This window comes from Ptychodera flava, chromosome 10, assembly GCF_041260155.1.
Source record: "Ptychodera flava strain L36383 chromosome 10, AS_Pfla_20210202, whole genome shotgun sequence".
NCBI classification, from domain to species: Eukaryota; Metazoa; Hemichordata; class Enteropneusta; family Ptychoderidae; genus Ptychodera; species Ptychodera flava.
Window position 1 is genome coordinate 23,330,941 of NC_091937.1, and position 72,089 is coordinate 23,403,029.

A 72,089-nucleotide genomic window follows, 5' to 3' on the forward strand; every position below is an offset into this window, starting at 1 on the left:
CCAGTAATCAATTTTTGCAGCACTGCCCTTCTATATGTATTTAAAATGGCATTTATGATATCTATCTACAATATGTAAAACTTCCTCATTTTTGTTCACAAATTAATTTTCCTATTGCGGTTGTCTAGATGATGTCGGTTGTCCATGACTTAAATAACATTTTACCTGATTAATAAGTTTTTCAGAGTGAACAAGGGCATGTTAATTACTGTATGCTCCTTTCAAATTTATAGCCACAGCGGAGCAAGGAAAAAGTGTATTCCTACCCTTATTCCAGTTCTGGCGACAATGAATAACAAGGATGATACATACTACAAGTCTACAAGTATATCAACCTATAATGGTAAACGTAAATTTGTCAATTAATAATCTTATTTCCGTTTTCCATCAGGTGGAAACGTGATCTTTGCTGGAATAATAATCCTTATGCTTGGTAAAATGAGTATCTTGGTGGCCTACAATACCATCTACTTGTTCGCCAATGAGTTGTACCCTACTCCACTCAGGTCTGGATTGAAAAAATCAGATTTCTTAGAAGTGCAATTCTGTTCTGTTGTTAATGTTACCTAACATGTGTGGTAAAGTGTCGACTGGATGAATAATCATGTATCGGTGCTTTTATATTTTGACGGTGCTGATGATTGTGCTGCTGATGCTGCTACTGCTGATAGTGAAGATGATGATGAGGAGGAGGAGGAGTAGGAGGAGGAGAAGGAGAAGGATGATTGTGACGTTGTTGTTGTTGTTAATGTTGCAAATTATTATGACTAAATATTGTTATTGTTGTTGTTATGAATTTGTATTGCGTTTATTTAACCAGGTCGAGTGGTGTTGGTATGTGTGAAATGGTTGGTTATGTAGGTGGCATTTTTGCTCCTCAGTTTCTCGAATTGCAGAGAGTATGGGCACCACTTACATTGCTAATATTTGGCGTGATCTCGATCATCGCTGGAATTCTGATACTACCGTTGCCGGAAACTCTGGGACAGAAACGTCCGGAAACAATGATGGAAAGAGAGAACTTTGGCAGGTATATCATAGCTACATAAATTATACGCAGTTGCCAGTACATATTTACAGATTTCTGTTTGTTTTCTTGCTGCTAATCGTTCTTTCAACGATGATCTTAATGTTCCTGACCTGTGCCAAATTGATCATGTATGTGATATTTAGATAAAACCTGTGTAAACAATATGGCTATGCTGCCCTATGAATGCTCATTTGAGTTAGAGTGTATCTCGAGCGATGAATTCGATCCCAAAAGGGTTACAACACTCTGCCAGTATAGCGTTATTGTTGATACATTTTAAAGCATTCGCAAATGCAGCTTGAAACGTCTTGTTGTTATGGAAATCGCCGGTTTCAAGCAATATTGGCTTTGTACTTATAGGCCTTTGTAACCATTCCAATGTTTGTTATGGTAGTGATATTTTGAAATGCCTTGAAGATGTAATTATCAAAAGAAGCTAGGGCAATTTGTGATAAAAGTAATCTTTAAAATTGGCTATATGCAACATCATCCTACGGTCCACTTATAGCTTCCCGTTTTACTTCAAACATCTTGAAACTTGAGGACAGGAATTAATCATATGCGTCATGTATATTGTTATCGCTGTTCGTCGGTATTTGGCCAGACTAGGATTTATTTGTCAACAATAAAACCAAATGTCTTATTCAACGTTATTTAATGACATGGTCGTTGCTTCATATTTCAACACGATTAAGAAAGACTGATAAAACATAATAGAAAAAATGAAAACATTTCCAAGGGTTACAACTACACGACCTTTGAAGGATGCTTTCTATCGACCATAAAAAAATGAGAAACTTCTCTGGTACAGTCTGTATATGTTTCATCTTATGCATTCTTCCTGTTTAGCCATTAAATTTGCAGTTATCCTGTCAATTGCAGACAGTGATGAAAAGATGAAATAAGGCAGTCATGTATTTGCGACGTCTTGGGAACTTCATCTAGTAGGGCGAGAGAAAAAAATTCTTGTTCATCGGATTTTTGGACCAAGGTTCAGGAGCGGCGAGCGAAAGTTTTTCTGTTTTTTATTTTTAGGCCAAAGGTAACAGTGTAACCACGGTTCCTCGGACTTTTATGTCGGGTTGCAGACAAGCAAAAATATTTTTTTCTCCTTTTAGGCCAACCAGAAATATCTCAGAAAAGATACATTGATATATACTGGTCATAGAATTCAAAACTATTTCTCAACGATAACATATTACATATACAGTCGGTGACAGAATCCCACATGCCTGCGAAAGCCCAACGAAGTGTCGTGCGTCGCCAGCGTTGGTTCTAAAGTATTTGCACCGCAAAAGTATGAATTTGCCGAAATCGAAAAAACTCTAAATTGGCAAAGTAGAAGCGGCGATTCCGATGAACAATTTATTTTTTTCTTTCTAGCCTAACTGAGAGAATCAATACCTGTATCATATTTCTTTTTCTGTAGAAAACGCAAACCAAGCGAAAGTGGAGATGAACAAAACAAAGACGAGCATCAACTGGACGAAATTCCTTCAACTGTTAATATTATCGTTGAGCAAGAAAAGGTTTTGTAGGCATTTGACAATACCATATGATGGCGTCTAATATCTTCTCCAGGTGTGCTTTGTAATTATCATTAAGCCTTTGTGCAAACTTTTGAATAGGACCCCTACACATACTTGTAAGCAGTGTCAACTTGACGACTAGGTCGTTATTGAAATGAACATATATCAGATACGGTCTCACTCTTTTTACATTATATTTCAAGAACTTTGGCAATAATTATGAAAGGTTACCTTGTTTTGGAATGGTGCCGCATAGTGCGGAGATAAAAACAAATTATACGCATTTGTACCAACAGCGTTTGAGTTCTCTGCATGTAAGCCATGAATGTATATTTACATGTTGCAAACGGGGGCAAATCATTAAATTATTATAAACAGGTTGAAAATATTACCATGAAATTACAAAAATCTTACAAGATAAGTTACTATAAATTAAAAATTAGGCAAAATTCACAACGAGTGGTCTACTTTACTATTTTTCGCATTTTTAAACATCTTTGCATAATATTTTGGAATTGCGTTTTATTTGAACAACAACAGCTATTCAGTAACAACGCATCTCTAACGTTTTCTAAGTAAATACACAATATATAATACTCATACATGCTTGCATGCATGCATGCGTGCGTACATACTTATGCACGTACTTGTATAAATGCCTACCTACCCACCCAACTACCCATCCACAAACATCTTATTGCAAATTATGTTATATTTCCATGTATCCCATAGAAAATATAGTACTTGTGTCCTTCGCTATTCATTATCTTTTGTTTACTTAGACCATTTACAGTAGGTCACAAAACGTCACACTTTGTGACTTTCTCATGAAACCCGACTTAACCTTTACCCTCGGCATTGTGTTGTCAGAACAACATTTCCTCACGTCAACGAACTGTACAACATCATTTCTGTTATACACTCCATATTTGTTGCCGTCTGCAGACGCTAAAGTTACAGGTGAGTAAAGTTTCCCTGCATCGGGTCAGTTTATCAATTATCTGACTGTGAGCAGAGTGAAACACAAGGACAAACTAAATGAAAAAATATCTCTCAATCGTGTATTCTATCACGATGTGTTAACGACTGAAAATAGTGCTTGATGTTTAATGTTTGGTAAAACTAAAGAAAAGACAGCACGGCACAATGATCCGAGTTTGATGTAGTTCATGCGATTAGGCGCCTACGATAATTACGAAGTTTTGATAGCTATGCAGAAACTACAGCACTTGTACGACGTCAAAAGGTTTACTGTTGGATGAAAAAAATCATGACTACACGCTCAAACAATAAAGCGAAGCGTTATATTCTGACAATGGAGGACAGACACCACATGCAGTCATTCTCTGAGTTCTGAACATGTTGTGTTGTCAGAAAGCAACACGAACAGGGGACGTGCCGCACATAGAGATGACTGCTGTGCTCAAGAAACAATGCGCCATAAATATCACATGCATGGGAGAACACAGTCTAGCCATTTTCGACTTCTGACATCGACGACAAGGTCAAAGAGAGAATTTCCGACACTGCTTGTCCCGCTGAAAAAGCTCCAACTGTAAGTTTTCAGTATGTTCTGCCTTTCATAATGTTCAACACCGCAAGGAAGCAAGTTTCCTGCTACGCAAATGACTATGAAAATAAAATCGTTCATTGTCGTACAGAACTTTTACAAGGTCGCTATAAGTATTCCACTTAGCGTTCACTCAAACATGCACTGAGCTATAGAAATGTTATGATATCAATCTGACGTTGGATAAGGGCTGTTAGTATTTCAAAATTCAAGCCAAATTCTAACTTCCACAAACATAAGATTCCCCCTGCTGGTGATAAACATTGACGCCAGGCCCACCCCAACTAAGTATTCATAACATGGCTGGCGCAAACGTGCCTTTTATTTTTATTCTGACTTTTTTCACGCCCGTGCGTTTGCGCCAGCCATCTTATAAATACTTAATTGGTGTGGGCTGTGGCGTCAGCGTTTATCACTAACATGGGGAATCTCATGTACGTGGTAGTTAGAATTTGGCTTGAATTTTGAAATACTCACAGCCCTTATGCAACGTAAGACTGATATCATAACAGAAATATAACCTCTCTGAATGTATTAGGGAACAAGTCAAACGAATGACCTGGATCTAGTACAAAGAGTTCTAAATCTACCTCAACAGCATATACAGTACGCCGAATTCGCTGCAAGTACGGTTTCTGTGTTAACCCATCTTAAAACAACAAAGAATATGCCACGACCAGCAAGTGCCTCTTCAATGTGCACGCTCGTAATTGCCTTGACTCTTAGCAGTACTTGTAGATAGCAAAAGTTCAGCGAATAATATGCAAAAGCGCGGAAAATTATTCTGTGACAAAACCCGTGACCTCAGAGGGTGCTCTGTTGCGTTCCGAAGGATGCGGTGTATTCTGCCTTACCTTTCCTTTGTTTTGCTCGGAAAGGTACTAGCGGCAGAACACACCGTATCCTTCAGGAAATACCTTCGGGACGCACAGAGTGCCCTCCGAGGTCATGGGGTTCTGTTATTATTACGTATGTTCCTAAATTTTGTCGATTGCTGTCGAAAGAAACAGCTATTGCAACACGGTCTGATCGGATATAGATTCTGCATAGTGCGGATTGATATGCTGTGAATGACCTTTTCACCAGGTACGAGCTCAGTGACTGACCAAGGAAACTTTATATTCATATGCAAATATTTTGATATAGAAATCACTCTCTCACTATATGTCCATTTCGACTAAGGGAGCCGTCATTATTTACGGCCTGGGCGTCGGATAAATGTGAGGGGCCACTCCCAAAATTGAAAACTTCGAGGAGTTGCTCAAAATGTGGAGAGGAAGAAGGGGGTTACTCAATTGTTTTGTGCGAAATAAATTGAATCAACTCTCAGATTGCTCCATTGCACACATCAATTTCTCAAAATTTCGATGCGAGAGGGGGACACAGCTGCACCCCCCTCTCGTGCTTTCCCCATCGGCATGTTCTAACAGTTTAATTAAATGGTTAAGTCAAATTGAAAATACTTCTCAGATTGCACTAGACTGCACCATTTCACACATCAATTTCTCGAAAAATTTTACAGGATCTAGGACAAAACTGAACTGTTTTGAATTCATCCTTTATTATCACAGAAACATATAATTTGCAAAATTAATTGAAACACCTCTCATATTGCACCATTACACATATCAATTTCTTAAAATTTTCATTAAGAGAGGGGAGCCCCCTCTCCCTGTGCTCTCCCCGCTGGGGTGTTCTAACAGTTTTACTTAGTAACAAAACAAAATTAAAAACCCCTCTCAGATCGCATGAAATTGCACCATTGCACACATACATATCTCAAAATTTTCCATGCATGATGGCGAAAGCTCCCTATGACACTTCCCCCTCAGACCTTCATGTGTTCTCCCCCTGTGCTTTTAAATTCTGCTCAGTCAGATATCCTACTGAAAACTTTGTCATGCCATTCATCCAAATTAATCAATACACTACAAGTATATGGTTAGATACTGGTTATAGCGTGAGCTTTCACATCTGTATTTTGTTGTGACTTTCAATTTCATTTTGATGGTTTTACCCTTTCCAAGGGTCATGAGATAACCGATGATAATCTACCACGGTACATCAGGATTTTAAAAGTCTTTACCATTGCTGTATTTTTAAAATTTTATAAATACATGTATTGGTATTTAACTTTTCTAAGGTGGGGGGTCAGTCAAAATGTCTTAGCTAGAGGGGGGCTATCGAATTCATCGTGGTTGGGGGGGGGCTTACTCGAAATTTCTGAGTTTCCGTTGAAAATCCTCCGACCTCCCCCCGGCCGTAAATAATGACGGCTCCCTAAACGATCAGAAAGAAACACGTTTCAGGACAGAAATCTGAAATATTTTTAACACAGTGAACAAAATTGGCATTCAGAGTAACAAGATCAACTGTAATGAAAATTCAAATGACTGAAACTTCAAATTGTGCGCGAAATTGAGTCTTCGACTAATCAGAATCAGGAAGACAGTGTTGCATGGATATCTGGCGAAGAAAGACACGATGAAGAGTTGTTTCCCGCGGCGGCGATGTTGAATGCGAAGTTGGAGACTCCTCCAGTAATTTTAGCATTGGAGGATACCCAAAGTAACTGATTTTGGACTTACTGGCTACACCATTGAAAGGATCACGAAGTACTGATCGTCGTGTTTTTCTCAGGAGCCGATCTATCGCTTGCGTTGTTGGCCACGGCCAAAGACATTGAAGTAAAAAATTTCTCTGTGCCATGGCCGACTCTGGTACCATACTACCGCTTGTCGATGTGCTGGGTCATGGGTCGAATTTGTTATCAACCCCACTCAATGTGTTACTTTTTTGCCATTGTTGATCTTCGTTGGCTACTGATTTTTGGTAACTTGATACCAAATCTGGCTCATAACACGATCGGAACTAATGCGGGATAATTGGATGGTGAAGTAATGTCTGTCGAATCTGCAAATGTAAGCTCATCTGCTCTTTCTTTTACATTACACACTTGTTTTTATGAGTAATTTGTAATATTGCAACAATTAGCTAAAGGGCACTTAACACTTTTGAGAAATTTGAAAAATATGAAAATCCAATTATCCCAAATTAGTTCCAATCGTGTTCTCATACTCTTCGCTGCTATGTTTCCATACGCTGATGTATGATCATAAAAGTAGTGGGTCAAGTTCGACCAGGAATATGCTGTCATTGTCCGACGGCAGTCGTCGAAAACAGCAACTTCGCAACGCGTTTTCATTACCATGTTTTGTATTTTTGCAACCCGATGACAGCATTGACGTTTTCGGTCGAGACTACCGCAAATCTTGTAGATGTCGACGGCTTTACCGTATACATGTATGGCCATATATTTCGCCAGTACCGCTTTCATTGTAGTTGCTTTTTTTTTTTTTTTTTTTTTTTTTTTTTATGTTTGTTTGTTTATTTTTTGTTCCGTCCGTGCCGAGACATTGATTCACTTGGATAATAAATTTCTCATTCCTGCCAATCGTAATAATAATTTTCCTCCATAGATTTACAATCCGCTTCAATATTTATTGTTGTTAAGGAGCAGGCGACAATATTTAAGAACAGAAAGTAGTACCGGCAAATAACTAATTTGCATAATTTAGTGCGAAATGATTTCTTAACCATGGTTTTCTATGTAAACATGATTTAATGGCACGTGAACTGTTTTCGAAATGCTTTGCAGTTGGCAAAACACGTTAAAATGTTTTGCTGATAGTAAGCACTTAGTAACAACAGTGATAATTAGCTCAATCAAAAGCTAAAATACTTAGAAAAGTTTCCAGTTTTTTAGAAAATGGAAAAGAGGGACTATATTATCTCTCTCTGAGAAAATACCTACTTTATTTTGCTGTCAACAGATTAGTAATGTGTGGTACATATGTAATAATCCTTACTACGAAAAAAAAAATAAATGTATTGTTGGTCGAGATTAACATTTCCAAATGATGATTACAAAAATCAAATACAATTGCATAAACCTGCCATTAATGTTGACAACTGCTTGATATTGCCATGTGTATCAATGACTAACATGAACTGAGTCAGTGTGTGTTCTTCTGGTTCTCAACAATAACACACATACCGTTCTGAGACTGCTTTCAACATAGAAATAATCTCTCCTGTTCAAATGACAATCAATCCTAAATGGATGGGTGTGTAATTAAATCCTCCCCTTCTGATTCGATGGTATCTCATTATTATATTAAGACGAATAACAGATTCCATCCAAGGTAAGCGAGCATCAAACCATCACCTATGGTGGCCCTGCATTTTCATACGCCGCATCTGAACTATTTCGACATCAGAGCATCCCAAAACTTGGAACTTTCACAAGCAAACTGTTAAAACACATGGAATTTAGATTTGTGTATTTATAGATCTCTCCGAGAACATGTTTGCACCTATGTTGAATTTTGCGTACGGATTTTCTAAGAAAAGTCCTAATTTGGCTCAATATACTGTATAGTCATCTTCATTTGGAAAGAGGACGATATACTTTCTACCTCTTCAATCAAAATGAATTTCCTGCCACGCTACTACCCAAGAACTCAGTGAATAAATTGTTAACGCTTATTTGACTACGTAGTTCATTTTTTATATATATTAAGGTTCCAAGACAAGAATTGACCTTTTTAATCTAACAATTCTCTGGTGGTTAATAAGCTCAGAACCCCCCCCCTCCTAAATTATACATTTTCTGAAAGCCTAGATGTAGGGAACAATTTGGTAACCACAGTGTCACCATTGTTTACATAACTATCACGTGACAGGTAATTTGCATAACCTTTCAAAAATCTGTTTTCCCTATGTTTTGTCTCAATACTTCAAAATATCTGACTCAAACTTGCTGGAATACAAGCTGTCACAACGCTCTTCTAAAGTGTGTCTCAGATTTTTTATATCTTGCTTAGTTTTTTTTAAGCACAATTTTAAAGAAATTAACTAGGGTTAAATTCGCTGCTCTGGAAGTTTTTCTGGCATAAAAATTGTTTAAGAAGGTTTAAAAAAATTCTGAGACACACTTTTAAAGATCCCTGGGACAGATTAACTCAGACAAATTTCAGCCATATATCTCAAAGCATTGAAACAAAACATAGGAAAACAGATTTTTGAAAGGTTATGCAAATTACCTATCACGTGATAGTTATGTAAACAATGGTGACACTATGGTAACAAAAATGTTTCCCTATATCTAAGCTTTCGGAAAATATATAATTTACGGGGCTTCTGAGCTTATAAACCAATATAGAATCGTTAGCTTTGAAGGTCGATTTCTTGTCTTGGAACCTTAAAAACCTTCAAAATGTTAAGTTTGCTAAAATGTACAAAAGCTTTGTATTTTCATCAGATAACGATGTCAAAACTGTCATAGTAAAGCATTGTCTTCTTACCGACACAAAGATGTCAAGGTTACCATGGGTAAAATTTACAGTATCCACAATTTGTCAGTCGTATGTAATCACAAATTTAAAATCTTGGCTGGTTAGCCATGCCATGACATTCAGAACTCTGTAAAAACAAGCAAGCTAAATAGTATCTGAGAATAATGAATATATTGCCCGAATGCAATTCTGAGACACATCCCTGTCAATTTAATGTTAATCTAATAAATTATAATTATATGCATCACTAAAATTTGGGTAATCTCCGACCACTACTTAGTGATGAGAAAAGCAAAGGAAGCAGGAATGGGTTAATTTTGTGTTTTTGTTTCACGATAACGGGCTGCAACTTAGTAGCAATAGCTTTACTAGTTGCTTTTACTTTTCCCAGTTCATCATGTTGCACTTCGATGACGTCTTAATTCATCTGCTTGGAGAGTTTGGAACCTACCAGAAACGATGTTCGTTTTTGATCTTCCTGGCTGTTATTCCATTGGGAATGGATATGTTTTCCGTGGTCTTCACCTTGGCCATAACTGCGTCATGGTGTAAGCTGCCCGAACCGAGTACGGAATGGTGTGGTAACTTGTCAACAAGTGCATGCACAGAAATGATGAGAAATCTGACCATACCAAAGGAGACGGTCCATGACGGCTGTAACATGGTGGAGACATACAGCCAGTGTTATCGCTACGATGTAAACTATGATAACATTTCTCTGCTGGCTGACATCAGTAACTCATCAAAGGTCAAATGTGACAATGGATACGAATATGATACGTCACAATATAAATCCACCGTGCCGCAACAGGTGAGGAATTTCAGCAAATCATGTCAAAAGATTTGCAGAACTTATCTGCATGTAAACGTCTGACCTCTACTTTGCTCTGAAGTTGTTGCTGTCAAGGAGAAAACGAGCTCTTCACATAATCATATATTAACTAGGCCTATCTACCGATTATCCGAAACTTCGTACCTGATGATAAAGCCGCGCAAAATCATGACATTTCAAATCATATCTTCTCAACCTTTTCACTATAGCAGTAGAAAATATCCCAAATCTTACTAATTCAGCTAAAAATTCCAGGGGAAAATTAATCTTTTTCATTTTTCACACGAGTCATAGAGTTAAACATACTCTTGCCTTCAATCAAGGTTAGGCCCTAATGACATATATATATATATATATATATATATATATATATATATATATATATATATATATATATATATATATGTCATTAGGGCCTAACCTTGACTGAAGGCAAGACTATATATATATATATATATATATATATATATATATATATATATATATATATATATATATATATATTAATATATATACCCTAGATACAGTGTTTCCGTCGGCCGTAGGGGTCCCTGGCAAACTTTCATGCATTTAGCAATCTTAACAGTCTTCGAACTGAGGGCAAGAAGTTGGTGTGTCTAGTATCACTTATTATATATTCATAATGGCCGACATTGTACTCCAGTTGTGTGCTATGGAGATCTCTTGATTATCTGCAAATTTTCTACGTGGCACAGGCATGTTTTCAATTGCTACAATAGTGGCTGAGAACGGTTGGGAACTACTGGAGCTGCTAGCCAAGACCACATGTGCCTGCAACGTTGCTTGAATGGTCGATCGAAGGCCCGGGATCGAAGTATGAGGCGGAAGGCCGAACCTCAGTATTCTTATGGTACTGAACAATGTTTGATTTTCGGCCTCTCATCGATCGGTAGGCCGAACCTCAGTATTCTTATGGTACTGAACAATGTTTGATTTTCGGCCTCTCACATCAATCCCGGGCCTTTGATCGACGATCTAAACAACGATGTTAGCAGCTGTGGCCAAGATTGTCAGTACTTCAGCCGCTCACTTTATCGTGCTATGCCACAGTTTTAGAAATGTAATCATGTCCCATACTACGACATGAAATAATACTGCACGAACAAATACTTGTGACGGAGCAGATTTCTCAGACTCGTGTTAAAACAAAGTCCCATATACACGGTGAAAAATGAAACTCCTGCCAAGATCTCACCCTGCAAATTGGTCATGTAAAAGAATCAGTCGATATTTGTAAGATCACAATAGCTGTAAAATGTTTGTGAAATATCGCACGCGCGCAGCATGAAAGGCCTCTCACATATGTACAGGGAGTGATTTCAGGCAAATGTGACCTGTAAATGAATGATGTCATTTGACCTTTTGAATACGCCAGTCAGAGACTTTGATTCAGTGCACGTGATATCCTAAACAGGAGTTACTATGTCAATGTGTGTACAGAATTTTCACTCAGTTTAGACTTCTTTTCGACCAGTTCTGAGTTGCATTTCAGTGAAACTTTCCACTGAAGTTGATCTACCCTCAATATTTCGGGCACTAAGAATATTTCTATATGGAATATTGTTGACAGGTGGGTCAGTAATCTAGCTGACGAATTCTCAAAACATTCATTTTCACTCTATTTCATGCGACTGTGTATGTTTTTATTTGCCATACTTATGCAAACATGGAATTCAGTTGAACAAACAAGATACAAGATTACATATAAAAAGTCAGAAATCCGAGCTGGAATAGTTTTTACTCAATGAATGAAAATGCTCGACGAGTCAAACATGTCAGTGTATTTTCAGCCAAAAATAGTGCACGTTCAGAAAACCTTTGCACTGTTTACACAATTTACAGATGAGATGTTCTGGGAGAATAATTGCGTTTTACAAGTGATACATGATGTGAAGACTTCTCTAATCATAATTTGTCTGTCAGGATTTTTCAAAGTACTGCATGGCAAAATATGGCAATTTGTCACAAAATCCCCAAAATAACAACTTGCATTACGGAGCCTTCAATTACACATAAAGTGCCGCTGGTCATCAAATATGGCTGTTCCCCATGTATTTCTCGCCAAAAGCTTCTTTGAATGAAAATGCATAAAAATTAAAGTCTTTAGGGAGCGTTCAGTTATTACGGTCGGGGTGGGCCGGCAAAATCCAGGGGGGGTCACCTTAAATTTTCAACTGCAAAGGGGGATCGCGTATTTTTCAAACAGCACAGAGGGAGTCACTTAATTTTCATAAGTATCAATCCTGTCAAAAAGCAGTTTCAGTGTTAAGAAATATTCAGGGATATAAAATGATTCGCAGCATGATTTCATTCTCTGAAGTCATTTAAGGTTCCAAGACAAGAAATTTGACCTTTTTAATCTAACAATTCTCTAACGGTTAATAACCTCAGAACCCCTGTAAAGTATACATTTTCTGAAAGCCTAGATATACGGAAACATTTCGGTAACCACATTGTCTCCATTGTTTACATAACTATCACGTGACACGGTAATTTGCATAACCTTTCAAAAAACGGTTTTCCCTATGTTTTGTCTCAATACTTCAAAATATCTGACTCAAACTTGCTGGAATGCAAGCTGTCACAACGCTCTTACAAAGAGTGTCTCAGATTTTTTATATCTTGCTTAGTTTTTTTGGAGCACAATTTTAAAAGAAATCAACTATTCTTAAATTCACTGCTCTGGAAGTTTTTCTTGCATAAAACTGTTGTAGAAGGATTAAAAAAATTCTGAGACACAGTTTCAAAGACCCTTCGGACAGCTTGCATTCACACAAATTACAGCCACATATCTCAAAGCATTGAAACAAAACATAGGGAAAACAGATTTTTGAAAGGTTATGCAAATTACCTGTCACGTGATAGTTATGTAAACAATGGTGACACTATAGTAACCAAACTGTTCCCCTATATCTAGGCTTTTCGAAAATATACAATTTACGGGGGTTCTGAGCTTCTTAAACACTAGAGAATTGTTGGTTTAAAATGGTCAATTTCTTGTCTTGGAACCTTAACTGTAAATCTGAACAAAAGTATAATTATCTGTCAAATGAACACCTTGACTTGGCAACTCTGAAGCTTGTCTTATTGTAAATTGAGCTCACTGAGGGCAATGAACAATTCCTATAACCTACGTATTAGAGATATAGCAAGTTTTGTCAGGGAAAATATTTAACAGTTACCTGAAGAATACTAGTAACATGAAAAGTGAAAATTCACTTTTAGGTGAAATTCCAATATCATAATTGTTGTCCATATCTGAACTTCAAATACCCTATTTGAATCAAGTACGTTTGTATCACTTGTCAAACACCTATAAAAGCACAGATTAAGTTATTTTAGCATTGTAAAAAAATAATGTATAGTTTCCTCATGGACTCCCATGTATAGTGGATGAACATTTTCAGTGAAATTCCAATCAGATTTCTTTTACACAAAATATGCGCCTTCAATCATCATATCCTAATCAAGTACAATAATGTTAATTAACCAATGTCTGTATATGCAAAAGTACAGCACGTTTTTCATTGGAAAAAAATTATTCACAGGTTTATCATAGACTCCCATATATAGTAGATTTAGAGACCGGTAAGGGCAGCGTTGTGGCCATGTCCTTAGTCTAAGTCATAGTGGGTGGCATCAAACAGAACTTTTAGGGCTCGCAAAGATCGTAAGCCCGTGGTATTTTGAAAGCAATGACACCTCCTAGAATAAGAACCACTTTTTTCGATCTTTCTGTTGCCTTCCCTTCATAGATAAATTCGACGATTTTCTCAATAACTCCGGTTTTATTAGGGACTGGACATAAATTACAGGGGGTGGGCCGGTGTTTTTTGGGGGTGGGTCGCCATTTTTCGCGCAAGCATTTTTGAAGGGTCATAAAATTTTGTGCAAGCCTATGGGGAGGGTCACCTTTTTTCATGCATCAAAGCTGAAATTGCATGTGCACGTATTGAAGAATATGGAATACTGAAAAAAGAAAAAATACCTCCTGGCACATTCATTTTCTGCCATTTCCATTTTCGGCACGCCCTTCGGGCGCAAATTTCAGGTATAATAAACAATGTATTGATGATCCAAGCAGCCACATCGATTTAAGTTGTCATGATTTCTACTTATTCAACTCCTCTATTGTGTATAACTGTCCCCTATAATGACTCTTTCAATAACAATTTGGGAGATCACTTATTTGACATCATTCTCCAATTGACAATACATTGGGCGTAGGTCGGTGTCAAACGTTCATGTTGCTGTATGTACATTCTTTGTTTTTTGAGGACATTGACAGATTACAAACTATTTAGATTGTGCATAGTGTCATCAATAACAACTAGAAGCTTCAGGTCGAACAACTTTTGAATAACAATTTAGGATCACATAACCTATGAGTTATTTGTGGTTTCCTCATAGACTACAATGTATAGTGAATCAACATTTCGGTGAAATTCCAAAATCAAATTTCTTGCACAACCATTTACTTGAAACCATTCTAGTCTAATCCTGAATATTAATACCAATAATCAAGTGTACATAAATGCACAGGTTTACCTAGTTTTGTATTAGAAAAAAATTATTCATAGTTTCATCATAGACTGCCATGTATAGTGAATCGACATTTAAGTGATATGCCAAAAATCAAATTTTTTTGCACAACCATTGACTTGAAACCACTCTAATCTAATCATGAACATTAATACCAATAATCAAGTGTACATAAATACACAGATTTTACTGTGGAATTTTTCTATGTTTCACGTCATCGTACACTCGTGTTTTTCGCGGAGCTGTACAACTTCGAACCGAAGGCTCATAGTTGCCGTGAAAGACTATGAGTATACGATGACGTCAGACAGAGAAAAATTTCATGGTATTGTATGTGAATACAGTGCCGCTGAAAAACATTTAATTTTATTTAACATTAAATTTTTGGCTTGGTAATACCGATATATTATTTTTTTTCAGTTTGACTTGGTATGTGATAAAGCTACCTTGATTTCAATTTCGCTGTCAATGTTTCTTGTCGGCATCCTTCTTGGGAGTGTCGTGATTGGGTTACTCGTTGACAGGTAAGAATGCCACAAAAAGCTAATGCATTATATGTTTTTCATTATGTTACATACCTGAATTAAACAAAACTGTGTCATATGGTCAGAATTGACTGAAATTTAGTAGACTTGTTCGTTTTGTGAAACTACAGATTGAACACAATAATAGTGACAGACATGGTTACGTGAGCGAAATTGCCATTTTCCGCGAAAAATTCATATTTTTAAAGACAGGTAAAATTTCAACTTCTAAACTAAAAATTTTACTTTTTTTGTTTTTTTCCTCTGCATATTTAGATAGCGTTGTTATCATTGAACATAAGAGATAATATCCTAAATGAAAAAATTTGACGTTTCTAGCTAACATTCAAAAATATCTATGGAATGTAACAAAATGCTTTATATTTTAGGTTTTTGAAAAATAATGCACAAATTTAATAATTTTGATATAGTGGTTGTTACACGAGCTGAATTGCTATTTTATAATTACAAGCCATTAGGTTTGTATAATTTTTGTCTAGCGGTTGAAATATCTTATTACTATCCTCACGTGATTTTGGCGGGAAAATATCGCGACTTGCACGAAATTCAAACATTTGCACAAATTTCGTTTCTACACGCTGAGAAAAGTATTCTTGCCAACCTTCAAGACATTACGATCAGAACTTCCTAAACTTGATGCTAAACTACTCCGCAATGTTCAAGTCTCAGGCCTTTGCCTTAAGACGCTTGCGTATTGTTTTATTAATTGAAAATACATTGAACAACTTTTACTTTGTACGTTATTTTCACTTCCTTGATGTGTGCTCTAGAACATTTGATGATTATCTACAGTTATTGCGTCGAACAAATAAAACAATTATATGGCCGTCTAGCTAGGAATATTTTCTGTAATAGTTACCTTTAAAATGCGGACAGAGGATCCTATAATAACCACAATACAGTACTTTGACTGGTACTGAACCTGTTCTTAGTAAGCTATAAGAGCGATGGGTTGGCTATCAACAAAGGGTGCAGGCTCAGGACCCATTCTGTTAGGCACTCACTGTTATGCCCTCAATGGGAAAAATGTAAAAGTAGGTACATCGCTTCTCATAATTACAGATTTGGTAGGAGGACACTAATAGTTGTATGTGGTGTAATATTTTCGATTTGTGAAGTCATTGCTTCATTTTCACCGAATTACATCGCCTTTTGTGTGTTGCGACTTCTGGGCGGTTTTTCGGGTGTAGGTGTGTGGATAGGCTGCTTTGTCTATGGTAAGTGTGATTAGTTGATCTTTGTTACACTACTATATACTATCTTTATTATTGAAATATACCATATTAGGACCCTAAAATGCCGGGATAAACCAAAGTTCTTAAAATACTTACCATAACAGATTATTTCTTAAATTTGCGCTTTTTGTGTTAAGTAATACAATATCTCGCTTTCAAAATTAGAACTATTTCATGTTAAAGAATCGTAGAGGCTTATTTACTGAAGCGTGTCGTCAAGCACCATTACTTTCGATACATTTCCCGGTAATTTTGGTCTGGTGGAAAATAATTTCATGGCCATCTTCAAAACATTTGTGCAAATGCTTGAGTCTGTATTTGCTATAATGTCCAATCTTATCGCTAAGACTTAGAATTAATCAATTTGTTGACAATGAAATTGGATACTCTGCAAATTACATATTGTTTTGTTTGCAAGGTTGACAATTTCAATATTTCAGTTAAAAGGAATATAACCAAATCGAAACAGTCAAAGCGTTATTCATATCGGAGGGCAGGAGATCCCCAGTTGATTGTGTAGTGGATTAATAAGTAAAAGAGGCGTTGAAAAGAAGCACTCTGATACTGGTTATTTTGTCTAACCTTTATGTATTTAATGCGTACGTTTCACTCTAAAGCTAGAGCTTCGGGTACATCTAACGAAAGTTATATATTATGCATATCTCAGGATACTTGTTCCCGCTCATACCTTTTTCCATCACCCGATATGATCAAGATACGTGCCATAGCTTATCAGATACGTTCTTTTCTGTTTGTTAGACATTTCTTTCCGATCCAGGTTGCAATGTAATGTTTATTTAGTCAAATCCACTTCTACCGTTGGTGCTTCATCACTAATCTTAAAAATCTTCAGGAAATGCATAAAACTTAAGTAACAGATATTTTTACTTTGTATTTTAACTACTTTGTGATATTATTATAACGCTCTTTTTTGCACTGAGCACTGTAATTTCCACGAGAACATATGCATACTGTGGAATTTATGAATTAATGGATGAATCCCTCGATGGACTGTGGTAGCGAACACAGAAGAAATCACTTCTCTTTCTCTACATTAACCGAATTCTATGTATGCACATCATCTTTTCAATACCATCCATTCCACAGTAACAGAACTGGTTGGACCTTCTAAGCGTGTACTTGTCGGAATGATCAACGCTGTATCGTTTGGAGTAGGTTACCTCTTGATGGTACTTTTAGCATATTTCATCCGCGAATGGTGGCTTCTTCAATTGATCGTCTCTCTTCCGGCTATTCTGTTGTTTACTTATTGGTGGTAAGAATTATTAAGTAGCTGTACGTGTTGATGATATTTTAATCATTTTAGTTCATAAACAGTGTATGTTTCCCTTTGTCCCATAATACATTGTCGACAAATAAGTTTATGTCCAGACTACATTTCAGGTTCGAACAATAAAAATGGATATTATGCACGTTAAAGCTGTATTGAAGGTAAATGCTGGATATTACGATAACATTATCGGTCGGTGGTCAAAAAAGGACACTGTTATTTAAAGACCAGCAACTGCGATAAACAACATCAAACAATACAGCAATCAATCTGTGGTAAATATTCAAGTTAAAGATTAAACTTCTTTCGAAAGTAGAAGCTCAGACTTAGTACAGTATCACATTTATTGTTATTCGTGTTGTTTTATTTGTCGTTTCGTTTGATTTCTTTTACTTACAACGGTGCTTATATATATGTATACATATATATATATATTATATATAATATATATATATATATATATATATTATATATATATATATATATTCAATAATTAATCGATAAAGAATACCTATTCTAGACAAAGAACAGGAATCGTTTTCAAATACCAGCAAGGAGAAGGAAAGTTGTCATAACGTCTGGACTACAAATGAAATGGTAATATGAGAGAGTAAATGTAGCGAATATAGGCATTGAAATCTTAAAAAGTGAATATATATGTTCAATAACTCTGTTTCCAATGTGGGCGTCCCTTCGCTCTCGTTTTCCGTTAAAAAGTAAAATACATTGCATTTTGATTTTATTCCTAGTGGCTAAGTAACAAATGTCTTGACAGGGTTCTGCCAGAATCACCCCGATGGCTCATTTCCGTTGGTAAGATGGAAGAAGCAGAAAAAATCATACGGGATATGGGTAGAGTCAATGGCGTTGAACTTCCAGAAAAGATAAACGACCAGTCGTGGAATCCACGAAAACAAGATGTTGACAAGGTGATCACATACTTTACTTAAATATCCTTAGAAGAGGACTAAAACGTGTTAAAATTGGAAAAGAATATGTTGGAAAAAATGCTGAACTCACGTTGTACACTCTGTTGTACCAGATGTTCTTGCATTTGATGGGTTTACGTTCACGAAAACAGAAACAAAGGATATACTTTCATAAGACATGAACGAAATAATTTTTGTGTAATGCAGCCAACTGCCCAACATTTAGTTTAACATGCTGAAAATATTCAAAATATCATGCCACACAGATATGTGTTTTCGAATTTTTTCTCTAAGTATTGTTTGGTTTTCAATGTCTTGCAATGCTTTTTATAAGGCAAAGGCAGTCGTTATACACACATTGAACATAACACACATAAGGTTATATAGATAGATTGAATACAAAGCACTTGCTTTTAATTTTTGTGATATCTGTAAGTAGGACAAAAGACCAGGTTTCAAAAACAAAGAAGAGAGTGGGAAAGACATCAAGAGCTATAACTATTGAATCTTTCAAGCTCAATTGACTGCCAAGTCATATCTTTTCAATTTAGTATTTTTTCTCGGACTTCGTTTTAAAAAACAATGATAATAGGATGCTACAATCAAACTTCTAAAACTCTCCCGTGCGTGTTTAATATATTATCGTTACATCATAATCGTTATCGTAGGCGATTAAGCTCTAAATCTTGCAAAAATGTACTCGGCACGGTGAACTATAGCATTGAATATTGTACACTGAGATCATGTTTGCAAAGCTATTACCTTGTTATTTGACATGCTTTTGGGAGAAAGAAAAATTTACATTAGCAAAAATGCATCAATAAATCTCAGGGGAAGATTTAGCTATTGTCCCGTTAATCACTTGACAAGACTGAGGCAAACTGCACTTCATGTTGAATAATAATACAACATAATGCTAGGGGGTCCAATCGCTTCATAGACGAGCCTAAGTGGGCTATGTATTCTTGACTTGCGGTATAACTTGAAGTTGCTTTTACGCACAGATATCATCAGCTATTATTTACGATTTTTAATCCAGGTGGACTCCAAAGGCGATGATAATGATGACGAGAGTCAATATGGGGTTTTGGATTTATTTCGGTTACCGTCGATGAGGACAATACACTTAACCCTCTGCTTTATTTGGTAAGAAACGAATAACATTCACTACAAAACAGAGCTCAATCTAACGTAACGTGCCGATCAGAACAATAAAATTTCTTGTCTTGTAAGATTGACAATGTGTGATACGAGTGCAGCTATGCCACTCATGAATCACAAACACATTGAAGATCAGAATATCAATGTTGATATCTTTGATCATTACACTCGCTTTTTGAATACAGAACTGAAGTTTATTGATGACATTATACGCAATATCTCCAACTTCCTCATTTGCGTTTAGAGATTAACTTTCAATTAATGTGTCTAATGCGGTTTGTATTTCTTTTATATTGATATTTTTAGGTTCGTAAATGTACTGGTTTACACAGGAATATCCATGAATACGTCAAATCTTGGAGGAAACGATTACATAAGTGCTGCCATTCCGCTGCTGTGGAAATTCCCGCTGCTGTCTTGACTTTCTTCCTCGTTGAATCGCCAAGACTTGGAAGACGCCGATCAACGTGCGTTATGATGGCATTCGGTGGTTGCGCCTGTCTTGTGACACCGTTCATGCCCAAGTGTAAGGAAAAGCAGTTATAGCGATTTTAAACCCTTTTGACACAATGGACGAGTAAATTTCTTCTCACGTCTGTGCATTAATCACTATAGGGAAAAAGTGCGTGACTAAAGCGAGAAACTGACGCTTTTCGCAATCGGTGAGAATGTGTTCTTATTCTCACCGCTGTCGGTGAGAAAATTTTAATCTCCACTGGAGATTGGTGAGAAATGCACTCCTTAGCGAGAATCAAGTGTGAGAACAAATTCTCACCGGTCAGAATGGAAATTTTCACTAAGTACAGCGAGAATTGAAATTCACTGGCAAGAGTCATCAAGACTCACCGTTCATTGGCGACAATCATAAAGACTCCGAAAGGCGAGTCTTGATGATTCTCGCCAGTGAATTTCAATTCTCGCTGTACTTAGTTCCATTCTCACCGGTGAGAATTTGTTCTCACACTTGGTTCTCCCCAAGGAATGCATTTCTCACCAATCTCCAGTGGAGATTAAAATTTTGGGAGGAGACACAAGATTGGAGCCCCACAAGATTGGAGTAAGATTAAATGAGTTTCCTATGTAAGTATCTTCTTTGTAAGACTGTTAATTGGTCACCCACTTTGTGGCCAACTTCATGTATTTCACAGTTATGAGCATGTTAATCGTTGTAAGGAATTTTTGTGTGTGTGTGTGAAAGTTTATTGTCACCATTTTCATTCGTTTATTCATTCGTTCATTCATTCATTTTATTGCCTTATTTTGAAATCTTTGACAAGTTCATTGTTACAAAAACTAAAATAGGCAAAAGGCAAATATGGATCCAGAAAATAGCTTTATGCTTATTCATTTTTGTGGCCTACTTGATGTATTTTAACAATTACAACTTTATCACTTGTATAAGTAGGTTAGTTATTGCAAGGTCATACGTTTTGTGCTGTGTTGGTTTTTCATCAATTTGTGGCCTGCTAGATGTATTTCACAGTTACAGTTTTTCATTAAATGGTCACCCATTTGGTGGCCGATTTCAGCCTCAAAGACATAAATAAGTTCCTACCTGGCACACCACATCATTACCAGTAATATGGGGCCTTCCTACAGAGTTTTCATTAAGTTAACTTCCCTTTTAAGAAAACCAGAAGGTCCACTTTATTTTTTGTCACGTTTTCAAACATTTTTGAATATTATTTGGGACTTTTATTTGAATAATGATAACGCTTCAATCACAACACATCGCAACCTGTTTTATGTACATACATACATACATACATACATACATACATACATACATACATACATACATACATACATACATACATACATACATACATACATACATACATACATACATACATACATACATACATACACACACACACACACACATACATACATACATACATACATACATACATACATACATACATACACCTGAGATAAGATCACTCTGCTTAATATCATCGAGATACTAACTCGACTTTTTATTCACATTAAACAACAAAATAAAAGAATCTTTTTAACAATTCATTTAATTGGTCTATGCAACTAAACAATTCAGCTGGCCTTCTCAGCTGTACATCATGCGAATTTTCATGAAAGGAAAAGTAGAATGGTTAAAAAGAATACTACAAAGAAATACTCAACCACCGTCCAGATGATGCCCTAAGCAACCCACGCGTGAACTCGCAACGGTTTCGCATTCAACACTTTGCAAAAAGCTCCAAAACGTGTAGAGTACTCAGTATTAGGAATTCACAAGCGCTATCCTGGTGGGGTCGGTAAGACAAGAGGATTACCGCCTCCAGTACGGCAGAGGAGTAAATGGGAGGAGACGGAAATGAAGGTAAAGACTCTACTATCGGACAAAATGAACATAACAGAGAACATCGCATTTGAAAGAGTTCATAGAATGAAATCTGGATCTGACAGTAACAGACCGATAGTCGCAATGTGTTCCACATTTAAATAAAGAGAAGATTATGTCCAAGAAGAAAGAGCTCCGCGGTACGAACATTTTCGTTGATGAGCATTTTTCAAGTGAGACGAGTTTCATCAGGAAGAAACTTTTCGGTAAGCGCAAAGAACTCATTAATAAAAACATAAAGGCCTTTGTAAATTACAAGACACTCGTGGCTTATGAAAATGGTGTCAAGGTTCTTTACAGTTATGATGAAAAGACAGACACTGTAATTAGAAATGATCGTCCGAGATAGGGCGGTGGCCAAGGTCCACTAGGACATTTTGTTCGAAAGAGTATCCGTTTTCTTTCATGGAATGTACAAGGTTTATCTCGTAAAATCTCTGATTACTCAGTTATTGAATATTTCAATCAATTTGATATTGTCTGTACTGTTGAAACCTGGTTACACAGCGAATTACTTTCAGATATATTTTTACAGGGATACAAATCATACCATTCCTTGCAGAGCAAAAACATCCCGTACTGGCAGATGCCAGGTGGTGTTTCTGTGTTTGTTAAAAATTGGTGTTTAACAGGTATTTCCAGACTGGGTTCGACGCTACCAGATTCAGTTTTTCTAATGCTAGATGGTAGCAAGTTTTGTTTCTCAAAAAATGTTATTTTAGGTTGTCTTTATATCCCTCCAGAAGGTTCAAAGAGCTACAGGTTTGAAAAGAATGGGATTGATATGCTAGAAAATCAGATTTCAGACTTAAAAGTTAATTACCCTGATAGTCATATGCTACTTATGGGCGATTTCAATGCGAGAACAGCACACGATTATGATTATATTATAAATGATTCCATAAACCATGTACCTATGACATTTGATGACTATGAGGTTGATGACTTTCATATAGAGCGTAAATCAAAAGATTCTGTAAGTAATGCCTTTGGTAGAAGACTGTTGGAATTGTGCCGTGATTACTCCATTCATTTTTTGAATGGAAGATGTGGAAATGATCTCGTAGGTAACTTTACCTGTATTGCTAACAGGGGGACTAGTGTAGTGGACTATATGATTGCATCCAGTGATTTGTTTAAACACGTTTCGGATTTTAATGTTGAAGATAGGAGTGATTCCGACCATTTCCTTTGTCTTCTACCATAGATATTGAAATGTCATGTTACCCAGAAAATATACAGACAGCATGCGCACAAGGCTTTGATTTCACGATTATACATATTATAAATGGGATAAAGAGAAACAAGGTGAATTTAATGAAAAGATTATATCAACGGAGGGTCAAACATATATCAGCCACATTATTGATTCAGATATAGCTAATGTAAATGATCTAGCTGCAAAATTGTATGATGTATTAACTTGGGCTGCATCAGATTACTGTACGATTACTGTAAAGAAAAGTGGTGATGATAGAGTGTTGCAACCAAAATGGTTTGATAAAGAATGTGAAATGGCAAAAACGAAAATGTATAAAGCGCTTCGACAATTTAGAGGATGTAACGACCAAGATAGTTTGAAAAATTATAAGGAGTGTAAGGCAACTTTTAAATCTGTGTGTAGAATCAACAAAGGGAATTTTTATACTTCTTTTACTAGCAATGATCAAAACATCTGGAAACAAGTTAAACGGTTTAAGGGGGGCTGTAAACCCGTATCTAATATCTCAGCTGCTGACTGGTTGAATCACTTCGAAATGCTGCACAACCCTACATTCGATAGAAATGTTTTTGATAGAACAGTGGAAGATTTTCTAGAAACCCTTGAATCCTCCCAGGGAGAACAAGATTTCAACCAAGAGGACATCCTCAATCATCCTATTAGTAAAGATGAGATTATGTATGCTTTGACTATGTTAAAAACTGGTAAATCCCCTGGTCCTGATGGCATACCAAATGAATTCTTCATAGATGCAAAAAATAGTCTCATTCCAGTTTTACACTTTTTGTTTAATGCCATTTTCGATGCTGGTGTATTCCCGAAAGAATGGAGTAAGGGGATTATCGTCCCGCTACATAAGAAAGGTAGTTTTCATGACCCAAATAATTTCAGGGGCATAACTCTTCTGGATTCGATTGGTAAAATTTTCACTTTTGTTTTGAATCAGAGGTTGACCAAATGGGCTGAGATGATTGGCTGCATTACAGAGTGTCAGACTGGTTTCAGACGTGGTTACAGCACTATTGATAATATTTTTCACGTTACATGTCATGATCCAAAAAACCTTTGTAGACCAAGGGGGCGCTTTTATTGTGTATTTGTGGATTTTAGCAAGGCTTTTGACTCTGTAAACCACAATCTGTTGCTATATAGACTATGCTCCGAGGGTGTCGGGGTAAAATGTTCAACATTTTAAATTCGATGTATCATGGGCTCAAATCCTGTGTAAAATCTCAACAAGGGAGAACAGACTACTTTCATTGTTCTGTTGGCGTGCGACAGGGATGTATGTTAAGTCCCTTTTTGTTTTCACTTTTCATAAATGAATTAAATACCATGCTAGAAAATGCGGGTCATGGGGTTATACAACTGACACAAGATTTGTATGATTTGTTTTCATTACTGTATGCTGACGATGTAACAATATTTAGTGATACCCCAGTTGGATTACAAAGATTACTACGAGTTTTAGAGTCCTTTTGCACTAAGTGGAAAATGAATGTGAACCTAAACAAGTCACAAGTCATTGTTTTTAGGCGAGAGGGCGTTCTAAAAAAGAGCAAAAAATGGTATTTTAATGGACAACAAATGAAAACTGTAACTTATTAAAAATTCCTTGGTCTAATGATTTCAAGTCGAAATGTATGGAGTAAGGCTGTACTTACCTTAGCAGATCAAGCTAGAAAAGCTATGGGTTGTATTCTCCGTATGGTCAGAAATACTTGTCCTTTACCATTTTGTGAATACTTTAAGCTATTTGATTCGATGGTTTTACCAGTATTGACATATGGGACTGAAATCTGGGGGTATCGTATGTATAGTGTTACCGAACGAGTACATCTCAATTATTGTAAAATTTTCATGGAGTGAAAGCCTCTTCCCCGGATGCTTTTGTTTTAGGGGACTGCGGTAGATTTCCAATTTTCATCTATAGTTATAAAAAGGTTTTATCATATTGGTATAAAATCTTAAACATGCCCCCGAACAGAGTGACTAAGCATGCTTATCATCTTGCTGTGACACTTGATGACAACAACAAAGATTCTTGGGCTACGCATGTTAAAATTTACTGTGTGAGCATGGTTTTGGAGAAGTCTGGTTTTGGCAAGGCCCAGGAAACTTCGACCTTTTCATCCAAGTTTTTACACAGAGAGCACTGGATATTTTTAAACAGAATTGGTATTCAGAAGTGTGTACTAAGGACAAACTTCGGATGTATCGTAATTTCAAGTTTTTATTTCAGACTGAAGATATTTAACATCAAATATGTTTCTTAGATTTAAAGAGCTCTCGCCTGTCTCAGAAGTTCCGGGCTTGATTTAGAAGTAGAGAAAGGTAGAGCACAGGGTACTTTTTTAGAAGATAGAACATGTAAAATTTGTGACTCGCAGGAAATAGAGGATGAATATCACTTTATCTGTATTTGCCCCTTATATCAGAATTTAAGATTCCAATATTTACCACGATGGTCTTATTCAGAGCCAACTCTTGAAAAGTTTTATTCACTAATGTCTTCCCATAACAGTTCAGTCATTTACAAGCTGGCATTGTTTGTATATAAAGCAGATAAACTGAGGAAAGAATTTTTCTAACTGCTATGTACTCTTTCTTTTGTTACTTATTTTCTGTATTTGCTCTGTAAAGCTGCTATTTGGGCCGGAGGCCTTTAAGAGCAATAAAGATTATTATGCATAACGTATGTGCGCCATGGTTGGAAATGTAGGTGGCATCCTTGCTCCTCAGTTTCTCGAATTGCAGAGAATATGGGCACCCCTAACATTGTTAATATTTGGCGTGCTCTCTGTCATCGCTGGAATTCTGATCCTACCGCTGCCGGAAACTCGGGGACAGAAACTTCCGGAAACAATGATGGAAGGAGAGAACTTTGGCAGGTATATCATAGCTATGGAATTTACTTACGTGCAGTTGTCCATACATATTCGCTGATTTCTGCTCGTTTTCTTGCTGCTAATCATTCTTTTAACGATGTTCTTAATGTTCCTTACCTTTGCAAAATTGAACACGTATATGATATTTAAATAAAATCTAAGTTTTACTGAAAAATTTAGCGATACTTCTCTTCGAATGCGCATCTGAGTTAGAGTGTATCTCGAGCGATGAATTCGATTCCCGAAGGTTCACAACACTTTGCTAATATAGTGTTATTGTTGATGCATTTTGAAGCATTCGCAAATGCAGCTTTAAACGTCTCCTTGTTGTGGCAGTCGCCAGTTATAAGCATTATTGGCTTTGTACATATAGACTAATGTTTCTTATGGTAGTGATAATTTGAAAGGCCTTGAAGGTGTAATTATCAATAGGAGCTGAGGCAATTTGTGATAAAGTAATCTGTAAAATTTTATCAGCTGTAACTTTGGGATCCTACTGTCTATTACTTATAGCTTCTTGTTCTACTTCAAACATCTTGGAAGATGAGGACATGAATTTAATATGCGTCATGTATATTGTTATCGCTGTTCATGGGTATTTGACCAGACTAGGATTTATTTGTCACCAATGCAATCGAAAGTCGTCCTCAACGTAATTTAATGACATAGTCGTTGCTTCACATTTCAATACGATTAAGAAAGACTGATAAAACATATTGACTGATTCAAGAAAAAATGAAAATATTATCAAAGGTGACAGCTAGACGCCCATAAAAGGATGTTTTCTATCGACAATACATAAAGTGAGAAAGTTCTCTGCACTTATGTTCGTACACTCAGTTTGTATTTCATCCGGGATATTCTTCCTTTTTGGCAAGGGAATATGTAGTTTCTGATCTTTTAAATCGCACACAGTGATTAAGAGATGAAATAAGGCAGTCATTTATTAGCTACATCACGCAAACTTCATCAAGTAACTGAGAGAATCAAGACGGGTGTAACATATTTTATTTCTGTAGAAAACGCAAACCAAGCGGTAATGGAGATGAACAAACCAAAGATGGAGATCAACAGGAGACATCTCCTTCAAATGTTAATCTTATCGTTGAGCAAGAAAAGGTTTTGGAGGGATTTGACAATGCCAAATGATGGCGTCTGATTTCTTCTTCTGGTGTGCTTTGTAATTATCTGCAAAATTTTGAATAGGACCCCTACGCGTACTAGAAAGCACAGTCACTTTGACGACTAGGTCGTTGTTGAAATGAACATATATAAGATGCAATCTTATGCTTTTTATTTTATATTTCAAGAATTTTATTGGTAGGAATAATAATAATAATAATAATAATAATAATAATAACAATAATAATAAAGTACATTTGTAATGCGCCTAATCTCTGAGAACAGAGCTCGAGGCGCAATAATGACAAAATACACAGTATCAGAGGAAACGTTGAATCACCGAGACTGAGGACTGAGCGAACGAAAACAGCAGACAGTGATTCAAAGATGAAATAAGGCAGTAACTCAGAGAATCAATAACTAAAGAATAATGAATGTCTGTGTCTGTGAATAGTGTGGAGATAGTAACAATTATATAAATTATATGAATTTTTACCAAATACCGTCTGAGTTCTCGCCTTGTAGCTATGAATATGTATTTCTAAATGGATAAAATAAGGGGAATAATAAAACAGAGGGTAATAGTGTAGCGGAGCACAGTATATAAGTAGTATGGCCAAGTCATTGCGAGATAGACACTGGTAGAATGCTAGAATACATTTGTGCAATATGCAATGTGGCTTAGTTCATTTGCAGACTTTTTTCAACACTGTCAAAGTCAACCTAGTAATCAGGACAAGCAACTATTCGCAGGGGGCTGAAGAGACATGGACTTTGCTCTCGTGGACCGACTCAAGGTGTGTCTTGTAGCGTGTTTGGGCCCCACAAGATTGGAGTAAGATTAAATGAGTTTTCAATGTAAGTATATTCTTTGTTAAACTGTTAATTGGTCACCTACTTTGTGGCCAACTTCATGTATTTCACAGTTATGAGCATGTTAATCATTGTAAGGAATTTTTTCTTTTGTGACAGTTTATTGTCACCATTTTCATTCATTTATTCATTCGTTCATTCATTCATTTTATTGCCTTATTTTGAAATCTTTGACAAGTTCATTGTTACAAAAACTAAAATAGGCAAAAGGCAAATATGGATCCAGAAAATAGCTTTATGCTTTATTCATTTTTATGGCCTACTTGATATATTTTAACAATTACAACTTTATCACTTGTATAAGTAGGTTAGTTATTGCAAGGTCATACGTTTTGTGCTGTGTTGGTTTTTCATCAATTTGTGGCCTGCTAGATGTATTTCACAGTTACAGTTTTTCATTAAATGGTCACCCATTTGGTGGCCTATTTCAGCCTCAAAGACATAAATAAGTTCCTCATTTTCACCAGTGTTGTACTGAGCTACCTGGCACACCACATCATTACCAGTAATATGGGGCCTTCCTACAGAGTTTTCATTAAGTTAACTTCCCTTTTAAGAAAACCAGAAGGTCCACTTTATTTTTTGTCACGTTTTCAAACATTTTTGAATATTATTTGGGACTTTTATTTGAATAATGATAACGCTTCAATCACAACACATCGCAACCTGTTTTATGTACATACATACATACATACATACATACATACATACATACATACATACATACATACATACATACATACATACATACATACATACATACATACATACATACATACATACATACATACATACATACATACACACAACACACACATACATAAATACATACATACATGCATACATACATACAACACCTGAGATAAGATCACTCTGCTTAATATCATCGAGATACTAACTCGACTTTTTATTCACATTAAACAACAAAATAAAAGAATCTTTTTAACAATTCATTTAATTGGTCTATGCAACTAAACAATTCAGCTGGCCTTCTCAGCTGTACATCATGCGAATTTTCACGAAAGGAAAAGTAGAATGGTAACCGTTGAAAAGAATACTACAAAGAAATACTCAACCACCGTCCAGATGATGCCCTAAGCAACCCACGCGTGAACTCGCAACGGTTTCGCATTCAACACTTTGCAAAAAGCTGCAAAACGTGTCGAGTACTCAGTATTAGGAATTCACAAGCGCTATCCTGGTGGGTTCGGTAAGACAAGAGGATTACCGCCTCCAGTACAGCATGGAGGAAATGTAGCTACATTCTCATGTGCAATATTGAGAAAGTGGTACACAACAAACTGAAGTACGTACCGCTATTACCGACCTCTTTAGCAGGTATGGCGTCAACAGTTTCACTGAATTGAAGCGTCTGTAAGCTGAAAAAAAAAAACGCTTCCGCTTCAAAGGCCGTTTTCTTAAATGGTCGAACATTCCTGAAGTACATCTGGCAGAAACTCACAATGATAAAAGTACACTTTGCCGACGTATCGCCGTCAAACTATCAAACTGTAAACAGCTTCTTCAGTAATGCGTTCAAATTTTCACTTAGTCTTGAGTGTAAGAGTTCAACCGTGTACTCTACGCTGTGTGTACGTGACAACGCATTGTGACCATACTGAACAACACAGAGAGTATAGGACAGAGCCTAGTTGACCATGCGTGGACCATAGACCCTCGAAAAAACTCGATGATCTATGCACGGACGCACGCGCCTCGGACACAGATCATAGTCGGACTTTCAAATTTCTGCAATGCATTTCTGATCTACCAGTTGTGAGGGCTCATTTTTAAGCTCTTGTAGAAAGAAAAACTTTCACTTTCTTAGTTTTTCGAAAATCCAAAATTTAATTTTTCCCCATAGAGTTAACACAGGGGTGGCGGCCATTTTGAATTTCAAAGCCGCAAAAGTTGGGTAATTTGTTTCGCTTGTTTCAAACTTTGTACGGTGACCCTCGATTTTTATTGTTAATTTGGTAAGAGAATGGATGAAATTTAATTCAGGAAAGTTTGAGCTAAAGGTAGTTTCGAGGCGCAAACTACCTTAACAGACTAATCGTATGTCCGTGTTGATGTGAACATGTGGTTTATAATGACATCGAGTTGCACAAAACTCGGCTGTAAACTGCGTAAAATAATAATATAATTGCAAAATTTTGTCAGTTTCGTGACAAAACATATGAATAACAGGTTATAATTCATCACGAAGATTCTAACTTATACCAAAGTTGTCCTAGCTGCCTAAAGTGTCCACCGAATCATGATTGTAATCTTTGACGCAAGAGGGACCATTCATGGCCAGTCCTGGGGTTGCATCGAAAACTTAGATACTGTATCTGTTGACTGAGATTTTACAACACTGAACAGAATAGTGTCAGTTCCTCACAGACTACACTCTTACTCTATTGGCTTTGAGAGAGTCTTCAATTTGGGGTGAGTCTGCATAAGTTATTTCTCGTCCGATATCAGACAAAGTCGTTTATTTCATTTGAAATAAATCGAACTTTCAGGTTAGAAGTGAATATTTATGGTCAAGTAAGTGTCTCTTCAGTTTAACTTTATTGAGATATCATTGGTTCACCATCGCTTCATCAATTGATGGTGTTAAACAGTGATTCCGGTGGCTTGCAGCACGCGTAAGGCACGTTTTCCTCCTTTTTCATACCTTCATAAATAGAAAAAACCAAAGCTGTGAAGAACTTTCTTTTTCATCGTCTTACATCAGTAGAATTATAAATTCAGTTCCATGATAATGCTGATGTTCTGTACACATTGAAAGCTAGGGCTGCTAACAAAAATCTCGCTCGGCCAGTCAAATGTTTCATGATTTTCTTTCAAATAAGATACCATTAGCACAGAAAGACTGGTTATTAAGACATAGCGGACAAATAAGAAGGGGAAAGTATGTCCTAAAGTATATTCAACCGAACATGTATGAGATGAATATTTTATGACTGTTGCACAGGGGCCTGCGCTTGAGACCAAGACTATATGTAAAGCCTCGATCAATGTTTTATGTAGTAAGATAGTTTCAAGAGTTGGGCATTTAGAAACACAGTAGTAAACATGTTCATAGAGTTTACATTGAAATCCTTTGTATACGAAAGTATTATGACGGAAAGTCAAAATATATGAACTTAGAAATATTGTGGTCTTATAGACACTTCATACAAATGGTCTCAACAAACTGTAAAATTTTTAAAGGGGAAGTTCACCAAAGCACATAGCTGATAGCTTTCGGGTCACTTGTTTCGAAAAAGCCGTTTTGGCCACTTATAACTCACAGGATTCTTTACAAAAACTGATAAAAATAGTGGCGGAAGTTGCATTTTAGGGCTTCATCAACTCACTGTATTTGGAATCATGGGAAAAATCGCCAAGCTGGGTGAATTCGTCACGTGACATGTCAGGGACCATCTTCCGATGCGTATGGCATTGTCATTCATGTTCACACCAGGCTTTGCGTATTTTCATAACTATTGTTTAAGTTATGCAAATACGCACAACCTTGCGTGAACTTTATGCTAAAACACAAGCAAAACACAAAACTACTCTAAAGGAGGTAGTTTTTCATCAGCTTTATTTCTGAGAAAATTGACAAACTGTGCACAACTTTCAAAGTAGAACAAAGGATTGACAGTCGTTGGCGACAATCACTGATGTGAAAACAAGGGATGCTGCTTTAAGTGTCAAAATATTTCATCTGGTGAGCGACAGTTGACTCTCCGTTCACATCGTTCAACTTAATGGACAAAACTTCTCTAGTTCCCTCGCTATTTGTGTATCTTAACTTTGGATTTGGGTCTTCAATAACTGAAACGATTACTTCTGCTGTTTGTTCGACAGCCTGTATGTTATCAACAAAAACTGTTTGCCATTGTTTCGAAGCAATAGCCCTCTGCATCAACTTTAGCGATTCTTCGTCAACAAGATCTTCATTTTTCTCCAAGTTGCTACCCTTACTTTCAGCCATTGGAGTTTTTATTAGACCTAAGGGGAGAGTGCTGATGCTGAAAGAGACAAGAAAACTACTGTTGTCCTACAGGGTTAAACCTACAGAAATCATGTAATACCAGTATTTCTCATTTGCAATACATTTCAACATAAAATAATTTACGTTGATCGGGAACCGACAGACAGATCAATATGCGGGTAATTAGATAGAGAGATAGTAAAAGATAGATAGATAGATACATACATACATACATACATACATACATACATACATACATACATACATACATACATACATACATACATACATACATACGCAAAACAGAGACAGACAGACACACAGACAGGCACACAGACACACACACGGACAGACGCACAGACTGATCGAAAACGACTAAAGAAGATACTCACTGTACATCAAATTGCTTCAAAACTGCAACTAGGGATTCTGACAAACCTTCCAGAGCAAATTTTGATGCGCAATAACTATCAGTGAACGGAAAAGCTATTTTATAAAGAGCAGACAAGATCATTCGTTAGGTGGGAGTCATGTTTCACATTATCTCAGCCTTCAAATAAACCTATAGATTTATTCCATTGTGCTGGTACGATTTCATAACACAGTTAAATAGGGCACAGTATGTTTTACCACGTATCCCAGAGGGGACAGGTATAAATAGTTTACTCTTTGGTTAATTGTAACGTAACCGACGATGATTGAATGAAGTAAAGTAAAGTAAAGTAAAGTAAGCCTTTATTGAAATCGTATCCCAGGTGGGATCTTGATCATAAAGTACAATAAAGGTTTTACAAAATCAACAGCGAAAGAGTATGAAAGTAATATAGTCGTGCTTACCAATCACGCCACCTACGCTTGTGATGTTTACAATTCTACCACTTCTCCTCTTTTTCATATCCGGCACAACCTTGTGAATGGTCCTCAGAGCTCCAAAGAAGTTTGTCTCCATTATCTGACGATGAACGTCAAGTGATACGCCCTCTAGAGGGTAGCTGAAAGATATTCCTGCGTTGTTCACTGAGATACAGATAACACATAACATCAACAAGGTTTATTTGAGCACAGCGAAGTTTCTGAGGCCTATATCAATGAAGCCATCTAGGGTACCTGCCGATTGCAAAGAAATTTTTGTTTAGGTTTTAATATGCTGAACCAGTGAATCATGGGTAATGAAGCAACTGAACGAACGTTACTCTGTGAGAATATTTAAAATGAAAGTGACAGCGCCAGAAACTTCTCGCTTGAAATAATTAATTACTAGACTTTAATTATGCCATGGGACTGTCGCATGCATGTGACGGGAATATTTCAGTTTTTGTTTCACTGATTATCTGTCGTAGGTGCTGCTTCACAAGCTGTACTACGCAAATTCAAACACATTATTTAAGACATCTCCAAAGTGTAGAGTTTATCAGCAATATTGTACAAGCTGCAAACGTCCGCACTACTCAGGTCGCGTAGCGAAGGCCCCGATTGTCAGAAATTTATTAACACAGCTGAATTTGCGTACGCGTGAGGTCAAGGTCTAAACTGAAGAGAGGATCCGTTCCCTATTTCTGCCGCTGGCTGCGCTGCGATGTGTGCCCCTGTGTCACAAGGAATTCAGTTATGTGGATGTTTAATGTGGTTGTTTTTGTTGCGTTTTTAATGTTGTCATCCGGTTATTAATTAAAGAACACATTACAATTATTTTCTTTTTGTTGATTCAATTCTACTGTAAAACTTTTAAATAATCGAAAAAGAAATAATTATGATAGAGCTGCTAAGGCTTTGAGGTACCAAGAAGATAGCGTACAGCAACATTGTCTATTAGCGTATTTAGACAAACTTTTGGTTTTAAGTTTCGTGGTACAGAAATGTGCAGAGTGGTACCTCATGAATGTCACCGTCACTCAAGAAATGGACGCCGCCTGATGTCAGAGGTCAAATCTGCCCCGGGACAATGCGGCCTCTTGCCAACAGACATGTAACGTAACTTCGTCAACAGACATTGTTACCAAGCCTTAGGACATTTGCTGTTTTGGTGTCCACTTTCCAACCATCATCAATCTCAATTATGCTAATAAATTCACCCCTTTCCACAAGTTCTGATACTACATGAGGTGACATAAAGTCTCTCCCTACATGAACTGTTATTAGAAAACTATAGCAGAATTTGTTTCGAAGCCACCGGTATTCCCTTGAAGCGAACAACCATACAAATCTATAGTCAAGGAAATACCTTCATGAAAAAGATATCCTTATGGCTATGACGAGGGGTCGCATTTTCAATCCGTTATAACATTGGATGTCAAGATCGACAAGCAACTCTGAGGGAAACTCTTGTCCACTGCAAATTTTGAGAAAAGGTCAAAGTCATAAAAGGAGAGGGTCCCTGTCAGAAACTCGTAATTAATGTATAAAGATTACGAATGTTGGTGTTTCAAATTTCTGACTGGTCATTCTGTAACGTGAGCCATGTCCGACTAGAATGCATCAAGCACGCATGACCCGAGTTGACTTTTGAGCCCAATCGTTTACATTTCACCAGTGCGCGACAACAATACAGTTAGTGGCATACCTAAAACGTCGACTCGACCTTCCTCATCGTACAGTTCACTGAAGAAAGCTTCGACCGATTCGTCTCTAGTGACATCCAGCTCGCGTATAAACAAAGTTTTCCCGAGCGCGTCACCGACTGTCTTTACCAGTTGTTCTTTTCGGGACGTGTCTCTCATTGTTGCGTAAACCTTGTACTTTTTGGAGTCGTCTTTGGCCAGCCTGGCTGCAGTAGCAAGCCCGATACCGGAGGAGCACCCTGTTATAACAACCACACGGACCGCCATTGCTTGCAAAGTGACTGTGACCTAAATTTGGTTCCAAAGTCGAAAAGTGTCGGGGCACCATACAGCTGACAAGCCTCGCAAAGAACATATCTTAAGTTTACGAATTGATTTCGATTTCATTAGAGGCATGGGCCATCAGTGGTTTCGTTCGAATTCTTCTTCCTCTTCTTCTTCTTTAATTCTTCTTCCGTAAATTTATTGTCGCTCCTAATCTCTGAAACTACTGCTCGTTTCATTTCGAAACTTCACGCCGTGTTCAAGGGCGGGGAGTAAAAGTGCATGCTAAACTTGGCCTTAAATTGATCACATGACCTTGCTGCCATATTGAAATTAAAAAATCCACAAAATGGCATATTCTCAAAATTACTTCAAATTTATTTTGTAGAATGTTTCCAATCAAATTGCCAGCAGTCACGTAACCTTGGCCGCCTCATAAAATTTTTGAAAAAGTTCAGTGAAATATATAAAAATCTTTCCAGAACCAGTAGGCTATCATCATCAGCGGGAGTCAGAACCAACAGACTAAATGGACAAGTATGACGCTAAAATGTCTCGCCGAATTTTTTGATGATCTTCAATGACTTATGACCTACTTCCACGTGATTAAGTAACTACAATGGCTAGTGGTTTGTTTTTGTAGGGTATTGATCAGTATTGGACCAAAATTTTTTCTCTTAAATTTTGGAGGACCTCGATGGCCTTTAAGCTACTTTCTTGTATCTCAATAACTACAAGTTAGAATTTTATTTTCTTTTGTATGTTTACCATTATGCAACGAAAGCGTTATTCGATATGTTGGTGTGACCTCAGATGACATTTGACCTACTTCATATATCCCAGCAACTATGAGACAAAATGTTTTCTCCCAGATGTGGGATGACCTTTGACCTATTTTTTGTGTATTTCAGCATATATTAGGGCTACATTTCTGTTTTAATGGATGGTGAGATAGTTCTTTTTTCAGTTTCATTTTTGTTCGCTGAGACTTATCAAATACAGTAAATTTAGATAATTTTTTTTGAAAAAAATGTCTCGGATCGCCAGGTTTCTTTTGGGTAGGTCGGGGTACCGAAAAACAAATTCTTTTATTTTGCCTTATGAATTTCCAGTACAAATATTCACGTTGCAAGGTGTCGTTCATCTTCAGGTTGACTATTTCCAAGAGTTATTCATTGGCTTCTTCGTTTATCAGCGACTCATCGATAATATTTTATCTATCTTGACCTATCTATCTGTCTACCATTCTCTCTGCCAGTCTACCCACCCGCCTAAACGTGATACTGAGTGCGTAGATCCTCGCATCATCCTCGCATCAATCGCGCCTAAATGTTGGTTGACTTTTCATAAATCTGATCCACCATCCTTGAAAGACATAAATTTGATTATCCAGATCAAAAATGGCGACTCTGGTAATGAGCCTGAGAAAGTATACACAATCATACAACACAAACATCAGTACAAAACATCACATATGCTTCATAAAGCTTTTATTTTCAATGAAAAGGTGAAACAATTCCATAAACATTTCTGAGAAATACTAAAGTAACCCTATATAATATGATCTATACTATTATGAAATGAAAGATGGCCAAACAATAGCAAAAACGAGGATATGCGCAAGCATTCCTCAACAGACTACGGTCAACATTTGGTAGGTAAGTGTCACTCAAAAAAAAAAAACAATGGCACTTAGAACAAAAAAACGGAAGTCCATTTAAGGAATAGACAATAGGGTTCCAAATGTTGGCACCAAAATAGGTGCGCTCCTTACAAAGGATTGTGGACTTGGCTTTGCAGTTAGTCAGTTAATTAGCAGTTAATTTTCTGAAACACATTCGAAATATCTTCCACACAGGTTGGCTAACAGGAATAAAGTCTGATTTACCCAGAAAGTCCAAGGCCACTTCATTCGATTTGTGGGAGGAGTACTATGTCAAAAGTTTGCATCTTTGCCGGTTAGAAAATACTGACTAAATAATTTGGTGTCATATAACTTGTTTTCGTGCAATGGGCAGTCAAAGAGTATGTTTTACGACGACTTCTTGTTCTGAAAGCTTATAACATGTTGAAGAAGTTCGCATTATAATTATTTAAAAAATAACATTTTTGCCTAATCTACTATTCTACAAGCCAGCATTTCGACAATATCTTTAAAACTGAGAAAAACAAATCGTCGATTTTCTTATCCAGAAGCGCGAAACATGAAATCGAATCCTAGGACTGGTCGGTACTATATACAAGGGAAGTGATATATAGCTGGCACATAAAAAGCTAAGTGTTTGACACTCCTGGTGAAATACGATAAAATTAGGTTCATGTGAAGTTTGCAAGTGCTCTAGTGAGACTATGAAGATACTATCTAGATATAAAAGAGACCTTAGAGAAGTACGGTGCTAAAATAAACTTAAGATTGTGTCAAAAAACTAACACAAAACTAAATGCTCCTAAGAAGTAAATCACACCATCGATTTAAAAGCGATTCTTCAGGGTTGCATCTCACTTCATTTCATATTTGATTTCTGTAAACTTAGTTCATGTGTTGTATTGAAATCCATGATTAGAGGTTGACGTCAGCCAGAGTATCGGTATTTATGGAAAAATTACATGTAAACGTGAACTTGCATGCTTTGAGTATATGGTTTGTTTTACTTGCAGAACATGAAGTTGCTAAACTTAGAACAATGTGTACGATGTTGAATTTACTACTTTGCTACGCTCAAAAAAACTTCTTGCAGAAAAAATTAAGAACTGCCAAAACTCTCATTTTTAAATATTTACAACAATTTTTTTTTGGTAAGTCAAAATATAAAATACAGGTGCGAAGTTATTTGAACAGAGCGGCGGTTAGTGAGAGCGCCACCACGAGGAGAGTGTTGGCAATGATTGAAGTTGCGCCGCAAGCTCCCCTTGTGTAAATTCGTTTGGTGTTCTTTATCATCCAATCATATGCTTGTTTATTTTTCGAGAACAGTCTGCTACCAACGGCTTCTCTGATTGCTTGATTGTACCTGTTCATCCAGTCAATCTGCAAGAGGCAAATATTGTAAAAAGTTGACGTTGCCTGCACTTGAGTCACATCTCCACACTAGTACACAGTTTTGGTGTCGGGAAGGACCACGGCTTCAGGTTGAAGTTCGTCTCTTATGTTTGACAGTACTTTACGTTGCAAACCAAGGACAACTCATGTAAATTCTAATTTTGCTCCTACGATCACCAAAACAAATTAGAAAACAATCCTTTGCATGGAAAAGAGTTGGTTCCTTTGACAAGACTGATAAAAACTATTGATGAGCTCGGTAGGTAGGTATATCGGTGGATGGGTGGATAGATAATTGGATGAATGAAACTATTAATAATAATAAAACTATCTTACATGTTCAGGACTCAACATCTTAAAATTAATCAGACTGTACTGGAATGGTACATAGGCGACTTCTTTAAACGTCATCCAAGTCTGGTTGCCGTAATTATTCTGTGAAGTCGAGAAGAAGTTTTAAATTACTGAAAAGTGAAACATCACTTTATTAGCCTTGGGGTACAATATCCAAACCGGGTGTTAGAAAGCAATTTTTGCGGTGTTTTTTGGCCCAAAGAATTTACATTAAAAATGAAAACAGAGAGTTCTTTGTACGCGTTGTTTTAGTTCTAGGTTCGACAGCGTATGCTCTTGACAAATTTAATCCATCAAAATCACTTGAGTTTTCACACATGCGTCAAGTCAAAGTGAATGGTGAACATACGATCAGATTTTCATTAGTTCTTACAAGCAGAGCTTTGAGTACATTCGACCATTGTCTGAAACTCAGTAGATATATTTCTTCGGAATAGCACTCTCTAAACCCTAGTGAGCTACGTTACATTCGCTGCTCAACTTACATCAGTTCTCTGCCATTCCACTGCCATGGCCGTCTCTAATCGAACGCCATAGAAGTTTTCTTCGTAGTATCCAGGTTCTAGGCAAGGAAACAAATACGCATATTAAGTTAAAATGCGGCTCTGGAACAGAAAGTCGGATTACTCTCAAACTCTCATACTTCTTTTCTGATCCACCACTTGTGGGGGCTCATTTTAAAGCCCTTCGTGTAAGAAAAATATCAGCGTCTCAGTCTTTTCGAAATCGAAAATTTTATTTTTCTCCACAGAGTTAACACAAGGACGGCGGCCATTTTGAATTTCAAATTAAATTTTGAGTAATTTATTTCTCTGGTACCAAAATTTGCACGGTGGCCCCGAATTTTATGCTTGATTTTGAAAGACAATGTTTGAAAGATTCCTTGAGGAACTTTCACTGTTGAGGAATAAAACCTTATGTGAGACGATTATTTTAGCGAGTCACTGAAAAGATAGTTACTCTTTAAAGTCCCAATAGCTGCGAATTTTATGCATTATTTTCATGATTTTATTTTCAAACAAAAGATGGTTCGTGTAAATGTGCTAACTGAAGGACATGTATAGAAGTATCACTGCTCGCCAGTTAGGACTGTGCCTACAAGTTTTAACAGGCTCAATAATGCACGGGTGCCGCGCTCATAAAATGGCGCCCTCATGGAAAAGTACAAAAACACAGTATTTCCTGTGATATACACACATCGTGATCATACCAGAAACAAGCATGGTGCCATTTACTTGAATGCACAACATACGATGGCCAACATGTTGCTGTTGCAATCTCCATTTTGTCTTTCATGTGATTAGTTTTATGAAAATGGCGGCAAATCTAAAATGATATCAACGTGTTTGAATTTACATGATGCCACTTTTTACACTTATGACAGTGTTATACACTTTTTCAGTCTGCAATGGGTCTTATTCAGTTCAAAGAAAACTCTTGGACAACTGAGGATATTTTGAGATCAGTTTAATACACATTCGCAGCAATTGGGATTTAATATTCAACCTACCATTTGACAGGAACATGCCAACATAGAGAGGTTCTTCCCATTCAGTTTGTCCTTTTCCAAAACGTACCGGTCCTGGAAAATCAAATTGAAATTGCAATTATCGCTGTATTCATAATGGAAGTGATCATTGTTGCTCTCGTTTACACGCTCATATTTATGAAAGATGTGGACATACGGAAGAAGGGCAGGGTGAGACTGGGAGCTAGGGAGACAGATATGTAGAAAGACACGCTGAATGAGACAGAGAGGTGAGAAACAACACAAGGAGAAAACTTAGACAATGGAAAGTGATCGGCATACGTTGATAGGTGAGGTGACACACAAGATGGATCAATATAGTCTGACAGTGGTTGCCAACGATACATCTCTCAATCTCGAACCGTCTCTACTTTTATACATGCAATTATTCATTTTTATTTTATTCAATACATCATCCGATGGGCTAACGTTCAATTACGAGACGAGGTACCCATAACCCACTACCCAATAGAGCAATGGGGAGTAAAGAGCCTTGCTCAAGAGCACAACACTGTGCTAGAGTCTTGAACTCACCATCTTCCGAAGGAGGATGGTGAGTATATAATGTATCTTGTTTTCGAACACTGTATAACTCACTGGACACTGTATTCATCAATGCGCCACACTGATGGAAACGTTAAAATTTACTGTTTATCGCACTTGCACACATTAGAGACACATAAATATCACAAATGAATGAATAGTAATTCATATAAAACGAATTTCAGCGCAATACTTTGTACCACTGTCACACGTTGTCTTGTGGTATTAAATGCGCAATACTGCAGCATAAATTCAATTGAAGTCAATTAAAAACACAACATTTAATAAACAAAACGGTATATAATTACTCTGTTTTACCTTCATGTACAGAGAGACACGCCCCAATACCGTGACCAGTACCATGGCCATAGTCCCAACCATTTTTCCAAAGATATCTTCTAGCGCCTGAGTCCAGACCACTTCCTGAAATACAATGTGCATCTCTATTACTGGTAGCATGGGGGAAGGGTATTCCGAATCTAAAATTGAAACGATATTCTGCTCGCCTGCTGCTTATGTGGACGAAATAATTACGAGGGACAATGGTTAATAGTATTTTTACTCCTTCGGTAAAACTTGAGCAGAAGTAAATACTGTCTGTTTTTAAGAGGCGAGTGCTGCCTTCGACAGTGACGTCAGCCGCGAGCTCCCTGCCCCAACTTGATGGAGTATTCAAATTATCAAGTACTGTTTTCTGTGGTACTTCATTTTTAATGAATCTATCCATGCTTTTTCGAGCAATAATATAGCATTTTTCTGCAAATTTGTATCCATACCTTACACTGGAGCCTTGAAACCAATAATTTCATACGGATATGTACTATGATTGATTGCTATTGTCAAAATGTACACATTCATCGGCATGGCAACTTAGCAGAACAAAGCTTTTATAAAGCATTTCCAGTCACCCTTCCAAATAGAGATCATCTAAAAATTGTTGTATGAAATCTAGCTTCGAATCGACATTAGTTTAAGACTTACCGTATGTTCTCTCGGGAAAGACATTCAGTGACAAATCTATTAATCCTTTTAGTACACGAGTGTAAGCTTGCTGTAAAAAAGAACATATATATTCCAAACAAAACCCATATACATATTCCAACACAATATGCACCGTTGTAGTCACGTATAACGAAGAAATGCAACTATTTGGTTCAAGACATCTATATGTTACATAACCTGATGACCTTCGTCAATATCGATGACAATTGTGGCCAATAACGAGTAGCTTTATCAATTAAATATTGCCAAAGGTTATGGATTTACTCACAGTTTCATCAGCGTTACGATCAGGTCAGAGTGTGGTGGTGGTGGTGGAGATGATGATGACGACGACGACGACGATGATGATAATAATGATGATGATGATGATGATGATAATGATTGATGATGATGATGATGATGATGATGATGATGATGATGATGATTGATGACGATGATGTGATGATGATGATGATGATGACGACGACGACGACGGCAGCGCCGGTGGTTGTGGTAGTAGTAGGTGATGGAGGATAAGCGATAGGCATAATGGTTATTTTAAAACTGATAAATTGCTTGTCTCGGCGGCGTGCACTCTGACACAGCGCTAATTTCAACAGTGTAATGGACGAACTTGTTTCGTTTTCTATGTCTACAAAGATGACGAGTGTTTAGAGAGCGATGGTTACCTTATGATACTCCCGTGGTTTCCCAAAATGATAAGTCCTAGCAATATCAGTTGTGGCTCCGCACCTATGTTCAAAAGGAAAAAAAAGTCATACGTGGCAGTGATAGAGTTATAAACAGGTCACGAAAACAACAGAATGATGATTAAGAAGCTGGGAACTCTTTCCTCTTAAATTGAGAGCTGACGTAACAATAACTCTGCGAATCATATTTAGCCGCAGGCTGAATCGTAAATTGTTTATTTACGAAACACAGTTCCTCACACGTACTTTATATCACGTGACGACAAGATCTGTGAGTCACAGTCAGCTGTAATCTTGATGTTGAACTGTGTAAAAGAGGACTTACTTGTACTGCCCACCCGAGTCTAAGATGTACATGTCTGTATTTGTAATCGGCAGGTTTGTTTCTGGAGTAACTCTGAAAAAATGAACAAATTATGTAGTTTGTATTTCTTGATGACAACAATTACAAACTCTGAGAATCGCATTAGCTGTCGGCTGTTGGTTGCAAAGTTGGGTATGTTTGATTTTGAAAGAAAGCGAAACATTGATGTTGGTGGTTTATCACGCTGAGCTACAAAATGTATATGGACCTTAAATCAGCATATTGCACTGCAATGCCAATCGGCACATGTGACGTTAAAGTTTGAGTAAACATGTTGGCAGTTCTTTTTCAAGCGCTAATTTACGAATGGCAAGGCAAGGATAACAGCGCCCTCAGCGTTCATTTCAAATTTCAATACCTAATCTCGGATTGGCCTTTCAGTAACGATCATTTTGTACTAAACGATTTACTAATGTTATTTAGGTGAAGGTTGGCATGCATAGCAGTGAATAAAATCATACAACATCAAAAGATTTGGATTAAAAGGTGCAAAGCGTCTTCGTTTAACGTCTCCTGGATTTTACTGTTTCTTTTCTTGATAACTTTTCTCGTCGCTTATGCCGGCTATTTGGTAAGACTGTGATTTTTAGTTTTCCATGGCTCCACTTACTGATAGTGAACGACTGCACCATTCAATCCAAAAGCAGAAATCGGAGGAAAACTCTCCATGACAAAGTCCGGCTGTTGCCTGCAAGAAAAGAGAAAGAGTGATTAAATAAGTATGCTGTCCCATGATAAAGAACATCTCACTCGACTTCTAGAAATGCTGTTGTTAATTCAGAAAATTAAACCTTAGCGGTTTGGCCAAGCGAATTCAATAAGCATTACTTGCTGATTTACAACAATGTATTTATGACAAAAGAATATAGCAGAAGCGTGAAGTCAATAGGAACTGTGAAAGGTGTACGCTTTAAAATGCATCTTTTTTAGGGTCTATGAAAGTACACATCTTTTTCTATAGCAGACATTACAAGTCTGCCTATTACTTCCTGTAGGATGGCTTTGTGAACTGAAAACATACCAATGATATTAGATCGGGGTAACATTAAATTGTCTGTACATACGCTCTGTATTCGAAAGCCTTTTCTCTGCTTATCATTTCACTCATTAGGTTGATATCACCCTTAGCTCTCGGTACCTGTATGTATGAGAAAAATAATCATCCGAGTGCGCAATGGTTCGTGTAACTCTAGTAAGTACCGTTCAGTGAATAACACTTATGTTGTTATTTTTCTTCTGTTATTTCACAGATAGGATGAAATATAAAAAACAATTCCATCTTTACTCTATAGCAATGAACTATGAGATAGGTACACAAACAAGGTAATCTCAAGTCTTGCAATTTTAGGATCACTTTCTCTATCGAGAATCATTCTGTCTGGAGACATTTGTGCACTTGTTTGGGGAAAATAGAAGACTTCATTATTTCCTACCTGGTCGTACAACCAATGAGAGAGTTCGATCATGGCAACGGAATCTTGAATCTGTAAAGGAAAACATAGATATAATGTTTTGATAAAAACATTGCAAACGCGCAAACTCTCTCTCTCTCTCTCTCTCTCTCTCTCTCTCTCTCTCTCTCTCTCTCTCTCTCTCTCTCTCTCTCTCTCTCTCTCTCTCTCTCTCCATACGAATAGCCTCAAAGTTGCCAGTGCAAAATTATTTCAAATGACATACATTGAAAACAACTTACAAATCCTTCTTTCATTCCAGATATTTCTGAAGGGTTCTTGATGGACTTCATCAACATGAGTGGAGATTGACGCATCATTCGTTTTAGCTGAGGGAGTGAAAACAATATTTGGAACGGCTTAAAGGACGTCATACAAGTTGTTGATCGTGATACCATATAGATCACGTGATGATGCATTGTAAATCATGAGAACCTTGTAACATGACCTGTATTATCATCCTTATGACGACGACGACGACGACGACGACGATGATGATGATGATGAGGATGGTGATGATGATGATGATGATGATTAGCGATATACCCTTACAGAGTCCACTTTAAAATGACGTCATGGAATACTGTTGAGTTCAACTAATGCAGGTAGTTGGTTATAGCCAACGTTGAGCTCATTTGACGGCAAAATTGTCCAGTGCCAGAAAAATTCAACATTTCTACGAATTCAGAATTTGAATCTTTTACTTGAGTAACATAGGCGGCGCTTGTTTATCAGAAAAATTGATTGTGCGTTGTTTTTAAAAACTAAAAATATTTATCCTCTTTCTTTCTCTGTGAAAACAGAGAAGAAAAGAAACAATTTATGTAAATTAGATTATATTTTTAAGACGCTTTGGACATCAAGTAGTCTTACATTTATGTAGCGATATGGTGTGAAACATAGCAGAGGCAACGTTTCAAAAATACACTTCTCTCGTTGACGGAAGTTCGTTTTCGCAGAAGCAGTAAATTCAATTCATAATTTTGATATGATACGAACCTCTGGTATTGTGGAGTAAATACTGTAGCTGGCTTCTTCGCTGAACCAAATCCGCTGAATCGACGTCAAGCTGGCGTATTTGCCCAATTCATTGTAAAAATGTTCATAGTCGAAGTGTTTGACACAGTGCTGCGTCTGATGGGTCACACTACAGTCTATAGTTTTGTCATCAAGATTCAAGTGATCACGTATGGATCTCTCCAGCACCTTGTCACTCTGTATGAACACACTAGAATTTCAAAGTAAAGGCGGTAGTGTAGTATCCGTTAAATCATGTTTTAAACCAGTTTTCATTTACGACTAAAGCCATTTTGTTTTCGTTTTACACGCTAGCTTACTTCTTTCTACGCTAACTCGACCAAACTTGAATGCCACACTTCGATTAGTTTCATTTGTCACAGAATCGGTCTGAGAACACAGACAGAGACTGTTCCTCCGACTAACTCAACTAGGAGTCTTAAGTTTCATTCATCCATTCATGAGTTGCAATTTCGATGACGTCATTTCTTCAGGCTGTTGCCGTCTTGTGTAACATTCCGTGACAAATGCTAAATCATGAGATTTGAGAAAATCAAATACCGAAATTACAAAAGAAACACACTAGAATGCGTGATAAAACTGCTTTCTTGCTGTTACGCATTTGTAAAATGTTGAGAGGACTGTAGAATACTGCTACTTCAACATAATATTCTGTTGGCAACGACTTTTCATAAAGAACAGCGTAATAAGTGTACTCACATAGATTCTACAAAGGTGATGATGGTATACGAGAAGTAGAGTGGATTGTATCGGATGTCAATGCCGCGCATATTGTACAGCCCTGAAAAAGTGATAGACAGTAACAGTGAAATGACACACAGACGACACGAAAACAAAGAAAACGAGTCATTATATATATCCTAGATCAATATAAAAAAGTATGTAATTTTAGTTTGATACATACCTCCGAACTTTTGGGTAGCTGACCCATGACATACGGTAAAATTTAGAGAATTACTCAAACCTTCTTGAAAATGCGAAACATGTCTAGGGTCGGTGGGTTTTCATAGAGGGTAGGTTATGTTAGTGAGAAACACGCATAGTTAAACTGTGTGTGTGTGTTAAAACAAGTGTGCTTATCGGATATTAATCTAGTTTGTTTTACATGTTTGATGGTCTTCTTTTTCAATTAAATGCAGAAATAAATATATAATAAAACACAAAATGCGTAGATATAAAGTTTGAAATGGGTAAATGTAATTTCAAAAACGACACTGTTTCGCGCACCATTCTGTGAACAGTTTGAAGAAAGGCAGTTGTCCTATTGGTCGTTAATCTGCCTTTACGTATTGTCTTGACAAAAATCCTCTTTTTTGACGGAAAAGATACTGGAAATAAAGAAATATTGTCACGTACTCAGCAGTTGTCCGTTACAGTTTTGCCTTATCATTTTTTTCTAAAAGAATTTGGCTCACATTCTGAAAGTAGAAAGCGCCTCAGGGACAGATATGCGGAATCTGACATTTCTACAGTACTTTTTGGTCTACCACTTGTGCTATCTCACTTTTAAGCTTGTAGAGTAAGTATACTCTTTTCACTATTTCATTTCTTGAAAATAGCGAATTTCATTTTCGCCTGTGGAGTTTACACAGGGATGGCGGCCATTGTGAATTTCAAATGTTGGTAAATTTTTAGATAATTTGTTTCTCTATAACCAAAATATTATATGGAGACCCTTGATTTTTATTCTTGATTTCGTAAGGTAATGGTCTGAAGTTTCATTCAGGAATGTTCGAGCAAAAGTGTTTGAGGCACTTACTGCCTTAAAGATTCTACAACACGACTACTGACTATACTCACATGCACTTTCATCCAATGCGTGCACAACCAGCATGTCCACTTTGTAATTTCTCATTTCTTCGCGAATTTTCACGATCTTGTTGGCCCATGTCATACCTAGTCATCGAATAAGCAAAAGTCGGATGATGGTGACATGTAGTTGTAAAAGAGTTAAAGAAAAAAAGATCTCGTCTGGAAAATGAGATTCACAAACGCAATCATTCTCCTTTCACCAGAGCCCAGTTGCACAGAGTTATTGACGATGTATAGGTTTGGCCCCGACAAAGTACGGTTTTAATAGTCCGTGGGCTGGAGGGGCCCACCGTGCACCCCCCCCCCCCACATCCCTACTTCTTGGGTATTTTTTTGTTCTTTAGGACCTGCTGAACAAGAAAAAAGATGTTAACATTGGATATTTTGGGATGCACTACCTATCTGGGCTGGTTTTTGATTTGCATGTACCGCAAAAAATGGCGAAAAATGGGTAGGGGTATGGGGTACTATATCTTCCCCTACATTGAGTAAACTAGCATGAAATAGCACAAACTATACATTTTTGGAAAGCTGAGATTCTGCTCTTTATGAGAAACACCAACTTTAGCAAAATTAATTTGTGTACATAGAATAGGACGACTTTAAAATTAATTTTTTTGACATTTTGAAATTTTTTACCCAAAATACCATGTAACAATTGTGATTTACTTGTTATTAAGCAAAATTTTGACAGCTTTTTGTGTTTGAATTATTTATTCCCACATATTAAACAAGAAAAAAAGTGTTAACATTAGATATTTTACTATACACTACTTCTCTTGAGTCAATTTTGAATTGCGTGTATCTGTATGGGGTGTGCAAAAGCTAGGGGTAGGGGTACAACATTCTTTCCTTGATGAAGTAAACTGGCTTGAAATGCCATATACCTTATAGTTTTAGAAAGCTTAGATACTGGTCTTTCTAAATGCATAAAGTTTTAGTGAAAAATATGACGTCATAGAATTGGATAACTTTAAATCGATTTTTTCTGGTAATTCAGTATTTTTAACGGGAAGAAAATACGATAACTATTGTTTCCTCCTTATGAAGCAAATCAAACACATTTATGGATGTTATTTACTAATTGCAATGTGCTGAAGAAGAAAATAAATGTCAAAATTGGGTATTTACCATGCATTATTGTCTCTAGTCACTAAAATAGCAAGTTTTGCTACATTGGTATATCGTGAATGGGCATTTTATTGTTATGCAATGAACTAATGCACAGCCTTCAAAAGAAGACTCTAAAAAAACGTGCACACATAGTCACATTGCCATTTTCTCCTTCAAGTAAATAGATTATTGACGACTGTCTATTGTTATAATTTAATTTTTAAATAGTTTTCTTTAAAATAATTTTGTTTAAGGCGTATTTGGAAAATTGTCTATGCCTCCTTGTCTTACTTTATATACAGCAAGCATTACTAACAATCTATTAGGCCGAACCTAGAGGGGCGTCTACGTGCACCTCCAACCCCCCTCACCCCACAGGATAACAAACCTGTAATTTTCAGAAGCCTTGGGATCCCTAGAATAAGAAATGGGATTTTAACAGACAAAATATAGGGACTCAATAGCTGTTACGGTCATGTTTTGAAGGGTACCACAAAATCACGATTTTGTGACCCACGTGGATTTTTGTCGAACCTGTCTTCTTGTACGTGATCTGCTGAGCTTTCTGTTTAACATGACCTAGGTTATGGGGTATCATTAGAAAGATGATTTATTCTTCTTGAAAATGGTATATAGCAATATGCAATATCTTCTATAGTTTTCATGAAATAGGGCCATAATTTACCCCATACCCCAAAGTTTTATGTCACAAATTACTGTCAAAACTAATCTAAATTCCACCAATTATTTACCTATACATAATACAAAAGGCAATACTGTGTATTAATATTGTGTTATTTGCTACAGGTACATGTTAGAAACTTGGAATAAACTTTTAACAGAAAAAATATTGGGATCCTGTAGCTGTAACAGTCATATTTTGAAGGGTACCGAAAAATCACAGTATTACTGACTTGCATTCGTTTTTGTTAAACCTGTCTTCTTGTAAGTCTTCTGCTGAGCTTATTTTGAACATAACGAGGCCAATGGGGTACCATTAGAAAGTTAATTTACTCTTCTTTAAAATGATATGTTGCAATATGCAATATCTTCTATAGTTTTCATGAAATAAGATCAAAACTTACCCCATACTCCAACGTTTTATGTCGCAAATTACCATCAAAACTAATCTCAAATTCTACCAATTATTTTCCTAGACACATTACAAAAGCAGTTCTTTGTATAAAATATATTTTATTTGGTACAGGGACATGTCAAAAATATGAGTTAGACTTTAAAGAGTCAAAATATTGGTATTGAATGACTGTTACTGGCATGTTTTGAAGGGTACCGTAAAGTCAGAATATTACCGACTCGCACATGTTTTTGTTAAATGTGTCGTCTTGTAAGTTTTCTGCTGAGCTTACTTTTTACCATAGTCTAGATTATGGGCTGCCATTGGAAAGACAATTTATTTGGCTTTAAAATGACATATTGTAATATGCAATATCTTCTATAGTTTTCATGAAATAGGACCAAACCTTACCCCATACCCCAAAGTTTTATGTTGTATATTACTGTCAAAACTAGCATTTAATTTCGATAAATTCTATAAAAAAGACAAACTTTGTATGAAACCTATTTTATTTGTTACAGAGACATTTCCAACGATGAAAGGTACCATTAACAGAATAATTATTGTGATTTAATAGCTGTTAGCATCATAGTTTGAAGGATAGCAGGATATATGTTGCTGAAACCCGTGAATTTTATTAAACAAGTTTCCATGAAATTTATCTGCCAACCTTTATTTTAACCGTAACGCAGATTATAGGGTATCATTACAAAGCTTTTATCACTCTTTATTTTAGCATATGATAAAGTGCATTATCATCTGAAGTTGTAATGAAATGGCAAAAAACTTACCCCAGCCCTTAGTTTTATTTGCAAACTACATCTGTTCGAAAACTTTGAAGTTTGCGAATTTGGGATATGGGGTAAGTCTGGTCCTATTTCATGAAAACTATTAAAGATATTTCATATTACAATATGTCACTTTAAGGCAAAATAAATTTTCTTTCCAACGATAGCCTATAAGATAGGTTAGAGTAAAAAGCAAGCTCAGCAGATGACTTACAAGATGACACATTTAACAAAAACACATACGAGTGGGCAAGACTGAGACTTTACAGTACCCTTCAAAACATGACAGCAACAACCATTCATTCCCAATATTTTGTCTGTTAAAAGTCTATCTAATATTTGTAACACGTCTCTGTAGCAAATAAAACAGATTTCATACAAATCATTGCCTTTTGTAGTATGTCTAGGTAAAAGTTTGGTAGAATTTGAGATTAGTAGTGATAGTAATTTGCAATATAAACTTAGGGTGTTGGGTAAGTTTTGGTCTTATTTCCTGATACTTAAGAAGATATTATATATTACAATATGTCATATCAAAGAAGAAAAAATTACCTTTCTAACGATACCTCAATGGCCAGGTTATGTTAAAAAATAGGCTCAGCAGATGACTTATAATAAGACAGCTTTAACCAAACGTATGCGAGTTGGCAATACTGTGAGTTTGTGGTAGCCTTCAAAATATGACTGTTACAGCTACAGCATCACAATATTTTTTCTGTTAAAAGTTCGTTTCAAGTTTCTAACATGAACCTAAAGCAAATATACTAAATTTAATACAAATCATTGCCCTTTATATTATGTCCCGGTCAATTGTTGTCAGAATTTGAGATTAGTTTTGACGGTAATTTGGAATATAAAACTTTGGGGTATGGGGTAAGTTGTGGTCCTATTTCATGATAACTATAAAAGATATTGCATATTGCAATATATTATTTTAAAGAAGAGTAAATTACCTTTATAATGATGCCCAACTTATTATATTATGTTAAAAAGTAAGCTCAGTAGAAGACTTACAAGAAGACAGGTTTAACAAAAATGTATGCGAGTTGGCAGTACTGTGATTTTGCAGTACCATTCAAAATATGACTGTTACAGCTAGAGCATCTGGATATTTTTCTGTTAAAGTTTATTTCAAGTTACTAACATTTACCTGTATCAAATAAAACAAATTTGATACAAAGCATTGCCCTTTGTATAATGTCATAGGTTAACAATTTGGTAGAATTTAAGATTAGTTTTGACAGTAATTTGTGACATAAAACTTTGGGGTGTCGGGTAAGGTTTGGTCCTATTTCATAAAAACTATGGAGATATTGCATATTACAATATGTCATTTTAAAGCCAAATAAATTGTCTTTCCAATGGCAGCCCATAATCTAGACTATGGTAAAAAGTAAGCTCAGCAGAAAACTTACAAGACGACACATTTAACAAAAACATATGCGAGTCGGTAATACTCTGACTTCACGGTACCCTTCAAAACATGCCAGTAACAGTCAGTCAATACCAATATTTTGTCTCTTAAAAGCTAACTCATATTTTTGACATGTCCCTGTACCAAATAAAATATATTTTATACAAAGAACTGCATTTTGTAATGTGTCTAGGAAAATAATTAGTAGAATTTGAGATTAGTTTTGATGGTAATTTGCGACATAAAACGTTGGAGTATGGGGTAAGTTTTGATCTTATTTCATGAAAACTATAGAAGATATTGCATATTGCAACATATCATTTTAAAGAAGAGTAAATTAACTTTCTAATGGTACCCCATTGGCCTCGTTATGTTCAAAATAAGCTCAGCAGAAGACTTACAAGAAGACAGGTTTAACAAAAACGAATGCGAGTCAGTAATACTGTGATTTTTCGGAACCCTTCAAAATATGACTGTTACAGCTACAGGATCCCAATATTTTTTCTGTTAAAAGTTTATTCCAAGTTTCTAACATGTACCTGTAGCAAATAACACAATATTAATACACAGTATTGCCTTTTGTATTATGTATAGGTAAATAATTGGTGGAATTTAGATTAGTTTTGACAGTAATTTGTGACATAAAACTTTGGGGTATGGGGTAAATTATGGCCCTATTTCATGAAAACTATAGAAGATATTGCATATTGCTATATACCATTTTCAAGAAGAATAAATCATCTTTCTAATGATACCCCATAACCTAGGTCATGTTAAACAGAAAGCTCAGCAGATCACGTACAAGAAGACAGGTTCGACAAAAATCCACGTGGGTCACAAAATCGTGATTTTGTGGTACCCTTCAAAACATGACCGTAACAGCTATTGAGTCCCTATATTTTGTCTGTTAAAATCCCATTTCTTATTCTAGGGATCCCAAGGCTTCTGAAAATTACAGGTTTGTTATCCTGTGGGGTGAGGGGGGGGGGGAGGTGCACGTAGACGCCCCTCTAGGCTCGGCCTAATAGATTGTTAGTAATGCTTGCTGTATATAAAGTAAGACAAGGAGGCATAGACAATTTTCCAAATACGCCTTAAACAAAATTATTTTAAAGAAAAATATTAAAAATTAAATTATAACAATAGACAGTCGTCAATAATCTATTTACTTGAAGGAGAAAATGGCAATGTGATATGTGTGCACGTTTTCGAGTCTTCTTTTTAAAGCTGTGCATTAGTTCATTGCATAACAATAAAATGCCCATTCACGATATACCAATGTAGCAAAACTTGCTATTTTAGTGACTAGAGACAATAATGCATGGTAAATACCCAATTTTGACATTTATTTTCTTCTTCAGCACATTGCAATTAGTAAATAACATCCATAAATGTGTTTGATTTGCTTCATAAGGAGGAAACAATAGTTATCGTATTTTCTTCCCGTTAAAAATACTGAATTACCAGAAAAAATCGATTTAAAGTTATCCAATTCTATGACGTCATATTTTTTCACTAAAACTTTATGCATTTTAGAAAGACCAGTATCTAAGCTTTCTAAAACTATAAGGTATATGGCATTTCAAGCCAGTTTACTTCATCAAGGAAAGAATGTTGTACCCCTACCCCTAGCTTTTGCACACCCCATACAGATACACGCAATTCAAAATTGACTCAAGAGAAGTAGTGTATAGTTAAATATCTAATGTTAACACTTTTTTCTCTTGTTTAATATGTGGGAATAAATAATTCAAACACAAAAAGCTGTCAAAATTTTGCATAATAACAAGTAAATCACAATTGTTACATGGTATTTTGGGTAAAAAATTCAAAATTGTCAAAAAAATTAATTTTAAAGTCGTCCTATTCTATGTACACAAATTAATTTTGCTAAAGTTGGTTTCTCATAAAGAGCAGAATCTCAGCTTTCCAAAAATGTATAGTTTGTGCTATTTCATGCTAGTTTACTCAATGTAGGGGAGGATATAGTACCCCTTACCCCTACCCATTTTTCGCCATTTTTTGCGGTACATGCAAATCAAAAACCAACCCAGATAGGTAGTGCATCCCAAAATATCCAATGTTAACATCTTTTTCTTGTTCAGCAGGTCCTAAAGAACAAAAAAATACCCAAGAAGTAGGGATGTGGGGGGGGGGGGTGCACGGTGGGCCCCTCCAGCCCACGGACTATAAAGATCGCGTTGTTTCATTGCAGCTTGTGAATGTAAACTCTCTCTGGTCAGGATATTTTCCTTCATTTAAATTCTAAAAACGGCAACGAAATGTACATCTGATGTTCACCAAAATATAAACCAGGATTTAATTCGTAAATGCAACCAAGAATAATGAAATTGGAAATTGATAAATTGTGGGAAATTCTGCAAGGAAGCCAAGAGATGGGTCTATGAAGTGCTTTGTCACATATGTAATACTCACCAGCCCATGAAGCGTCCATGATGAACAGCGGTTCTTTGTCAGGACACAGTGGTCTATCTTTCCAGATCAAATCAACTAAATTTTGATTGTATTCATACATACGGATTTCTTTACGAGAATAAAGGAATGTCTTGACGTAGTAATTGTAGTGTTCTGAAGGAAAAGAATTTTACAAAATTCGTAGAGCATTAACAAAGATTAACAAATCTAGATACATACATACATACATACATACATACATACATACATACATACATACATACATACATACATACATACATACATACATACATACATACATACATACATACATACATACATACATACATACATACATACATACATACATACATACATACATACATTTTCTTTGCACCGCATTGCATTACGTAGCATAAATCATATAATTTCATAATTTACATACTGTATGATAGCAGTTTTGGGTCAAAGGCCACATCAGAGCGCGTCGGTAAAACCATTTCCAGCCACTCCCATGGATCAGGAACCCCGAAGTCACCTGAGTGTGTTCATACAAACAATGCAGAGTTAGTGAAAGTAATGCTTGCCAGCTTATAGAGGGCGTTGTGAACCCGCTTCAAGAGTTGAGTAACATCCTGAGCAAAATCGCATCACAGTTTCAAAAGTATATTTGACCCTGCATAAGCCACAATCAAGTTCTGTATTACCGAGGGTCATTACGTGAATTTACAATTATCACTTTTATGTGTAGCACAAAACGTGAAAAGCGGTATGCTGATTGTGGAGAGACTACGCGAGATATAAACATTTCCATACAACCTGCTCGTACACAACGGTCCCTTGACTATTCACTAACTTCGAGTAGACGCTACAAAACCAAAACGTCAAACCATGAACCATGCTCCGTTTTACATGTATGCCTTCCAAAGGGGAGAATTCATATTTTTAAGTCAACGTCTATAAACCTGAGATTTGATAGACCGGTAAACCGTGTAACTATCTTTTTTCATCTCCTGGATAAACTTACTTCCTCTCATTAAAATCCAGTTACAATCCATTTGTCGCTCTGCCTGTATGTAGTATCTCGAGTCTGTCCACAGAGCCGAAGTGTTGTGGGTTACAATTGCCAGTCCTAAGAACAGAAATCAAACAGTGAAATGTATATTGATCTCTCGTCATTCTTTCTGTTTCTGGTACAGTGTGTGTTTGCCTCTGTGGGATCATTGAACGTACAGTGATGAGTCCTACCCAGATCTGCCTGCGGCAAATTTACAGCCATCTTTAATATCAATGGTAAACAAATTACGACAACATCTGAGGAACTAGCCTATTGCCCCATACTATGACGTGTACTTTAGATCCATGGGGAAAAATCCTATGACAGGGCATTAACCTTGACATAGTGACTGAGGTAACACATAAGCTTCTTTTGATACGCTTTTGTATATGTTTCTGGTGTTTGTTAACCTACATTTTAGTCAGGAGATGTCCAAAAAATATGATCCTAACTTTAATTATTTTGTAAGCTACACAAATGTTTACAATAACAACGAATATCGGGTGTTTAAGTCGACCATGCGCACGTTCTAACGATACATACCTGAAGTACCGTCGAAGCCCGTCATCCAATGTCTTCGTTTATCACAATCAGCGAGAAATGTACTCTGAAAGTAATAGGTAGTTACAGCAATTACTAGTCTTCGGTATTCGTCTCGTTTAATGTCCATTATCGATTTATTGATCTGGTAATGTATGTATGTATGTATGTATGTATGTATGTATGTATGTATGTATGTATGTATGTATGTATGTTTTGTTTAGGATTACAGTCACTTGGAAGTAAGCGGATATTTTCAGATGAACATGAGAGATGGTCAAATCAAATTAATGAAATACACGCTGTATTGTCGACCTAGTGCAGGTCCATTTCCGATAAATCGCCATCGGAATTCACATTTTTAGCACGCACACATTCACAAAAGTGATGTGTTTAAAAAGTTTATCACTCAGATTGATCATGCCTCCACGACTCCGTGACAATGTTCACTTCATTCAATTGTCATGATGAAATTCAAAGCCTATATAAATATCTTGATATGTTTGTTCTTTGTATCAACCTCACGGTTTCTCTGTGTAGTCTTGGCAGTACAATGGAAATACCCGGTATTCAGCTTGTCAAAACAGCCTGTTTATGCGTCAGGTGTTTTGTTATTGCTGGTAAGCAGATTCTGCCTGGATTTGAACGTAATTGCTAACAAAACAATGTACATATTATATGTTGTGACGAATACAAGCTGTTTCAGTGTGATTTAGAGGTCACCAGGAAAAAATGTCCAATACAGGGAATGAGTATTGGCAGCCTTCAAAGCCTCAAAGGGTATGCTACACATTTAAATGTGTTTGGTCTATCGATGATTTTTCGTTCGTATTTCAGAAAGTCTACCCATGGCTAATACTACATTATGAAAGAAAGTGATAACTGTCATGATAATTATCGCTGTACCAACCTGATGGGCATCACCGGAGGGTATGATGTAGGCTCTGACGAAGCGACCATCCCTAGATATAGCTTTCATTTCATCTCGAAGAGCTTTGATTCTGTCACCTGTCAAGGTGACCGTTGAAGGATGATACTGTCAATTAAAATCACATCAAAGTGTTGTGACATGGTGAAAAATAGCTTATTGGGACAAAATCTGTAAATTTTGATGATTTATAAACATTTTTGACTTTGTGTCAACTACTGTAGTTCCTTGTCCTACCCCCCCCCCCCCCAAGCATGAGGAGATACACGGTATTCAGCTTGGAACTCAGCCTGTACATGTGTAGACTGCATTGTTATCTTCGACAAGTGAGTTATGATCTGGACTAGAATTCCAATGTAAACAAGAACAGTGCATGCTACACGTGTGAATGCCGCTTTGACAGGATAAATAGTGGGTGCTTCAACATGATTTGGAGAGTACAACGAGAACTTGCAATTGACATACAAAGCAAAAAAAATAGTGAAAACTCATGAAAAGTTATAACAATAACTGTCCCCTATACACGAGGAACGTAAAAGGGTTCCTTAACTCGAATGGGCAGAGTACGAATCAGAGATAGTCCCATTAACAACACCCTCCCCCTCCTTGGGGGAAAATGATATCCACAAGAAGATACACTTGTTCTTGGCCAGTCAGTCATAGTGCAAACACTGGACACATAGCAATCGCACACTTACTGGATTACTCAGCATTGAACAATCTCTGACGTCACTACTTCGTATTGTTTTGGGGTTTCTGAAACCATATCTGTTATAGAAATTTCCGTCCATGAACCTTCCCGGTTCGATCGGAGTATTACTCCTCACAGTGACGGCTGTGAAGAAACATTTTTCATGATTAAAGGGACGACAGTTTTCTATAATATATTCATTACTTGTTTAGAAACAAGTACATTTCCAATTCTTCACCCTAAAGTGTTCAAATTAAGCAATATAGCACACCCAGCTATGGTATACCACGAGATTTTGACCAGTTCACGACATATATGCACCAGCGATAGAGAGTACATATATGAAGTGAAATGGTCAAAATCTCGTGGTATACCATAGCTGGGTGTGATTATTATTGCTATTATATCATAACAGTATATTGAAATTCTGGCGTGGAACGTCAAAAGTGGATTTTTGCTCAAGATAAGAGCTCGCGCGTATGCCAGCCGTGGTATATCACGAATATACCACGGTTCTTTTCGCGTCTCGACCAATCAGATCGCTGTATTTGCGCCATCAATATACTGGTATGATATAAAATAGAAAAAAAACCACCTCAGCAACGGGTATACCACTTGATTTTGACCAGTGCACTCCGTCCATATATACACATACCGGTAAGTCGTGAACTGGTAAAAATCTCGAGCTCGTGGTATACCGTCGCAGGGTGTTGTTTCTGCTAATATAACACTCTATGTACCATTTTCACTTTTGGTAGCAAATTAATTCTAGTCCGGAATAAAATCAAATTGTGAACTATAACCTTGGCCATTACACGCACAGAGTGTATTTACAAGTTGAACGCTAAGCATTTCCAATGCCTTTGTGAGAGCAAAAAACTGTGTTGTAAAAGTAGAACGAAGTGACCTTTATGTACATATCCCATCTCAACGCGTACAAATGAGAAAAAGAAAATTAGCAATTCATTTTATTTGAAGTCAAATGCACTTAAAACTGTTAAGGAAAGAGATAGAGCCTATATTGGACCATGGTGGATATTAAAAAAACAACAATGTAATATAAAATATGGAACAGGCAATCGATCCCGCCGTTTTGTCGACCGCTTGGTCATCATATAGAGTTCACTGTCGATGTCAATATTTTGAATAAAGTTTTGCTCAAACACACTTGCAAACTAACAATTGTATTGAATGACTCAGACCATTCGTGTGGTTTTCGAATGAGAATTTCGTAACAAGACCAAACTGTGACCGGTAAATTAACTACCGAGTAAAATTCACCGTCGTGTATTAATATTAATAATTAGACATACTTCATAGCTTATTTGTCAACGATTTGCTTACAATCAATGAATCATTTCGATTGATTACCGACTCCAAAGGGATTGTCAAATTCTTCGTATTATACGCAATTTTTATTTATTATTGTCTGTCTTCCGGTCAGCATATAACCCATAATATTCATCGGTCATGATAATTATTATCCAACTTGAGTAAACAAATTGTTTACCCTCTCACACAGTATGCCAATGGTGTACACACAGCATTGACCATGGAATTCCCAACATTAATGTCAGTAGCACAACGGGTTGAACGGCTGCTGAAGCCGTGTTACATGCCATGCGTGCTTTTTGGGCGGCTAAGTTGGAGTTCACCTGAAGTACGTATCGCCATTTTACATGAAATTGCACACCTGTGAAGGATCGGCTATTGTGGGTAGTTTACATGGCGTGGGAGACGTACAGAACAATGTACGGTGACATCCCTAAACGAGGAAATATTTCCTTGACAAGCCACTAAGTTCGCAGAGCATTGTTCTTGACCAACTCGACAAATTTTTTGTTGTGTACAGTGCTAACTACAACACTACAATGTCGATGGGAATTGTTATATTTACAAATATTGACACTGAATAGTACAATTATAACGGTAAAGCTCGAATCGCAATACTAGTAGTTCGGTCGTAGGCTGGCTACAAAACTGACCAGACTCACCTGTGAGGGCAATAATTAGCAGCGAGATATATGGCCGTCTTCTCATTTTGGGAAACTTTCTGGTCGCCCTGCAGGAACTACGTTTGCAAGTCGGTTTAGAGAAGAAATACGAATAGAAATGGCGCCCAGTTGGATAGGTTGTTTCTTGTCAGCCAGGTTTTACGTCACTTCCATACTGAGTTTGGTTAATATTTGAAAACTGCTGATGAGTGGCCAGTTTAGTTCATCATTAACCCGCTATAACCCGTACACTGCTCACACGAATACGTTACGACCTGACCAACACAAGCGTTCTTGTTGCTCTATACTCTCATTCTAATAAATGAATTACGTTCCACTCCATTCATTCATTAATGATGGATCAGCCAGAGGGGCAGCTTTATTACAGACAAGTAGAGCAAAGTATACAGTACACATTATAACTGGGTGCAGGAGCTAATGGCGTGGCGGACGCAAATGAAATGTAGTACCCGCGTCACCTGTGCATGCCGTCCAGGAAAAACCAGAGGTAAAAAACCTTAGATAAGGAAATTCTCTGGAAACCTGTGTCCGAAAACAGTGCATAACACAGGACCACGGGGTGGTGTCGGACTTCACCACTTTCGTTCATTCCCTCAATACGAAAACACAACAGCATCATTGTTTTTGAAGATAACTTGGACGAACCCGTCTGTAGGCTGCTGAAGTGCCTGGCTAGACTGAATACCCAATTCCAAACTTCCAACTTATAGCTCCGTAGCCCCGCCCACGCATTAATCATTAATGCCACGTGCCAAATTTACGTAACGTGAAGACATCAATTCTCTCTATACTATCGAAACCGCGAGAAATTATTTTCTTGTTGGTCTGAGCTCAGAATATTTAAGGTAGAACGCGCCTCGGGGACAGATATTCGGACTCTCAAACTTTTACAATTCTTTTCTGATATACCACTTGGGGGGGGGGGTAATTTTAAAGCTAGTACTGTAAGAAAACTTTTCACCGGCTTACTTTTTCGAAATTCGAAAATTTCATTTTTCGCCTTAGAGTTAACAAAGGGACGGCGGCCATTTTGAATTTTAAATATCGGCATATCTTGGGTTATTTGTTTCTCTAGTACTAAAATTTGCACGGTGACCCAAAATTTTCATTATTGATTTTGAAAGAGAATGATTGAAAGATTCCTAAAGAAAGTTTGAGCAAAAGTTTAAGGCTTTCACTTCCGAGGTGCATACTACCTTAAAGAATCTAACATTGGATGACACTTTTCAGTTGTTGGAGATTAACTTGCCAATCGTTTTGAGACTTTACACAAGTACCCGCCGGAGATCCAGCGCGTCATCCGGGACACTGGAAGAAAGAATATCACTGTGACAACACTTGAATTGTCGGCTAGCGATCGTGAAGAGACGATTCACGGGCATGAAACTTGGCACAAAGTTAATGAAAACGCGCAAGTACTTACAAAGCCTTTTAAGTTGTATCGAGTGTGTGAAAAACGGCTTTATTTATTCTTGCATGCGTGGTTATTCAAAATACAACTGTCTACCAATAAGAATTAAGAGGCACCTACGGGACTCGTCGACCGTTTGAAATTGTACTAGCTGTCAAGCTATGTCAAATAAAGCTAAACAACCCTGTATTGTTTTTGTTTCAATGGATTATTTCGTTTTCTTTTTCAGCAGACAATGAAGTTATTAAAGTCTTGTGAGGTGGCGCTCAACTCCTGTGAGTGGTTGTCACTGTGGCAACCACTGGGATAAACAGACCAGAATTGATTAATGATGACATTAGAATGCATGTAAAATTGAAACTACCGCTGACCAGACTGACCAGACTTCGCGGAACCGAGTACTCCTGATCTCTTTTCAAACATTTGTAATTCATCATGATTGATACGAGGAGGAAAGGAGAAGTAAAATTGGCGATTACAGAAAAGCAAAACAAAACAAAACAAAACAAAACAAAATAAAAAAGTTTAAGGCAGGAATTGGTGTTTGAAGTTAACAAACTAGATCATTTGAGGCAGTTCCAACATGTGACAAATACTCCGATGAGAAATTTGATTTGTGGAAGATATTAGGTCTGACACATGAACGACTGAATATTTTGCAGATACAGAAATCCGGTCACCCGCCACGAAACAAGAACCGTTTGTGGCTTGAGGGCGCTCTCCATCACACCCACTCCATTGTCCTGCCCTCTCCAGGGAAAATATAGAGACGTACGAATGTTTAGCCACTGCATCTTCTGGGGAAAAGCGAGTCAACTTAAAATTGAAAAAAATTTCGGGAGTCTTTTATTCTTCAATTACTATACTCTTCTCCAAGTGGAAGACTAGTCTCACCTTTTGTTCGATTCAAGAATGAGGGAAGTTTTGTAAATTTTAAGGAAAATCTTTATGGTTCACAACTGAACACCTTTGTGTGACTTTACTCTCAAACAACAAATGAGGTTTGTATAAAGGGTTGCCTCGTAAAGGTCACCCTTTGTGGTAATGTATTTTTTTGTAACATTGTTGCATAGATGCGCATTCTCCTGCCACATTAGTTCTTGTGCTCTATGTTCATATCTGTCATGCTAGATATGCAAAATATGTCAATGCACATCACAATTGTGTCGAGTTTGAAAAACATTAGGGACAGACCATTAGATCTGCGGAAGTTGGGTAGTCACAATCAGATTGTGCACATCTTTTCTTACAATTGTAGATTTTTGAATTCTTTTTTTCTAACTAAACTGTCAGATTTATCATGTTTTTGCATTCTGATTTTTTTTATTTTGTAACTACTTTGAAGATTTTTTTTTCATAATGTTTTGCTTTGAATTTTTTTTTTTTTTTTTTTTTTTTTTTTTTTTTTTTTTTTTTTTTTGACCACCCCCTCAAAAGATCTAATGGTCCATCCCTTATATGTCAGGCCTGATTATACGTGTTAGGAACTACAGAGGCTGAAAAACCACTGGTATGTGAAATCAGGCATACATGATAATCATATTGACCAATCTATAGGTAGATCTCAACGCCAAACTCTTCATTGTATATTATGATTTGGCGAGTGGACAAACAAAACACCACAACAAGAAAGTTTATTAAGTTCAGAGACAAGAAAAAACACCCAAGACAACTGTATAATGTCAATATTTTACTTTTGATTTCATCTCTAATTTGCATCCATACCAATGACCCTGCACATACATATATAAATTAAAGATATCCACTTCTGAACAATCCTGGGTAGAGAATGCATTTAATGCTAAAGAAAAGTTGAAAAAGTAAGTTTAACTTAAAACATTGACATGGTCAAATAAAATGTAAAGATCAAATCTTGATTGAAAGGCAAGAGATGGTGAAGTTATAACTGTGAACTGGTACTGAAATGCAGCAGAGAGTTCCGATAAAGACCGACAGTATTTGACTATATTGCAAATTTATACATCGCAAGTTTTAAAATGATGCTGATTACAATAACAAAGATCATATGATAAGTACGGATTTCTGCACATTTTCGTTAAATAGTTAAATCATCCAAAATTTCTTGATGTTCTTTTGGTAAAATTTGCATCAAGGCATAATCAACTGATGAAATAACCCATAGGAGCGCCGAGGTCAATGACCATTGAATTCCCTCAATTTTGGCTAGCTGTAAATGTATGTACAGTTTTTTATTTTACCACACATCTTGGAAGTGTGAATGATTAGAATTCCTTATTTTATCAGCATAGCGCATTAAATGTCATCTATATAAATGGATGTCTTGATAAAATCGGGTAGAATATACAGATGCATCATGGGATACACACATGGAAGCATTGGTTTTCATGAAATGACACTATTTCAAAAACACCCAATTATTCACGCTGAAGGATCAAGGTAATGTATTGATTTCAAAACTCAAGAATTCATCAATTATTGAAGAGATTTCTATACATCTATTTAACAATACTCTCTTGAGTAAAAAGGACTGAATATTATGGTATTTCCTTTAAAGAAATTTCAGCTGCAATTCTTTTCACTCTACCATACATGTGAGGAGTCAGAACAATCAGCGATGGACAGGCTGTTTTCCAGTTCATGCTTTTCATCCGTTTTGTCATGCACTATTCATTTCAATCTCATAGACCAGGACAGGTAATTTTGCAAAACCCTTGTTGAGTGACAGTCAGCTTGTGAAATCCATTACAGGCGTACATAAATGCTATTGCAAGTAAGAGTGTCCTCACTCCAAACGACTGGAAATGGTCAGATTCAGAACACAACATTTGCAACAAGTCCAACTGACACATCAGTACCTACCATGCAGTGCTGCTAGCTGCCTGTACCCATTCCTTACTCTCCTAAACCGTAAAGGACAACATTGCCAATGACACTGCTTTCATTGTTCAAGACCAATTTCAAGTGAACAATTTCAAGTGCATTTGCCAACATCATGATGATCATATATCGTTCGGTGAATTTTTTGCTTTATGCAGCATTTCTTTCACAAACAGGGAAATTTTATGATTACAGTCAGTTATTTGATAAGGCTGATCCAACAGGCACTTCGGGGAAAGACATGTCCAACTACATTAAGTACATTACATGAGCATGTTTTTTTCAAATTAAAATTTGTCTGACACATGAAAATTATGTAATTGTCTGCCATAAAATTACGGTACGACCAGAATTTTTGTACATTGTAATGTGATCTGTTTATGAAGTCTAAGTCATATGTGAAAACAAAAACATTATCTTGACCACAACAACAGCTGTTCCCTTTGGTGTTTGCCATAGTCATCCATCCCATCTTGCTACAGGGTTTTTGACTAAATTTGTAGACCATTTACACAAATGACAAAATTGTTCAGTGAATTAATCCTCTTTCCCAAGAGGTATTTATTTCTATGGTTTGTCTATGGAGCCCGGTAGAAAGTGAATTGAATTGAGTCTTGCCCTGTATTCTACATGTATGACTAAGACGCGACTGACATTTGTCAATTTTGTTTAAAACTTTCAAGTTTGGAAGCCTCTTTAAGCTCTCTGAATCCTGTCAAAATTCTTCAAATTTTCAAATTTGGCAGACTTTTAGTTTTCTGAACTCTGTCAACATTCCTTGAATTTTCAAATTTGGTAAACTCCTTAGATCCGAACTTTGTGTTGTTTGAATTTGCAACTTTGGAAGACTTCTGTTCTATGTACTCTGTTTTTAACAGTAAAATTCTTAAACTCCATCAGAATTGGCTGGGTTTCACACACCCAATACTATTATTCTGCAATACCTTTACGACACTCGGCTTGGGTATTTGAAAAAAAAAAATTGACTGGTTTTCTTTTCAAGAAACTGTTCTGATGCAAATAGCAAATGGAAATCTCTTGTTGCCTTGGCGATGCCAAGTCTGAATAAACTCCATGGCAACCAAGCTGTCAAAGAACACACCATCACTTGGACCTATCTACCACCATTGCATGCAACTACATCATACACCATCCATTCAATGCAGACAATCTACCAGTAGTTTTCATCTAAGATTTTTTCCATTTACTGTCTCTTCTGTCCATCTTTGAGGGCGCTATCTTGGCTTTTCCTCTTCCAATTTGTACTGGTTTGGCTACAAGCAAGACAAAATATGAGTCATATTGAAAAAAATCTTTAAAAATCGAACAATAAAGACGTTCTACTTCAAATCATGCACTGCACAAATTGTTTGATGGAATTCAATCCTTCAAATTATGCAATTATCTTTGCAAATGCATCAGCTTGTTTGTAATGCATACTGGTATTATATCATACCAGTATATTGATGGTGCAAATACTGCAATCTGATTTGTCGAGACTTGAAAATAATAAAAATGCTGTATTCACAATATTGCATGGTTGGAACAGGCACAAGCTTTCAGTTAGAGAAAAATTCATTTTCTGATGTTTCATGCCAGAATTTCCATTCAATATTATGATGTAATTGTAATAAACCAACTCAGCAACAAGAGTTCCACTCGATTTTGACTAGTTCACATCATTATATGCACTAACTATCGCTCATACACATTTGTCATAAACTGTTTAAAATCTCATGGGTGTGCTTTAGAACTATTCTGTACTTACATATATCACTCATCTAAAAGTCTGTCTGTATAAATGAGTACACTGAATGAGCATCAAAGACTTGCTCCCTGTTACAGTAACAGTCTACACATTCTATGCCTCCCCCCTTTCCATCCACCCCTCCCTATTCACTTGTACACAGTCCACACCTACCATTGAACACATTTGGTTTGGACCAAACCATTGTGGTGAATGGGTTTAAGGGGTGGCAGGTTGAAGTTTCAATTTTTGTTTTCAGTAAGAGAAAATATTTTATGTATTCAGCTGGTGAAACAGCCTAAACATAAAAATATCTACTTATTGTTGACAGGCATGTGTTGAGAAAAATAAACTAACCTTGTTTCCATATGAAATATCAGTAGCACTTTACGATGTGCCTGTGGAATTATCTTGAGTGGTCTCAAGTGAAATTCAATTGATTGGCTGTGCTATAAACACATGTAACTGGATTCGCAGTATTTATAAAGATATATTATATTGCAGCATTCCCGGTCTACTAACCTGCTTGCAGAGGTATCTGTTTGCCATTGTAGACAAGAGTCAGTTCCGGTGATCCTTTAGTCTGTTCCGTTAAGGTCACCACGACAAAGTCTGTTTTGATGACAAAATCCATTGATGAGCCTAGGTAGTTGATGCCGGTGATGTTGAATCCGGTGGTGTTTGGAGGCAGTACCGGATTGAAGTCCAGACTGTCCTGATACAATCGAAATCCGCCGTATCCGAACAAGACCGCTTGCAGGAAACCACCCATTCCAGTGCAGAAATTAATGGCACCGGAACCGTCAGACACTTCAGTCCAAACCTGGGAAAAGTCAACAAAAGTCACTGAATATCAAAACCACATATGTCCGACTGAAATTGAAATCACTAACGGAGTAAATAATGTGTATATCATTTTCAAAACTTACAACTCGGTTCAATGCTTAGAGTTATTACATGACAAAAGACACAAAGCTTGGCATTCACATTAATTTTCTGTCTCTCTAAAAACCATAAGAGGACACGCCTATGGGTAAAACATGTTTTTGATAGAGATTGTATTTCTGAAAAGTTTTAGACAACGGAAAACTAAAAACGTTTTAGCTAGTGTTCAACTTCAGCATAATTGACATGCTGAATAAGACTATGTTGCCAGAGTTAACCCTTTGCACCCTGACCCCGTGGTACTCTACGACGTCATCGGACATTTCTGTCCGAGCCCGGTTCAAAGGGTTAAGTCAAATGTTATAATAAAAGACATCCTACTCAACACTGTTAGCTCAAACCCTTTCATCCTATTTTTAACTGCAGTGGTCCAGCTTAACAACAGAAGACAATTGACTTGAGCCAAACCATTGCGAGGCAAGGGGTGACCAACCTGTCATAGTGACAAATCAGATTCCCCGTACCTTGAAAGGTTCCTGTATGTTTGCAAAGCTTCTGCTGAAGAAAGAGTTAGCTTTGTCTATTTCTCCTAACTCCAACCATCCAATGGTGAACATTCCCCAGGTCATTGCCGGGCCGTGAGAATCCGTGTGCTCTTCATAGTAGGTCAAGTCGTTTCTTCGGACTGTTTCACTCATGTTGATCAAGAGTGGGAATCCAAGCAGAATTACATCAGCTTGTTTTACCACAGTACCTACATGTAGAACAAATGAGAATTTGTACAGAAAAAGAGATATGAAAGCAATATTATTTTATTACTCTAACAGTTTTGCCAAAACTCAATTAATTTCAACTGCCAGGCTGGCGTCACTGACAGGGTAACTGGATTTGACTTTTACATCACATTTTTCAAATTTGACAATTTTTTGCAAAGGTTTGAAAAGATAGGTAAGTGGTTTTGGAAATCTAGTACCATATCTGCTACCCTCTAACAGAATTGCATTGATATGATAGGGGAATGCTCGTAAAATTTAGTGGGCTATACTCTCAGGGCCAGGGGTCAGAAAATTTTAGATTTTCACATCAACTTTCACAGCAAGACATGTCCCATAGATCTTCACTTTCCTTTAGAAGACATGCTATGATGTACAATGCAGACCTGCTAGTTTAGGCTGGTTAAGTCCCATCATTCTGCATTTCCATGATCAAAATTACCAGAAAAAGACGAGACGCGAGTTTTAAAGACGCAGCAGAAACAAAGTGTGAATATCACAATTTTTAAAATTTCACATGCATACTCTGATGCATGTTTCTCTGTATGAAGTCAACCTTTGTCAATTATTAACAGTAAATTTCAGCATGACCCCAGAAGGTAACTTGTTCATCAAGGGAGGATAAGACCTGAACGCTGCATCTGATCATGTCAGCCTTCATAATCATGCTTGTGACTCGGTCATCAGCCCTCAAACAACTAGTTCAACTTTGAAAATGAAACAACGTTCATAAAGAGCATGTTGTTCAGTTTAGCACCTTTACCACTGCTGCCAGTATATCAATGTAAACTTCACAGGATAAATTTTCGAAGCAAATATCAAGGGTAATTATCACCAAACAACTCTGACCAGGTAAAAAATTTTGCACTGACCATTCGTATAGCTATCATACTCTGGATGGTATTGCTTCTCTTCATCAAAGGGAATGTACATCTTGTCAGCGATGTCCTTCCATTCCGGCGGCACGCTGGCGTTGATGAACTTTGCGGCGTAGTACGGCAACTGGAGACTGATCTGGGCCACTATGTTGGTGTACACAGAGTTGTTCACATTCTGATGATACTCATCTGGTCCCATAACATCTGTGGAGAAAATTTTATGTACAGTCTTTTTAAAATGTAACCGATGGTTAAATAAACTGAGCAGCCTGCATTTCCAGGACAGATTTCAAGACATGTTTTAGCCATTGATGTTTCTTTCCTCTGTCTCCTCAGCTAAATTAAATTACACAGCAGCAGTAGCACATTTTGAAACATACAAGGATCAGTATATTCGGTATACCATCCTCTTTTTGAGAATTTTTCTTCAGATAGAGAAACTGATCGATAGCCTTTTAGTGTTTCAAATGCAATGATGAAATATCAAGGACATTATGCAAAGATCATGGTATAAACCAATGACAGGTACCTGAGAGCTTTTTGGAGATACACTAAAAAACGTGTAGGGTACAAAATTGTAATCCTGTTAGGCCTAGTTCTGCCATATAAGCTGCAATGCTCTCAGAACAATTCCAAAACTGTGTAAAACAACATTCCTTGGTCTATCATAGTGGTGCTTCTGTTTTATATTTGCTTTCTTTCTTTGATGGGCCAAGGCCAACTGAAATTGATAAACTGTCGTTTTTTGATGTATCTTAAACTATCTGTGCTTGTGATTTCTTAAAATTTGATGTTACATGTATCTGATGGTAGCTATACCCTTCCCTGCTACAACACACATCAGCTGTTATGCCTTACCATGGATTTCATATTTATTTCTGGTTGCATTCCATTTAGCACGGCATTTCCAGAACTCGGCTATGCTTTCAACGGTATCAAAGCCTCGCTTTGCAGCTATGAAATCGATATCATTAGTGGCAGCTATGTACTGCTGAATTGCAAAAGCAATATCCCCGGTTATGTGCTGTTCATAGTCCCTTGTATCCGGTGCCGGATCTACCTCAAGTCCTGGAGTAAACAAACAATTAGCAAACATACATCTGTCTGTTGTAATTTAACAACTCCAGTAAGTCTTACCATTTAAGACATAGAGTTTCTTGGTCTTATCAAATTCAACTCTGTTGGCCCAAAACTTAGCAACTTCTGTTAATAACTCATATCCCCGTCTGTTTTGGAGGAAATCTGTGTCCCAAGTTGCGGAAATATACTGTTGGAGGGCGTATGCTATATCTCCTGAAATGTGAACTTCATTTGCAGAATAGACTGGACCGGGACAAACTTCAACACCTACAAATATAAACAGGTCTGAACTTCAGACGAAAACTTTTTTCATGGGAATTTAAATTAAATGATAGATGTCAACATTACATGAAATGTAGCATACTTTTTTGTAATTGAAATATTTGCATTTCAAATAACCATGCCATGCAAGCTTGAACTATGAAAAAGAGCTTTGTAGTACTGTACATTTTTTGTTTACATAGAAAAACGAAAGCCAAGTTGTTTTGTCCAACAAAATTGAATATGTAACATGAGATATGGAGATTATATTTTTTGATATAGGATACACTACTGATACCCTACAAAAGCATGCCTTATACAGGTTTCATAGACCATGCATTTATGGAAATGAAATGAAGGCATATCACATTCAATATTTTGTTTAGGATTACATAAAAATTAAAATTTCATGATTCATACTTTTAATTTTAATGCACATTATTGATCTTTTTTTGTGTTTGAGATCGACTGTGATAATCTGCTTTGCAAGGAAGCATCCATAATCAGGCTGTTACATGTTTTTTACAAAATATAGCTGCACGCCTGCAACATCAGACACTGCTGGTAAAAATTCTTATGAATTTTTGTCAGAGTTGCATGCATGGCTGTTGTCAGCGATTGTCCTCTCAGCCATTAATATGCCTTGTATAGTCTTCATCTAAATCTAACATGGTTAGTCGCTACAATGTTGTTTTTGTCTTTCTCGCATGACATAATTTCCAGAAATTGTAATCTAAGTTTGCAGACAAATATATACCACAGCATATTAATGAGTGAACAAGGACGTCATTTGTGAGCAGCCCCAGCGCAAAGTGTGGATGTGAGAACTAGAAAATCAAAGATACAGATACATGTCGGTATACTACACTCACATGAAGTGCAGTGTTGCAAAAGATGACTGAAATACCTGTGTATGCACTTTCCCATGGGAACTTAGCACCTGTGCATCCAAAATCTTTGGCGTTAGCTTTGGCAGCATCTAGATGTAGGGTACGATACAACAACATTTTCTTGGCAAGCGATGGATAAAACATTAACATGGTCGGATACATCCATGTTTCCATATCCCAGAACACGTGGCCCTGGTAGTCCGCTCCAAGGGCCCCCTGTGCGAGTCCGCCTGGACTCAGCCCATAGAACGGAAACTCAAACGACTGATCAGTCAGCAGGGGCGGCAGTGAGCTGAGTATGTAGTACATACTGCCATAGATGGCTTGACTCAAGTAAAGATTGCCCTCTACGTCAATTTTACCGCGGTTCCATTTGTAGCTCCACGAGCCGACATGGCTCTGGAAGAGAACGTCGGTGTCAGGAGCGATCTCCATGCCTAATTTGTAAAACTTGGATGCCGCTCCGTCGTCAAGGGCCATGGATGTTAGGAATGTCCAACGCTGTGTTTGTTCAGATTCAGGCAGTGTAATGTTCTGTGGCATGTCTGTCCAATAAACAAACACTTCTGGTTTGCCGGCTGATGAAGTCTCGGGAGTTCTGATTGGACCAGACATTGACCTATTAAAAATAATTTTACAAAAAGATCCACAGTAACATCAATTGTTTGGAATGAGCTGGTACACTGTTGTCCAGTAGGTAAAATAAAAAAGCAATTAGACACAAGAATAATACAAGTTTCTATGTACAGTAGTATGATAATATTTGACACAAAAGGACAAGCATTTGATCACCAGCATCTTTTTTATGTCAAGAATTATATAAAATCTATCCTGTAGCTGCTGGGAGATACCAGTGATGTGTCTTGTATGCATTTTGCGATATGTTACTTCTACATGTAAGTTTCAATTATGTATTCACACAGCAAAGTTATTTGCAAAAATAAATTTCAATTGTCAAAATTATCCCTCATAATTTTGGATTGAGTTTTTGTTGACTGAGTTTGAAAGTTTTAGCTATTTTGCAAACTGAAAGATATTCTTGACAGAATTTTGCATCTTGTGTCTCGGGCAGAAGGGAAATTGTCGCAGTGCGTACACTCATGATTAACCCTTTGAGCACTGATATTTTTCCAATCAAAATATCAGTGCAACATTTTACCATTTTTGATGACTTTTTCTCAAATTTTGTTTAGTTTTTGGACCAGATCGACGTATCTTTTCATTGGCTACAATTTTTGACCAAAATTTTGGGAAGATCAGAATCTAAAAAATATACATACCAAATATGAGCTAAAAATTGTCTCAGCCTGAAAAAAATTGTTCCATAAAGTCTACAAAAATTGACTTTGGTATTCAAAGGGTTAAGATCTGAAAAGCAATACTAACCTGATGCCTTCCTGTACAGGTTTCTTTTTAAAATCAAAGTCGTTACTCTCTGGTCCATAATTATTGTTCAAGTTCACAGTTATTGGGTTACTGGATTGCTTTCTACGAGTTACGATAATCTCATTGATGAGGAGGCGCGTTAAATATTGGTGGGCGTATGTACGCTGCAGTACACTGACAGTCGATGTGTTGATGCAATGGAAAAATACACCTGGATCATTAAAAATAGATTGTACAAATAATTAGCGAATTTCACCATCATGGAACACAGACATGTATAGCTTGATTTCTGCGGGTTTCTTTCTCGGTTTCTACAGGTTTTTTCGTGTTTAACAAACAGCATTACAGGACTCTGTGACTGATTTTCAAGCTTTTTTTATACTTTGAATTTGCTTTTGCTGCATCCGTCACTGAAACATGCTGAATACCAAGTCACTCTTACAAAATATCAAGTTTTTCAAATCATGTGTTGTAAAACCAATGCACATAAGGAAGATGGAATATTTCAGTGTGTTTGTTGTATACAGACATTAGTCTGATGCCTCGGAAAGGTAGGCAAGATTGACTGTTTCACAGGAGTGTGACGTTGTACGTCTTATTTAAATCAGGTATGTACACATGACAATATATTGAAGTTGTTTGAATGAAAAGTTTTTGCGATGGCTTGAGAGATCAGTTTTCATGTGCAAATACTAGTCAGTTGTTATGTATTTGTTTGAAAACATCATAAAACTGATCCATGGTACCTGTTGATATTT

The 72,089-nt window shown here is 36.8% G+C and overlaps 4 protein-coding genes across 5 annotated transcripts in view; 1 reads left to right on the plus strand and 3 right to left on the minus strand.

The window, feature by feature from the left end:
• The first annotated feature begins 3,450 nt into the window (after window positions 1-3,450).
• On the plus strand, window positions 3,451-20,588 carry LOC139141558 (solute carrier family 22 member 21-like). Its single transcript, XM_070711151.1, has 7 exons — window positions 3,451-3,519; window positions 9,878-10,297; window positions 15,302-15,405; window positions 16,489-16,643; window positions 17,769-17,937; window positions 18,728-18,881; window positions 20,349-20,588. Exons 2-7 carry the CDS (start codon window positions 9,884-9,886, stop codon window positions 20,586-20,588), a joined length of 1,236 nt encoding a protein of 411 aa, XP_070567252.1. The 5' UTR covers window positions 3,451-3,519; window positions 9,878-9,883.
• An 11,476-nt stretch (window positions 20,589-32,064) lies between these two features.
• Window positions 32,065-35,316, minus strand: LOC139141453 (estradiol 17-beta-dehydrogenase 1-like). The gene is made up of 4 exons (XM_070711065.1): window positions 35,043-35,316; window positions 33,320-33,499; window positions 32,875-32,968; window positions 32,065-32,519 (listed from the first exon to the last, which is right to left on the minus strand). Exons 1-4 carry the CDS (start codon window positions 35,305-35,307, stop codon window positions 32,192-32,194), a joined length of 867 nt encoding a protein of 288 aa, XP_070567166.1. The 5' UTR covers window positions 35,308-35,316; the 3' UTR covers window positions 32,065-32,191.
• Window positions 35,317-36,777: 1,461 nt separating this feature from the next.
• On the minus strand, window positions 36,778-59,444 carry LOC139142273 (xaa-Pro aminopeptidase 1-like). The gene is made up of 22 exons (XM_070712155.1): window positions 59,141-59,444; window positions 57,154-57,290; window positions 56,438-56,563; window positions 55,531-55,594; window positions 54,958-55,062; window positions 54,376-54,468; window positions 53,952-54,104; window positions 47,114-47,209; window positions 46,013-46,094; window positions 45,275-45,503; window positions 44,518-44,604; window positions 44,258-44,308; window positions 43,889-43,962; window positions 43,435-43,512; window positions 42,786-42,857; window positions 42,440-42,503; window positions 41,751-41,820; window positions 41,088-41,192; window positions 40,209-40,280; window positions 39,184-39,260; window positions 38,681-38,779; window positions 36,778-38,332 (listed from the first exon to the last, which is right to left on the minus strand). The coding sequence occupies exons 1-22, from the start codon at window positions 59,184-59,186 to the stop codon at window positions 38,132-38,134; spliced, it is 2,181 nt and encodes a 726-aa protein (XP_070568256.1). The 5' UTR covers window positions 59,187-59,444; the 3' UTR covers window positions 36,778-38,131.
• A 2,805-nt stretch (window positions 59,445-62,249) lies between these two features.
• The window catches only part of LOC139142274 (protein-glucosylgalactosylhydroxylysine glucosidase-like), an 18,110-nt gene continuing 8,270 nt past the window's right edge, over window positions 62,250-72,089 (minus strand). Inside the window, exons 4-10 of one of the 2 annotated variants that reach the window (XM_070712156.1) lie at window positions 71,332-71,542; window positions 69,963-70,564; window positions 68,573-68,782; window positions 67,709-67,918; window positions 66,588-66,817; window positions 65,701-66,001; window positions 62,250-64,705 (exon numbers count right to left, since the gene is read on the minus strand). In XM_070712156.1, coding sequence (XP_070568257.1) covers window positions 64,620-64,705; window positions 65,701-66,001; window positions 66,588-66,817; window positions 67,709-67,918; window positions 68,573-68,782; window positions 69,963-70,564; window positions 71,332-71,542 — 1,850 coding nt within the window. In that variant the 3' untranslated portion in view covers window positions 62,250-64,619. Of the gene's footprint in view, window positions 64,706-65,700; window positions 66,002-66,587; window positions 66,818-67,708; window positions 67,919-68,572; window positions 68,783-68,851; window positions 69,062-69,962; window positions 70,565-71,331; window positions 71,543-72,089 lie in introns of both variants that reach the window. The other variant, XM_070712157.1, reaches the window with a different exon arrangement.

Bases quoted from the DNA above. Each gene is read 5' to 3' on its own strand.
- LOC139141558 (XM_070711151.1), top strand. From the start codon at position 9,884: ATGTTGCACTTCGATGACGTCTTAATTCATCTGCTTGGAGAGTTTGGA. The intron at 15,406-16,488 runs GTAAGAATGCCA...TCATAATTACAG, and splicing joins ATTGGGTTACTCGTTGACAG to ATTTGGTAGGAGGACACTAA. The intron at 16,644-17,768 runs GTAAGTGTGATT...TCCATTCCACAG, and splicing joins GATAGGCTGCTTTGTCTATG to TAACAGAACTGGTTGGACCT.
- LOC139141453 (XM_070711065.1), bottom strand. From the start codon at position 35,307: ATGGCGGTCCGTGTGGTTGTTATAACAGGGTGCTCCTCCGGTATCGGG. The intron at 32,969-33,319 runs GTAAGCACGACT...TTTATAAAATAG, and splicing joins AAGCGTAGGTGGCGTGATTG to CTTTTCCGTTCACTGATAGT. The intron at 32,520-32,874 runs GTGAGTATCTTC...TGTCTCTTTCAG, and splicing joins TTGAAGCAATTTGATGTACA to CATCAGCACTCTCCCCTTAG.
- LOC139142273 (XM_070712155.1), bottom strand. From the start codon at position 59,186: ATGAGAAGACGGCCATATATCTCGCTGCTAATTATTGCCCTCACAG. The intron at 47,210-53,951 runs GTGAGTATTACA...TTCGATGACTAG, and splicing joins CATGGACGCTTCATGGGCTG to GTATGACATGGGCCAACAAG. The intron at 42,858-43,434 runs GTAAGTGGAGCC...TCATTTTTTCAG, and splicing joins GGTGCAGTCGTTCACTATCA to AGTTACTCCAGAAACAAACC.